Source organism: Physcomitrium patens, chromosome 1 (genome assembly GCF_059467195.1).
Source record: "Physcomitrium patens ecotype Gransden chromosome 1, ASM5946719v1, whole genome shotgun sequence".
In the NCBI taxonomy this organism is placed as follows: Eukaryota; Viridiplantae; Streptophyta; class Bryopsida; order Funariales; family Funariaceae; genus Physcomitrium; species Physcomitrium patens.
The window spans coordinates 13,036,546-13,108,634 of NC_143410.1; the positions used below are offsets into that span (position 1 = coordinate 13,036,546).

Sequence of the window (72,089 nt, forward strand, 5' to 3'; positions counted from 1 at the left end):
TCTTCTTAGTAGCCTTAACTATACATAAATCCCAATTATCTTGTTACTTTCATATTTAAGTAATTTATATTTTTCTTGTAAGTTCCAATCCTAATTAGTGAGCTTTAATAAGCTGTAATATCCAAGTCAATCATCCACTTGATGTAAAATTATACATACAATTGCTAATATAAGTCTTCTATATGCTCAAGAATTTTAAGCCCAATCCAACTTAAAAATTGTGAAAAAAATCTCCAAAAATTGCACTAATATCACTCGGTCACCAACTTGAAAAGTGAAGTAGAAATCCTAGTAGTGATTTCTCTTTTTCCAACAATTAACTTTGACTCAAAATTTATGTGTGGCTTGATCTTTAAGTCCTTCAATACCGTGCCAAATTTCACCTTGATCTAATTGATAGATCTTTAGATATCACAAAAATACTATCCAACCTCAAATGCCAACTTCAAAAACCCTCTTGAACTAAAAACCAAATATCTCTAAACCACACTATTAGATTATCACAAATTTTTTTATATATTTAGCACATCCAATAATCCAAATAGTTTCAAATTTTGAACTACAGTTGTTACATCAATTGCATGAACTAGCCAAAATTGCTAGTCCTAATTATATTATAAAAAATCCAAATCACCAATATGAACCTTGATTTTGAACAACAATTGCTAAGTCCTCAAAAACCCTCCAAAAACAATCCTTATGCCTTTGAAAAGTATTTCAAGCTAATTTCTCAAATATTATTCTCCGAACTTTGAATAAATCCTTATTTTGCCCTAAGCCATTGTCTTTGTGGCCATAGGTCTGATTTCGACCCTATCTCACAAATGGCTGATCCCTAGATATCAATCTAATCTATCCTAAGGAATTTTTAGTCCAATCCTACTCTCAACTTAATCTTAGTATCAACTATACTAATTATTTATTTCTTCTAATCTGATTTTATCAATTTATGGTCTTTCTAAAGTAGTTGACGAGTCTCTATAACCTAAAAGATAAAATTTCTAACTAATTTTTAACTTATTAATTATTAAGATATAAAAATAATCTAAGAGTCTTTTATAAAAGCCATTTTTAGATACTTCAAATTATAATTGAATTAAGATAATTAGATATTAATTAGAAATTTAATTTTGATTATAATTTTACTATATAGTTGTATTATATCACAACATCCGACATCTTACTGATGATGAGACTTGGCCCATCTACAGAAATCAATGAGGTCCAAACCACCAAGGTCTCGGCTCAACCTAAACCAATTCCATCCTTTGTGTAGTTCCAAGAGATGTCTTATCCATTAAAAGATCTTCTCGTAGGCGAACATTCCAAGAAAGTTCTTTTATTTGTTCAAAGTTCAAATCCAGGAAAGAAAAACATATTAACTCAAGGGATAAAGCTAAAACAAATGAAAAGAAAGAGGGCATTGAAAATTCCTTTAAACATGGAACCTTATGACATTCTGAAAGATTTGGACGCTATTTAGCCTTCTATTTCGATGAAGCAACTTCTAATAGTTGTATCGCAGTATCATTCTATATTGAATTCATTGTTAACATGGCATAGGCAACGCAACAAAGAAGTTCTTGAGGTCAAATTGAACTCTAACCCAAGTGTGCCAACCATCGACATATCGATAGATGGTATTATGATTTCTAGAATCAAAATAGATGGTGGCTCTAGCATCAATTAAATGAATATACATACAATAGATGCTTTAGACTTAGCACATTTGGTATCTACAACATTGGTATTACGAATGGCAAATCATAGCAATATTAAACCAATAGATATCTTGCAAAATATTCAAACCATAATTGCCAATATTAAATATAAAATAGACTATATCATTTTTTAATTATAATATTTAACTTTATTATATCTAATTTTATTGAGTCGACCCTGGTTTTATCAAGTAAAAGCCAAAAATGATTCAGATTGTGGTACTTTCACGATCGAGAGAGGTAGAGAGAAGATGGTATTACATATGTATCAGGTAAACTATCATGGGGGATCTCAAATGCCAGCATCTGAATACTTATCTAATAATGAGTTTACTTTTGATGAAGACATGGTTGTACCTAAGGAGAGAGCGTCCTTCGAGACAGCTCAGTACCTTGGCATGGTATATCAATATAGAGGACCAAAAAAATATTTGATATATTTTTCGGATATGAAAAATTCTGATCATGTTATTGTTAAAGTAAAAGTAGAATAAGTTACCTTATAGAAGATATTAACTTAGATAAGTTACTAGTGGTCAAAGATTTGATTCTTGATATATGATAAGGGCATCCAATCGATATAGGATGAAGTCATGGACCAAGAGTCAAAGTCAAAAGGATAAAGTATTAACAGGAGAATATCCAAAGACTAAGTATGAGTCATTAGTATGTGTCATAGGATACCTTCAAGGCTCGTGAGATGCCAAAAGGATCCTATGGCCACGTGTATAAAAATCAAAGAGTGGAAGTTGTCTTTTAGGGCAGCAACCACTACCTATAAGTAATGGATATTGGAAGTGAGAGACATCTTATTCTTTAGTCTCTTTGTGTACAACCTTGCTGATGCTAAGTGTTGTATCTTCAAAGTGTTTGTTCTTCAATAGGTTATGGACCCGCACACCTTTACTTGTGATTTTTGAAGTACTTTGAAGTCTTTCTTGTTGTGAGGAATAGATCTTATGGTTGTTCCTGAAGTTTAAGTTTGCTCTCTTCTAATCCTTCTTATGCATCTAATTATTGATGTAGTTTTTGCTCTTACTTATTGTTAAGTGCATTGATAGTCTTGGTTGTTGTTAGACTCTATTTAATGATGTTTTAGAACTTGAGTATTGTATTTCTTTGCAGAGTTTCATCATTAGTGCTCTAACATTGTGCTTTCATATACTTAACTTCATAAGAAATTCTCCTATTATTATAAGAAGTATTTTAAATGATTAGAGAGGTGATTGAAGAGTGACAAAGCTTATGTAAGAGGTTTAGATAGAGTATAAGACTTGTGAGAAGTCTTATATGTGAAGTTGAGAGTGATACAAGAGTGAAATCACTTGTATAATTACAAAGATGGCATTTTGGATTTCTAAGGTAGCAACACCTTCTTGTTGATTTTGAGAGTTCTATCTTCTCTTTTCTTGATTTTCTTTCATACATTCCTTTCCTAGACATGATTTCAAGTGAAGGTGAGAGCTTAAGAGTAATTGAAAAGTTTAGAGGTGACAACTTTATCATTAGAAGAAGAAAATGGAGCTTTTGTTGGCTTCATTGGACCATTGGGACATTGTTGATGAAAGTGAAGACCCTCCAAGTGACAATGTTGATATCAAGGTGAAGAAGGACTACAAACATCTTAAAAGAAAGCCTTTTGGGATGATTGCAACAAACCTTAATGATGCCAACTTTTCATATGTTATAGCTTGCAATGGACTAGCGGAAGCATGGAAGACTCTTTGCAACATGTATGAGAGTAGAAACCCTGCCAACATTCTTTGGATAAGAAAGAAGTTCTTGACAGTAAAGATGGAAGAAGAAGATGTCCTCATAGCTCATGTTAACAAGGTAAAAGCACTTGCTAATCAATTAGTAGTTGTTGACAAATTAATTGATGATAAGGACATTGTATTGACATTGCTCAAGAACCTTCCCGAATCCTACAACTACCTCATTGTGGCATTGGAGTCCATCAACATGAAAGAGCTTACTATGAACTATGTCACATCAAGACTTCCCCATGAAGTGACCAAGAGGAAAGAAAAGGAGGTTGCAAGTGATGATTCGGCTCTATTTTCAAGACAAGGCAAAGGTAGCTATTCTCACCAACATGATAATTCAAAAAGTATGATGAAAAATTGCTATATTTGTGGAAAACTAGGTCATTTTGCTAAAAATTACTACAAGGCCAAGAAAGGAGATAGAGAGAATGCAAACAATACTAGTGATAGTTTGGTGGAGATGAGTATGCTTTCATGGCAAGGAAAAGAGCTTCGATGGCTGCTATTTCAAAGTGGATTATAGATTTAGGTGCTACTAAGCACATGACACCATACAAGTGTTCATTTAACACTTATGAAGAAATTTCAGCAACAAGAGTGTGGTTGGGAGACAATGGCATGGTACAAGCTATTGGAATTGACTCCATTGTGGTGGAGATTGTTGTGAAGGACCAAATCAAGAGGATCACATTGAAGGAAGTCCTTCATATTCCAAAAATGAAGAAGAACCTCCTTTCGGTGAGCAAACTTACATCACATGGTTATAAGGTTCAATTTGATATGAATGGATGTTTTGTCAAGACATAAGATGGCGAAGATGTTGCCAAAGGCCTTAGAGATAGAAATCTCTACTTCATCAATTACAAGAAGGTGAATAGAGTTGAAGTGGCAGCATTTGCTGATTTTCCACAAGATCAAGACAAGTTTAAAATTTGGCATCAACGACTTGGTCATTTGAATGTCAAATGCATGAAGGAGCTCCTATCCATGGTAAATGGCTTAGATCTTAGTCAATTCAGCCACAATGCCATAACACTTGCTTGTAAAGGATGTATATAAAGCAAACAATAAAGGGCTTCATTTCCAAGTAGAGTTGTAACACGTGCAACTAAATTATTGGAGATTATGCACTCTAATATTTGTAGACCAATAAAGACACCTTCAATTGGAGGAGCTAGGTACTTTGTCACATTCATAGATGAATTTTTAAGAAAGATATGGATTTACATCATTAAAGCTAAAAGTGAATGTTTTTCAAGGTTTAAGGAGTTTAAGGCTCTTGTAGAGAATCAATGTGAGTGCAAGATCAAAGTGTTGAGAATGGACAATGGAGGTGAATACATGTCAAAGTATTTTGATGAATTCATAAAGATTCAAGGTATTGCAAGACAAATTTCTACTCTTGACATTCCACAACTAAATGAAATTGTTGAAAGAGCAAATCGGACCATTGTGGAGATGGCAAGGAGTATGCTTCATACACAAAATCTTGGGCATGAGTATTGGATGGAAGCTATAGTAAATGCAGTGTATACAAGGAATAGGTGCCCTACAAGTGCACTTACATCAATGACTCCACAAGAAGCTTTGAGTGGGAAGAAATCTTGTGTTTCATACATGAGGATTTTTGGATGCATTGCTTATGCAAAGGTACCAGATTGTATGAGGTCCAAAAGTCGTGATGTAGAGTTTTTGGAGCATAAGAGTGCTTTTGAGCACTTGGAAGAGTGTCCCAGTCAGAGTGAAGGTGTGTTTGTGGATACATCTTCAAGTTCATGAAAGAAAGAAGGAGAAGAAGAAGAAGAAGAAGAAGAAGAAGAAGAAGAAGAAGATGATGATGATAATGAGGATGGAAGAAATAGAAGTCAAGATCAAGTGCCAAAGAAGGTAAATCATAGTGTGCCTTCACTTGCTAGAACCAACAATGAAGACAATGAAGATATTGAAGGTGATGATGATCAAGAATATCAACCTTTGAGTGAGAAAAGACAAGCATTGAAGAAGAAGAAGGATGGAATGCAAGAAGAAGGGTCGTTTTCAAATGAAAGGAGATATCCTTTGAAAGAAAGAAAACCACGTGGTGAATAGTCGAAGGACCACATCTTTCCTCAAGTAAGTGAAGAACATGCCAATGTTGCACTTCTTATTGATCCATTGAGTTTATGTGATGCAATGAAGTCCACGGATGCATTAAAGTGGAAGAATGCTATAGAAGAAGAGTAAAAATCACTCATGGACAATGAAACATGGGAATTGACTCAACTTCCACCAAATCGATCTTCAATTGATTGTAAGTGGGTGTTTAGAACCAAAAGGGATGCAAAGGGCAATATTGTGAGATACAAGTCTAGATTGATTGCTAAAGGCTACTTACAAGTTGTTGGTGTGGATTTCAATGAGACATTTTCTCCCGTAGCCAAATTCATCACCATTAGAACCATTGTGGCAATTGGGGCAGTATTAGATTTGGTGATGCATCAAATGGATGTGAAGACGGCTATCTTGAATGGAAGTTTGGAAGAAGACATCTATATGGAGCAACCTCAAGGATTTGTTGAAAAAGGCAAACAACACCTTGTTTGTAAGTTGAAGAAATCCTTGTATGGGCTAAAAAAATCACCAAGGATATGGTACCAATGCATTGCTATATTCTTTGTGAGTGAAAGATTTGTAAGGAATGAGGCTGATCATTCCTTATATGTGATACAATCAAATAGGTTCATATTGATTGTCATCCTCTATATTGATGATTTGATCATCTTACCAATATATTGAAGATGATGGATTGATTGAAGGCAAAGTTAGAAAAGGAGTATGAAATGAGTAATTTGGAAGAGCTTCACTATTGTTTAGGAGTGGAATTTATAAGAGATCATGCTAAGAAGACCATTACAATGAGCCAAAGCAAGTACATTGAAGAAGTATTAAAACAATTCAAGAAGGAGGAGTGTAAGCCTATTGGAACACCATTGGAGGTAAACTTGAAGTTGATGAAGCTCATGGATGAAGAATTTTTTGAAGTTGAAGGTCAAATACAAGGTGTTCCATACAAGACAGCAGTGGACTCACTTATGTATGCAATGGTTGGCCCAAGGGTGGATCTTACATATGCCGTGAGTATTGTGAGCCAACACATGTCAAAGGCTAGACCAATCCATTGGACAACCATCAAAACAATCATGAGGTACTTAAAAGGTACTTTGAACTTCAAATTATGCCTTGGAGGTGATAATATTAGTTTGCATGGTTATTGTGATGCGGATTGGACTGGAGATGCAAATGATAGAAGATCAACAACGAGCTATGTGTTCTTTGTTGGAGTGGGAGTAATTTCATGGAATTGTAAGAGACAACCAATCATTGCTAGGTCAACAATAGAGGTAGAGTATATGGCAGCAAGCCATAGTGCAATGGAGGCAATATGGTTGAAACAACTTTTGGAATACATTGGAGATGTGCAAATGGAAGCAACTCCAATGGAGTGTGACAATCAAGGATGTCTTGTATTTATAAAGAATCCAAAGCATCATTCAAGGACCAAGCACATTGACATTCAACATTATTTTATAAGAGAGAAGATTGAAGTGGGAGTGATTGATATGAAGTATTGTGCAATGGAGAAATGCTTGCTGATTTGTTGACAAAGGCATTAGTAAAAGATAGACACCACATGTTGACAAAGACATAAGGGTTAAAAGCCATTTGACCAATAGTAAAGTAGGAGTGTTAAAATAAAAGTAGAATAAGTTACCTTATAGAAGATATTAACTTAGATAAGTTGCTAGTAGTCAAAGGTTTGACTCTTGGTATATAGTAAGGGCATCCAATGGATATAGGACGAAGTCATGGACTAAGAGTCAAAGTCAAATGAATAAAGTATTAACAAGGAAATATCCAAAGACTAAGTATGAATTATTAGTATGTATCATAAGATACCTTCAAGGCTCGTGAGATGCTAATAGGATCCTAGGGCCACATATATAAAAGTCAAAGAGTGGAAATTATCTTTTAGAGTAGCAATCACTACCTATAAGTAATGAGTATTGGAAGTCAGAGACATCTTATTCTTTACTCTCTTTGTGTCCATCTTGTTGATGCTAAGTATTGTGTCTTCAAAGTACTTGTTCTTCAATAGTTATTATAGATTAGATGAACAAATATAATATGCATTGTATTGGTGCACTGGAATCAAAATTAAATACCTCCAATATATTGAACTTGAAAAATGGAGCAGAATCGACAAAGGAGGTGAAACAAGAAAAGAGAGCTGAATCTTTATGTCAAATTATTAACTTGGCAACAAATGAAATACCTCAAATAATTAAATTTTACAAAGATATTCAAGATTAAGAGTTGACATGTTGAAAAAAAAAAATTCATTCACCATAAATCGGCTTTTGCTTGGACTTATATTAATTTGAAAGTTATCTCTGTGAAAGTCTATGAGCATTGGATCATTTTAGAAAAAGATGCTAAATATGGCCATCAGAGGCAATATCGACTTAATCCAAAATATTTCCTACTGGTGAAGGAGGAATTAGATAAGCTTATTGAAGTTGATTTTATTTATCCGGTACCAAAAAATAAGTGGATTTCTTCAATTGTAATTTTACTGAAGAAGAATAGAAAAATCAAAATTTGTTAGGACTTCTAGAAATTAAATGTAGCTACCAAAAAAGATTACTTTCTATTATCTTTTATGGATAGTATATTGGATGCCGTAGTAGGACATGAATGTTATTCTTTCCTCGATGGATTTTTTGGTTATAATCAAGTTAAAATTGCAAAAGAAGATCAGCTAAAGATTATTTTCACTATGGACTAGGAAACATTTGCTTATCGTGTCATACCATTTGGATTATATAATGCTCTAGCCACATTTCAAAGAGTGATGATTTAGGCATTTTATGATTACTTACAAATATTTATAGAGATATTTTTAGATGACTTTTGTACTTTTAGTACAAAACATGATCATCTGAAATGCCTAAACAAATGTTTGGATCAATGTGCTATATACGAGATATTATTGAACTGTGATAAATGCCAATTTGGTATTCCATCTGAAAAACTGTTAGAACTCATAGTCTCTAGACGTGGTATTGTCACTGATCTAGATATAGTTTTGGACATAATGAATCTGCCAAGACCAGAGACAGTGTTGACTATTTGTGATTTTATTGGCCATGTCAGTTATTTTTACCAATTTATTCATTCGTTTGTCAAACTTTCACTAATCTTTTAAAGAAATCTATGTCGGATGGAATCAGTCCAATTTGGACCAAGGAATGTACAATGGTATTTGAAGAATTGAAGCAAAAATTGATATCTGTACTAGTATTAGTGGCTCTTTATTAGACAAAGCCATTTCATATGTATGTTGATGTATCCAATGTTGCTATTGGATCTAAGGTAAGTTAGAAAGATGAAAAGGGCTAATATATCATCTAATATATTATGCTAGTCGATAATTGGTGGCTGTCAAACAAAATTACACTACTATTGAATAAAAAGCTTTGGACATGATATATTCAACTCAAAAATTTTGGCATTATTTATTGGATTATGTATTCATATTTTATATAGATCATGATGCCCTAAAAAAATATTATTAATAAGCCTCAATTGAGTAGATGCATTGCTAGATGGATATTACTACTATAGGAATTCAATTTTATTATTATCATAAGACTTGAGAAGAACCATGTAAATGCTAACCATTTATCCCAGTTGTCCAATATCCTAGGCAATGAACCTCTTCATGATGTACTTTTTGATACTTATTTAATTGTTGTGGATGTGATTTCATCGGAGTATAGTAAAACAATTCAGTTTTGACATTCCAAATATTTCCACCTGCATTTAGTAAAAAACTTAATAAATGCTTAATTTTAAAAAGTGCCCAATATACAATGATTGGTGATGCTTTGTATAAGCAAGGATAGGATGGCATTTTATGATGCTGTATCTTTCAAAGTGAAGTACTGTCTATATTGGATGGTTGCCATTTGGATAGTTGTAGTGGACATTTTGTTGATGATAGTACTGCTAAAAAAGCTTTAATGGCTAGATATTAGTGGCCAACAATGTTTTCAGATATACACCAATATATTCGTGGATGTGATCTTTGTTAAAGAATTAGTCGACCAACTAGCACTTTTGCTATGCCATTAGTTCCAATTTAGCTCATGCACTGTTTGAGAAATGAAGAATTGATTTTGTTGGACCAATTGCACTAGCATCAAGACATGGATAAAAGTGATATATTTTAGTCACCACGGACTATATAATCAAATGGACAGAGGCTGTTGCAACTTGACATGATAATGCAAACATTGTCACCACGTTTTTATACAAGAATATTATCACTCGGTTTGGGTGTCCTAAAGAATTGATTAGTAATTGTAAATCCCATTTAATTAATTCTACAATTATAGCTTTGACTGACATATATGAGATCAAGCATATGAAAACAACTCTATATCATCCTAGAGCCAATGGGCAAATAGAAAAGACCAATGGTATTTTATGCAAGATATTAACTAAGACTATTTCAGAGGCGGGCATGAATTGAGATGCTAAATTATTTGTAGTCTTATAGGCATACAATTGTTAGGGTAGAGAGAGTTTGCCTCAAAAAAGTACTGAGTTCCTTGTTGTTACTATTTGCTCAATCAAGCTTCAAAATAAAAGAAGCTCTAAGTTTATATATAAAATTTTTCTTTTTGGAGCAATTACACCAAATACATAAGTCTCAAGTAATCAACAATATCCAAAGTATGATAAAATCTTCTAAAACCTTGTAGATTCTTATATAGAAATTTTTCCAAACTTTATTATTTCATATCTTTTGATCTGACTATCCAAAATTACTCAAATTTTACATGAAATACTGATGTATTTTTATAACCTTCTACAATAAATTTCAATTACAAATTTATTGTAGATCTTAAAATATCACCAAAACCCTAATAATAGCTTCAAATCCTAATTTTTATATACTTACATGTAATTTTCTTCATATCTTTCAAACTAAACATCCAAATGCTACAAAGTTTGTATGTATAGTTTTTTAATATAATTATCTATCTTTTCCAAAAGATTTGAGCTCAAACACGCTAGTTGAAAAAAACTCAAGATATGGCTTCAACCATTACTATGAAAAAAATCACTTACTTAATATCTTTGATTTGGATGTGTTGACTTCAACCTTCTATAACTTCTTCATTTGAATTCTAAATTCATTAAATAATATATAAAAAGTATGGTTGAAGAAGTGTTCTCTCCAACCCCAATTGTTGATCCTTCATTGCTCTTCGTAAACATATGTTATGCCCCAAAGAATGACAGTAGGTATGAAATTGATACCTTAACTTTGAGTGCTAATAACTCCTTCATAAAAACTTCAAATTACACAAAATTTGTATCCAATCTGGAATTGAAAACCTAAACTTGATGATCCTAGCTTCTAAAGCTCAAATGACTTCAAAAAAAAACCCTAATCCCTAATAAGGCCTTGGGCAGCCTCCTTAAAGCCCATTGGGCATGGCCTTTGACCAATAGAAATGAAGATCCCTATTCCTTGCCTTCATCCAACCATGCCTTGCTTTCATTCCTTCCAATAAGCTTTTTACTAGTAAAGAATTTCTTTTTTATGCTCTAATCTCCTCTCAAGGCTTCATACTAAATATTTAGGTCCTATAAATATTTTTGAAATATTATAATCAAAAAAGTTAAAATTCAAAATAAAGTTTTGTCAGGGACAAGAACTCGATGAAAGCTAAAGAGTAAGTGAGACTTTTCTCAAAAAGAAATAGGACAAAATAGAAATATGTATATTAAGAAAGAAACTGGAATGGCTATTGCCAAAATACAAGAAAACTAGAGACCCTTGAAACTAGACTAGAAGCAAGAAAGGAGTTGACAAGAGTGAAGAGGGCTTCACTCTTGCCTCTATATATACTATCTAACTAGAAGCCACGTGGCGATGTTCTATAAGACCTCCAATATATGTTGACTTTCTAGGCCACATGCCTTTGCTTGCAAGGCAAGTTTTCTATGGATGGACCACGTAGTTAGCTTGTTCTTTAAGCTTCCAACATGCGTGGCACATGGCTAACTTGTTGACCAAGTTTCTAACCTAAAAGTCAACTATAGACTCCTATAAAGTCAAAGCAGCGTCTATGAAGCTTCTAAGAAGCTTCTCTAGAAGATATTACACAATTAACCTACTTTTACATACTTTTATCTATTCATATAGGTAATTATATGTATGTCCGTGACATTACCCCCCCTTCTAGGGACGAGTTCCACGAGGAGTAGTGATTATATATTGAGAAAATCTAATATGCGGCAAATTGTATTTGCTACATACTCTGATCTTTGTTCTCTTCGAAGATAGTTGATGGGTCCTCTTAGCCATCGATAGTGTCCCATTCCAGGGCGAGAAGACCACCCTGTTATTTGATCACTGTTGAGGCCTTCATAACTTTCTTCAAATAATACATTTGAAACACCATCAGGAGTCGTTCCTATCTCCAATAATATCACCAAACATCGAGAATCTCTTCCAAGGTCGTGATACCAAACGTGTTGTATCTCACCATCTATTCGAGGAAGAACATGTCGTTCTTGAGGGTCTTCATCTCGGTTGCGTCGTCTTGAAGGTTGTGACAATCGCAATGTCTCATCCGGTAAGTCAGCAAACGAAGGTTCTTGAGTTGAATCCGCTGGTTGTTGGCTCTCCATCTAATTAGCGTCACAAAATGCAAAGAAGTTACAAACAAGGATAGGAAATTGAATGTTATCTTGCCTCAATCTTGTCTCTTTTATAAGAGAGGTTTTCATCTTGGTTTTGATGGATGTCGTTGATGAAAAACTTTGACTTTAGCTGATGCATTTGCTAGATTCCTGGATGGCTCCCATGTGCGCTCACTAATATCATATCCGCACCAATGAACAAGATATTCTAGCTTATTTCGGCGCCGCCTTGAGTCTAATATCTCTTCCACCTCAAATTCTTCATTATTATCTACTTCTATAGGAGGTGGTGGCATTTGTCTTCTTCCTTGTATATCCACTGTCTTATATGGTTCAAGAAGAGACACGTGGAATACAGGATGGATTTTCATTGACTCCGGTAGATGTAACCGATATGCAACTGGGTTGATCTGTTCAGAAACAGAAAAGGGGCCAAGCCTACGATAGTCCAATTTGTCACAAGGTTGAGTGGTCTTGATATTGCGACAAAGTAGCCATACCTTATCACCCACGTTGAGTTGTGGTTGCTCTTTACGATATACATCTGTATTTATCTTTTGTCGTTCTTGAGCTTTCTTCAACTGCGCCTTCATAATTGCATGTAACTCTGACAACCGATTTGCCATATCTTCTGCTGCAGGATTATCAACTTTTGAAAAATCAAAAGTATCAAGTCGTGGATGATAGCCATAATTGGCAAAGAAAGGTGTTTGTTGCGTGGAGGAATGTACCGTATTATTATAAGCAAACTCTGCCAATGGCAGAAGGTTTGTCCAATCATCTTGTTGGTAGTTGATGGTACACCTTAAATACTGTTCCAAGACTTGGTTTACGCGCTCTGTTTGTCCATCAGTTTGAGGATGGAAAGCTGAAGATAGCTTTATGTCCACTTTTAAAATCTTGAAAAGAGTCTTCCAGAATCTCGACACAAATTGAGTTCCCCTATCCGATATGATATCTTTAGGTAATCCATGATAGCGATAGATATTATCAATGAAAAGCTTAGCTGTTTCTTCACCTGTGATAGATTTTGTACATGGCATAAAATGTGCCATCTTGGTGAAACGATCTACTATCACAAATATAGAATCATAAGATCTTGAGTTTGGAAGATCTGTGATGAAATCCATAGAAACAGAAGACCATGGTTGTTCTGGTATAGGTAATGGCTGAAGAAGTCCGTAAGGTCGATGTCGAGGAATTTTTGATCTTGAACAAATATCACACGATTGTACAAAGTCTTTGACTGACTTCCACATTTGTGGCCACCAAAAATCTCTTGATATGAGTCCAGAGTCTTATTATATCCAAAGTGCCCTGCTGCTGGAAAGTCATGACGTGCTTGAAGAACACGCAAACGTGCTTTTCCTTCTGGAACATATAGGCGTCCTTCAAAATATAATACATTATTCTTGAACTCAAACTTAGAAGAATCATGAGACTTGGAAGAATTATTCTTGATATCATGAACAAGAGGATCTGAGGACATACTGGACTGGATTTGCTTGAGAAAAGTTGAATCAACAGTCAATGTTGATTTCACTGCTCGGAGATGAAATTGCTCCGGTTTCAAAAGGACCGTTCTTTGTTGCTCAAAAGCTGCATCTCCTTCTTTTGGTGCAAAATAAGAACGTCTAGACAGGGCATCGGACAAACCTTGTTGTTTTCCTGGCCGATAAGTGATAATGAAGTCGAATCTTGACAAAGACATACTCCAACGAGCTTGACGACGATTCAACACGCGTGCTGACATGAAATACTCGAGGTTCTTGTGATCTGTATACACAGTGACTGGACTAGAAGCACCTTCTAGATAATGACGCCATTCTTGAAAGCAATCCACGATTGCAAGAAGTTCTTTATCGTGGATCTCATAATTGATCTCGGCTGCTGAGAATTTTCTTGAATGAAAAGCTATCGGATGAAGTTTGTCATCTGTTCCCATTTGTGATAAAACTGCACCCAAGGTAAAATCCGATGCGTCTGTTTCCATAAAAAATGCCTTGGAAAAATCAACACGATATAAGACTGGTGCAGAGACAAACGATGTCTTCAAGGCTTCAAATGCTGCTTCCGCTTCTTGATTCCATTGGAATTTATCTTTACTAGTCAAGCGTGTAAGTGGAGCTGCAACTTGTGAGAAGTCTTTGATGAAGATCCGATAGTAATTGGTAAATCCCAAGAAACATTGGACATCTCTCACAGTCTTTGGAATCTTCCAATCCATGATTGTTTGGACTTTCTTAGAATCCATCATAAGACCATCATTTGAAATGATGTATCCTAAAAAGTCAACTTGAGTAGTGTGAAATACACACTTTTCCATCTTGGCGTACAATCCTGCATCTCTGAGTTTTTGTAATACTTGACGAACATGTATTTCATGTTCTTCAACATTCTTAGAATAAATCAGGATATCGTCTAGGTAGCAGACGACAAAATTGTCTAAGAATTCACGAAATACATCATTCATGAGATGTTGAAAAGCAGCTGGTGCATTCGTGAGTCCAAAAGGCATGACATTATATTCAAAATGCCCGTACCTGGTTCAAAACGCAGTCTTCCATTCATCTCCTTCTTTGATCCGTACTAGATTATATGCTCCTCTTAGATCTATTTTTGTATAGATCTTAGCTTGATTTAACTGGTCAAGGAGTCCTGATATCAAAGGTAATGGATACCTGTTCTTGATGGTGATCTTGTTGAGTCCTCGATAGTCAACACACATTCGTAAAGATCCATCTTTTTTCTTTACGAATAAAATTGGAGCTCCTGCTGGAGATTTTGAATGGCGTATGAAATTCTTCGCTAAATTCTCGTCAATATATGTCTTGAGTTCAGCCAACTCATCTTGTGATAAACTGTAAATTGGTCCAAATGGTGGCTGAGTTCCTTCCTTGAGATCAATTGAACAATCGTATGGGCGATGCTCAGGAAGAATATCTGCATTCTTTTTCTCAAAAACGTCTTGATAATCCTGATATTGACTTGGAATGCCACTTGAAGTCCTTACGCTTTCAGAAATAGGTGCAGCATAAATAGCAAAAGTTGATCCTTCTTTTGCTGCGTGTATAAATGCTTTTGCACCTATAGGTGTGAGTTTTACTATACTAGACTCATGGTTTTTTACTTGGTTAATAGAACTGTTACTAATGCTCTGAGGAAAATCAAGTTTACGAGAAATCCAATCTATTCGAGGATTATACTTTTCTAACCATGATAAGCCTAAAATTACTGGATTAGAGGGAGATCTAATTATATTAAAAATTATGCAACTACTATGACCATTTATTACTACATCTACAGGAAGTGTTTCGTGAGTTACATCTCCAGAAGACAACGGACGACCATCTATGACTTCTACGTGTACAGGTTTAGTTTTTTGTATTAATGATATTCTATGACATCTAGCAAATTCTTCATCTAAAAAACAAGATGAGGCTCCTGAATCTACCAAGGCAGAGGCTTTGTAATTATTAGGTCCTAAACGCACATCTATTATAAAACAAGGAGATGGTTTTGAGGAGAGGATAGGACCTTTATTAGAAGTTGTACAAGATTCCAGCCGCACGGTCCCTATTGTAGCTGGACGTACTCGTTTTCCGACATACTGTCTTCTTTGACAGCCGTACTCCTCATTTTGTAGTTATGTCACTTCTTTGGACAATGTTGAGCAGTGTGCTTAGGTTCTCCACAATATAAGCACAATCCTTCTTGTCGACGACGAGACTTTTCTTGCTCAGTAAGAGGTTTGAAACGTACCGCATCAATTTGCATATCTTCTACTTTCGAAGGTATGTGTTGAGGAGACGTCGGTGTCGCCATTGAATTGTAGTAACGTTGAGGCCCACTTGTGCGACTCTCGGATCGAAATTCAAAAAGTCGATTGTCGCACTTCACAGCAAAGTCAATTGCTTGACTCAATGTTTGAGGATCAGGTAAATTAAGCATCAATTTCTTTACCTCATATTGTAATCCGTAGAGAAATTGACTCACAAGTGCGGCATCATCCCACTTGATATCAGTTGCAAGTTGTCGAAATTGCGAAGCATATAATGTTACTGATCGATTGCCTTGTCGCAAAATACGGATCTTGTTGGTTGCAACACGAATTGCATCATGTTCTCCAAACATGGATCGAAACTCCGCCAAAAAAGCCTCCAGATTATCCAATATTGGATCTCGTCGTTCAAGAAAAGATGAAAACCATGACAATGCTGAACTTGAAAGAAGTGTACCAATGAATCTTACTTGTGACCCTGGAGTTGGATAGCTCTGGGGTTGAAGTTCAATCACTAGTTGGACCTGATTGATGAATCCTCGAAACTTGGATCTGGTACCATCAAACTTCTCGGGCACGGCAACTCTCGGTTCTCTAACACTCGAAGGGTGTTCCATTCTGGGAGAAGGGACATGGTTTGGTGCAGATGTTGAAGCAGCCCCAATCATCTCTATATCTTCACTTCCTACCATTCTTGTTGCTCCTTGTGGTGGTAAATTGAGTTGATGCATCGCAAGCATTAACTCCCTCAATTGTTCTTGCATCTGTGCCATTGCACTCTTCATTTCAACAAGCTCTACCATAGTAGCACTTAGAAAAGAGAAGATGTCTAACAACGCTCAAAACAAATAGAAGAGAGGAATTGATAACAAAGAAAATACTAAGAACAATATCAATTTAAAAGAGGGTAATCCGCAACTTCTAATGCGCTTATGTCTTATCAAGAAAAAGGGGTAATCCACTCTTAATCAAGAAAAGACAAAGCTCTGATATTGTAAGTGTACTCTTGTCAATCTGTCAGGGACAAGAACTCGATGAAAGCTAAAGAGTAAGTGAGACTTTTCTCAAAAAGAAATAGGACAAAATAGAAATATGTATATTAAGAAAGAAACTGGAATGGCTATTGCCAAAATACAAGAAAACTAGAGACCCTTGAAACTAGACTAGAAGCAAGAAAGGAGTTGACAAGAGTGAAGAGGGCTTCACTCTTGCCTCTATATATACTATCTAACTAGAAGCCACGTGGCGATGTTCTATAAGACCTCCAATATATGTTGACTTTCTAAGCCACATGCCTTTGCTTGCAAGGCAAGTTTTCTATGGATGGACCACGTAGTTAGCTTGTTCTTTAAGCTTCCAACATGTGTGGCACATGGCTAACTTGTTGACCAAGTTTCTAACCTAAAAGTCAACTATAGACTCCTATAAAGTCAAAGCAGCGTCTATGAAGCTTCTAAGAAGCTTCTCTAGAAGATATTACACAATTAACCTACTTTTACATACTTTTATCTATTCATATAGGTAATTATATGTATGTCCGTGACAAGTTTCCTATATCCACTCTCTTTAAATTAGTCTATTAATCATTCTAATATATATCTAGATTTATTAATATATAATATATTTTAAGTAATTTTTATATATTATAAGCTTTTACAATATAACATCGTACAACATATAAAGTGACAATCAATTCCACCCCGTTCAAATTAGTTTACAGACAAGAAGTGATCTTACCTATTGAACTAGAAGTCTAAAGTTGAAGGATTGCAATGGATGAACAATTGGGTGATAAAGAGTTTTTGCAATACTAGTTGGTAAAATTCAAAAAATTAGATGAAATTTGGACTATTGCTCTTTTAATAATGGAACCTACTCAGAAATGATGGAAGAGTTACTACGATAATAAACTGCAACCTAAGAGTTTTATGTCCAATGATTTGGTCTTGCTTTATGATAAATCATCAATTCCATTAATACGTGATTCATCAATTTAGTACATGTATTAACGAAAACCGTTTAAGGTTGTATTATACTTAAAACTTGGGATGGGTTTCAATTATTGGTATAAGTAGACTATGGTGTAGATGCAGCTAAAAAGATAGTTAGAGATATAATTAATAGTAGGTTAGATGGAACGACGGGAGAAATGGACAGTATGGATATTATATTATTATTATCACAAGTATGTAAAGGAATAAGAGTGGGGCACCCATTCAAGGTCATTTTGTGGTATTGCATTCTATTGTTGTTTTTTTGTGTTATAATTTCTTGTATTTTGGGAGTACTAAAGAATAGCATTGACGATTAGAGCTTGGAAGGATGTGTGACATGGTGATTGAGAGTACAAAGAGAACTATAGATAAAGAGGAAAGTAGTCAAAATATAGAAGCTAAACGTAATTTGGGACCACCATCCATAGTAATCATTACTATTATGGAGCATATGAAATTGGAGATCTGTTAGATGCCAAGAAGAATATGAGATTTTTGAAATGCGCAAATGTTTTAATTCTTGCAAAGGTCAAATAGCTTACAATCAATTATTGTAGCATTAATAGAAGAATACATTATAAACTATAACCTAAAGGATGGATTGAGTATAGTACAAGGATGCATTATCAATATTGATGAAAAAATCTTTGAAAAGATGTTGTATCTTTCAATTAGAGAGCTTACAGTGGGGGTCAAAGAATCAAGCGATTTTAGTCCAAGAAGATTTTTCAAAGGTGGAATGTCATCATTTGAAAAGAACCAAGCTTGGCGGATGACTAAGGTAATTACACTAGAGTTCATGGAATGGTTGCACTTTGTGTTGAGGCATTTAAGCTTATATCGACATACCACGTATATGTCAAGACAGTTATTATTTGTAGTGGTAGGGACACTTGAGGAGATGGTGTTCAATTAGGCAGCTTATGTAGCAACCCTCATTCATGCAAAAATGGGAGCCAAGCATAAAATATGAAAGTTTACAACATTGCTCTGTTTCAACTATATGTATGCAGTGATTGCATTTACATTGAGTCAAGCAATGCCAATAGTGGAGAAAAATATACCCTTACGAATACCTCAATAAGATGAATAGAATTTTTTGGCATTGATTGCCAATTCAAATGATGTAATATAAAAAATTAGAAAATCCAATTATACATAGGCACAAGAAGCAATTCTAGTGGTTACTCGAGAATCAACTTTGATTCATTCAATGGTAGAAGAGAAGAATAAAATCTCAATTTTGTTAAATATCAATCAATTGGCGTTTCTATAGGGCCAACTATCAGAAGGCTTACACCTTAAGAATACTTTATTGAAGTACATTTTGTAAATACATTTCGCATTAGATATAGAAGGCAGTGTCAAAAAGGAATTGGAGACAAGTAAAAAGGTCATATCAAAGTAGAACCAAAGAATTGCAGAGAAAGAACGGATCATCTAAGAGAATGCAAAGTCCAAGTTGATATACGAGTGGAGGTTTTTACAAAAACAAGAAGCTTAGATGAAAGAAAAAGAACACAACTTACAGATTGTAAAAGGTCAACGGAAAGAATTGCTCTAAAATCGCAAGACATGGAATTTGGAATGGAAGAAAGTTAAGTATCAGTTGCAAGCAGAACAAGAAAAGGTAGAGTTATTAGCACAAGAGAAAGCAATATTGAATGACCAATACGGATGTGAAACGGAGCGATTGAGGGCTGAAATTGAAGCCTTGAACACTGAAGTGACAAAATTAGTAAATAATTTAGTCAATAGTGGTCAGTCACAAGTATCAATGTTGTCAATTTTTGAAGTTCCAGAAGGGATGAGTTAGTATTAGCACCAGTTGGAATTGAAAAATGTCCAGATCCTGAAATCGGAGGCTCAAGTCCGTTGTCGTATTACATGCTATCTTACTTGAGAATGCACCGAGCATTTGGCTGTGGAAGATAAAACAATGTTTTGCAAGTATTCAAGTAGTTTAATGGGTTTTAACCATCTAAATACAAACTATTTCGAATTTCAATGTAAAAGCGTAATCCCAATACAAAGTGCTTAAAAACACTATTTTTAATAACTTCAAGCTATTATAAGCATAAATTATTTTGTTAATTTGTCAATTTTATTTTTTTTATTCATATTATTATTATTATTATTATTATTATTATTATTATTATTTTAATTTTTAATTTTTAATTTTTTAACCCTAATCTTAGACAACATGCTTCCGCAAGCTGTAATTCTCAATCTGATTGTCCGATTGTTGTAAAACTTCTATTACTAGTGTCTTTGCAAGTCTTCTAAATGATCAAGAAGTTTCAATCCAATCCAACTTACAAATTGCAAGAAAACACTGTAAATCCACACTAATGTCTCTTGACTGCCACCTAGAAAGTTGATGACAAACATTGAATTATAATTTTTTCTTTTTTAATTGTTAATTCTCATTCAAACTTTCTATGCAGCTTTGCCTTTAAGCCCTCGAATTACCACATTAAAATTCATCTTATTCCAGCTAGTAGATCTCCAAATATTACAAAAACCCTAAACAACTCCAATCTCCCAACTTCTGATACCTCTTTACACTAATGATCAAATATCCTCTATTTGTACCGTTAGATTAACACAAATTTTTGCATGCACTTGGCATACTCAACCATCTAGACACCTCTAAAATTTCAACCACAGATGTTTCTCCAATTTTACAAAACAATCAAGAATACTAGTCCTAACTTTATTGCAAAAAATCCAAATCACCAATACAAATATTGACTTTGAATAATGATTACAAAGTCCTCCAAAATCCTATGAAACTAAGTCTTATACTTTTGAAAGGATCTTGAAGCTAACTCTCCGATCCCAAATCCCGATCTTTGAATGTCCCCTTACTTTGCCCTAAGCGGCCGTTTTAGTGGCTAGAGGTCTAGTTTTGATCCCGACCCACAAATGGTCATCTTTCGGATATCAATCCTACTTATCCTAGAGGTTTTTTAGCACTTCCCTATCCTCAACTTCATCTTGTTATCTACCATATTATTTTTTTTTACTTCATCTATCTTATTTTTACTAATTTATGGCCTTTCTAAAGTGATAAAATAGTTTCTACAATCTAGAAAGAAAATTTAATGACAAGCTTTTATCTACTAGCTATTAAGAGAAGAAAATACTCTAAAAGCTTTTATAAAGCCTTCCTAAATTGTCTTGAGCTCTTATCAACCAAGATAACTAAATATTAATAAAATCTTTTTCATTTATATTTTCACCATATAGTTGTATTACAACACGACAATGGCTATATTTGGAGAAAGTGATTAAGAACGAGTAGCAAAGACCAAGCTTTTATCCTTATGACAAGGGTCACGATCAGCCACTATAAATACTGCCGAATTCCAAAACCTCGCTTGAGATGTGGACTGGAATGACAAAGTACTTATTAACTAATTTCGATATGGATTGAAGGATAGCGTCAAAGATTTGTTATTAACAATGCCGAAAGTAGAATCTTTGAAATAATTTAATACTCAAGCCATTGCATGCAATAATCATTTATTTGAAAGGCATCAAGAACAAAGATTTGGTTGGAGAAAAACAAGTCAAGTAATGGTGACAACTCCCAAATTTTTTGAAACATATTCGTCAAAGCTTGAATCAATGCAAATTATTTTGATACGTTTTAAACCTCTTACAAAGCAGGAAAAGACTTGACATTACCAAGAGGGGTTGTATTTATATTATGGAGAAACTAAGGTCACAGCTCAACATTGTCTAAAGAAGAAACGCAATTACAAAATTAGGAGCACAATTACCAAAGAAGATAATATGTCGAAAAATGAGTTTTTCCAGTTACAATAGGGACTGTGCGGCTGAAATCATGTGCAACACCTAGTAAAGGTCCTATCCTCTCCTCAGATCCATCACCTTGCTTTATAATAGAAGTATCTTTAGGACCTAATAATCACAAAGTCTTTGCCTTATTAGGTTCAAGAGCCTTAGCATGTTTTATAGACGAAGATTTTCTCAAAAATCAAGAAATACCTTTAGTGAAGAAAGTTAAATCCGTACATGTAGAAGTCATAGATGATCATTCGTTATCTTCTCGAAATGTTACTCATAAAAATATTCTTTTAGATATAGCAATTAAAGATTATAGTAACATAGTAATATTTAATGTAATAAAATCTCCTTCTAATTTGGTTAATTTAGGATTATCATGGCTAGAAAAATATAATCCTCAAATAGATTGGATTTCTTATAACCTTACCTTTTTTGATAGTATAATCTAAGATTGCGTTAGTAAATTAGAAGTACATAAGTCCAGTATGTCCAAACCTTTACTAGTAGGCGCAAAAGCTTTCATGCATATTACAAAAGAAGGATCATCTTTTGCTATATATGCTACATCTATTTCTAATGGTGAAACAACGTCAAGTGGTATTCCTAATCAATATCAAAAATTCCAAGACATTTTTGAAAAGAAGAATGCAAATATTTTTCCTAAGCATCAACCTTATGATTGTTCAATTGATATGTAAGAAGGAGCTCAACCACCATTTGGACCAATCTATAGCTTATCGTAGAACGAATTGGCTGCATTAAAGTACATTGATGAGAATTAGGCAAAGAACTTCATATGCCATTCTAAATCTCTAGCCGAGGCTCTTTTTTTATTTGTAAAGAAGAAAGATGGATCTCTGCATATGTGTGTGGATTATTGAGGACTCAATAAGATCACTATCAAAAATAGGTGTTCTTTGCCTTTGATTTCAAGACCTCTTGACCAACTCAATCAAGCAAAGATCTATACCAAAATAGATCTACGAAGAGCATACAACTTAGTTTGTATCAAAGAAGGAGATGAATGAAAGATTGCTTTTCAAACTAGGTATAGATATTTTGAATATAATGTCATGCCTTTTGGACTCACAAATGGATCAACTTCTTTTCAACATCTTATGAATGATATTTTTTATGAATTTTTAGATGATTTTATTGTTTGTTATTTAGATGACATTCTAATCTACTCTAACACAGAAGAACATGAGCTTCATGTTCATCGTATGTTACAAAAACTTAGAGATGTAGGATTATATACCAACTTGAAAAAGTATGTATTCTACACTACTCAAGTTGACTATTTAGAGTACATCATTTCCAACAAAGGCCTTATGATGGATCCTAAGAAGGTTCAAACTATCATAGATTGGAAGATTCCAAAAATAGTATGAGATGTGCATTACTTTTTGAACTTTGCTAATTATTATCAAATCTTCATCAAGAATTTTTCTCAAATTATAGCTCTACTTACACGTTTGACTTGTAAAGATAAATTTGAGTGGAATAAAGAAACAAAAGCATCATTTGATACTTTAAAGAAGGAGTTTATTTTTGCACCAATCTTATATTGCGTTGACTTCTCTAAGACATTTTTTATAGAAACAGACACGTCAAATTTTGCTATAGGTGCCATATTATCACAAATGGGAAGAGATGACAAACTCCACATAATAGCTTTCTATTCGAAGAAATTTTCAACAGTCGTGATTAGTTATGAGATCCATGGCAAAGAATTCTTTATAATTGTGGATTCATTTCAAAAGTGGCGTCATTATTTAGACAGTACCTCAAGTCTAGTTATCATGTATACAGACCATAAGAACCTTAAGTACATTATGTCAACACGTGTCTTAAATCCTTGTTAAGCTCGTTGAAGCATGTCTTTATCTAGATTTAATTTTAAGATTGTTTATCGATCCAGAAAACAACAAGGTCTATCAAACGCTCTTTTTAGATATTCTTATCTTGCACCAAAAGAATAAGATGCATCTTTTGATCAACAAAGATTAATTCTCTTGAAGCCCGAGCATTTTCATCTTTGAGCTATGAAATCAACATTTATTGATTCAATATTTGTGAAGCAAATTCAATCAAGCATGTTCTCTGATCCTCTTGTTTAGGATATCAAGGATACTTCCTCTAAGTTCCATGATACTTCTAAGTTTGAATTCATGAATAATCTATTATATTTCAAAAGACACCTATATGTTCTAGAAGGTAAAGCTTGTTTATGTGTTCTTCAAGCTTTTCATGACTTTCAAGCAGCAGGACATTTTGGGTACAATAAAACTTTAGAACTAATATCTTGGGATTTTTGGCGGCCACAAATGTGGAAGGTAGTCAAAGATTTTGTACAATCTTATAATGTTTGCTCAAGATCAAAAACTCCTCATCATCGACCAAACGGACTTTTTCAAGCATTACCCATTCCAAAGCAACTATAGTCTTTTATTTCTATAGATTTCATCACGGATCTTCCAAACTCAGATTCTTATGATTCTATATTCATGATAATAGATCGTTTTATCAAGATGGCACATTTTGTACCATGTACAAAATCTATCATAGGTGAAGAAACAACTAAGCTTTTTATTAACAAAATCTATTGCTATCATGGATTACCAAAGGATATTATATCGGATAGGGGGGATTCAATTTGTATCAAGATTTTGGAGAACCCTATTCAAGATTCTAAAGATGGATATAAAGCTTTCTTCAGCTTTTCATCCTCAAACTAATAGACAATAAAATGGGTAAATTGAGTTCTGGAGCAGTATTTGAAATGTACTATTAACTATCATCAAGATGATTAGATAATTCTTTTAGTATTGGTAGAGTTTGTATATAATAATTTGATATATTCTTCCACTCAATAAACATCTTTCTTTACTAATTATCGTTATCATCCACGTCTTGATACTTTTGACTTTTCAAAAGTTGATAATCCTGTGGCGAAAGATTTAACAAATTGCTTGTTAGAGCTATATACAATAATGAAGATACAACTTAAGGAAGCTCAAGAATGGCAAAAGACCAATGCGGATGCCTATCCCAAGGAACAACCACAAGATAATATGGATGACAAGATATAGTTACTTTGTCGTAATATCAAGACTTCTCGTCCTTATGATAAATTAGATTATCTTAGGTTGGAACCTTTTCCTATTTGTGAACAAATCAATCTTGTTACCTATCAATTACATGTACTGGAGTCTATGAAGATCCACCATGTATTTCACGTATCTCTTCTAGAACCGTATAAGACAGTGAATATCTTGGAAAGAAGGCAAATGCCTTTTCTTCCTATAGAAGAGGATAATAACCAAGAATTTGAGGAGGAAGAAGTCTTAGACTCAAGGTGGCACCGAAATAGGTTGGAATATCTTGTTCATTGGCATGGATATGATATAAGTGAACACACATGAGAGCCATTAAAGAATCTTGTAAATGCAACAAAGAAAGTTGAAGTCTTTTATCAATGACATCCATCAAAAGTAAGACAAAGAATAACAAATCGTTTCTATAAAAGAAATAAGATCAAAGAAAAATAACATTCTACCTTCTATCTTTCATTGTAGCTTCTGTGTATTTGTGATGAAATGAAGCACCAACAACCAGTAGATTCAACTCAAGAGCTTTCATTTGTGGACTCACCAGACGAAACATTGTGATTGTCACAACCTTCAAGACAACAAAATCAAGATGAAGATTCTCAAGAATGACATGTCCTTCCTCAAATAGATGACAAGATATAATATTTTTCTATTGTGATTCGGCTACTATATAAAAATAATGTCATTATGTACTTAATATATAATTTATTAAGTAACATGGTCAGAGCCATGTTAGTAGATTTTAGTTGGTTGAAGAATATAATTTCATTATTACCTTGAGAAGAGGTTGATTAAAAAGATTACTATAGAATTTGTATAACTTTAATTTTCTTTTGATAGTAGCTTTTAAGATTGATTTTGGTTGATAGTAACTTCTAAATATTTAGAGTCTTCTTTGTTAGACATTTGTTAGACATTTGTTAGACATTAAAAACTTCTTTTGGTTCTTTTATTTAGTATTTAGAGCATAAATTATATAAATCTTATAAGAAAAAGGATTGAAAAGGGTTCTGGTAAAAAAGGGAGTAATTAAGGCACCAATATAGAAGAATGGAGATAGATGATGAAAATCTCCATTCCTATTGGTCAAAAATCATGACCAATGGACTTTGAAGAGGCTGCCTGAGGCCATATTAGAGATTAGGGTTAGTTTTCTGGAGCTTTTTGAGCTTTAAAGGCTAGGATCAACAAGTTTAGGATTATGGCTATGATTTTTGTCCAAATCTTATATGATTTGGAGTTTATATGAAAGAGATATAGGCCCTCAAAGTTAAGGTATTGATTTGGAAGCTACTATCATTTTTTTCGACATAACGAATGCATACAGAAAGCAATTGAGGATCAGTGATTGCGACTAAAGAGAGCACTTTTGCAGCTATATTTTTTATATACTGCTTGTTGAATTCTAAGTTGAACTAAAGGAATTATTGGATTTTGAAGTCAGCTCATGCAATCTAAGGGTAGTAAGTGACCTGATTTACTAGTGGTTGTATCTTGAGCTATATCTTGAGCAATATGACAAGGTTTTGGCTCAAAATTTCAAGAAATGTATAAATTCATGTTAATAAACGTTTTATATAATTTTGATGACATTTGAATATTAGATTCTTGAGATATTAAGAAAATAATGCTCGGGTGCTTGTAAATTAAGATTTAGAGTATCTGCTAGGATTTTTTAGATGCCAAAAGATCGAGAGTGAATTTACAATTGATTTTTTTTTAGTAAAATTCAAGGGAGATTTTTGCCTTTCCTATAAATTTGAAAGAAAATGAACGTCTAGATTAAGAGTTATAAATTTCTAAAGTTTGAGACAAGAAAACTCTTCGTGGAAAAAATATGTTTTGAAGGGATTTTGTTATATTTTGAGTTTATGCAAATCAAAGGAGTTTTGGAAGCTAAGAAAAGATTCATATAAAAGTTTAAGCTAAACTCTCTATAATTAGATATCTAATATATTCTTTGATAGCAAATCACACCATACAACAACTTGTTTGGTATCACGACCTTAAAAGTGACTCCCGATGTTTAGTGATTTTACTAGAGGTAGAAACAACTCTTGAAGGTGTTCCAAATGTTCTATTTGAAGAAAGTTATGAAGGCCTCAACAATGACCAAATAATAGGGTGGTCTTCTCACCTTGGTATGAGATACTATAGATGGTTGAGAGGATCTATCAACCATCTTCGAAGAGAGCAAAGATCGGAATATGTAGCAAATATAATTTGCCACATTTTAGACTTTGTCAACATATGAAGACCGCTCCTCATGGAACTCATCCCTAAAAGGGAAGGTAATGTCAGGGACATATATATTTACCTCAATAGTTACTTATATGATTAAGTAGAAGTAGATAAATATAGAATACTTTCATAAAATCTTTTAGAGAAGCTTCTTAAAAGCTTCATAGAGGCAGTTTTGACTTTAGATGTATTTGTAGATTAGAAACTTGGCCAAAAAGCTAACCATGTATTAATAGCTTGTGGAACAAGCCAACTACATGGCGTATATATAGATAACTTGCCTTACAAGATAAGACATGTGGCTAGTAAAGTCAACACATGTTGGAGGTCCTATAGGACATCGCTACATAGCTCTTAGTTAGATAGTATATATGGAGGCAAGAGTGAAGCCTTGTCAACACATTTCTAATCTTAGTCTTATTTCAAGACTTTCTAGTCTTCTTATTTTTGGTAATAGCTATTTTAGTTAATATTACATCATCTTTTGAGTGACTTTTTAGTTTTCTTTAGTGATAGAAGAATGTATTGAGGATTTTCTTTCTTTGAGATTCATATCCCTAACAACAGCCATCTCAACCAAATATCTTTAGTTCTATCATTATTGACTACACATGCAATCAAGAATTGAGAAAAATATTGATCTAGATCTGTATCTGATAATAGAGCTATGCTAGTTGTGTAATCACCCACCGCACCCATTTGAACCGTAGTTGAAACTGTCAGGCCTCCCATTGCCATTGAAGATGTCAATGTTCTACTTAATTTCTTTTTAAAATAATCACTATCTTCTCCAATTGTCTTTTTTGAACTTTCAAACCTCCTCAATTTACTATTATTATTCACAAATAATTTTATTGATTGAATTGAAGGTGAAAAGGACAGATTTTGAAATACTCTAAATTGGCCCTTATTAGCAAGCAATTTGTGCCATTTTGAAGAATCAGTATTGTTAAAATTAGGTGTACTTGCTATTAAAAAAGAATCCAATAGAGTATCCAATTCTTATGTGCTTCCTTCACTTTTAATTAATGGACTCAAAAGATACGCTAGACTGTTGACAAAAAATTTTACGAGTGCTCTTTGTAATTTTCTTACTAGTATATATGATTGAAATATTAACAATTTTTCAGGTTCTTGGTATGTTTCGATATGCAAACAGGCATGCAATCATGATTTAATCCAACTCTATTGATGCTTCCTTTTTAGATTCTATTCTTACTCATCTTGTAATAAATTTCTTTCTTGCGCTCTTCCTTGTCTTCTTTTCAAATAGCGTATTATTCTTAGTACAATATTTTTATTTATATTAATCATAGTCTTTCATCATATACTACTGAAATTGCTTTCCATCTCTACTTTAATTACATATTCGGCTTTACTTTTAAATCAACACTAATTTTGTAACCTCTTTGTATGACATTTTCAACCACACGTTCAATAGTTAATTTCTAATGTTCAATATTATTATCAATCACTGGCAGTGGCATCAAAATATAATTTTTATTTTATTTACTTCAAACTAATTTAATTGAAATAAACCTGTATAGGAGAATTCGAACATTAAAAAAGACTATCCGCACGAGTTTAAATGTTATGGACATACAATTAATTATCTCCTGATTAACTAAAAATACACAAGAATGCTACATTGTCCTCTACATTTTATCAAATATTACAATCAATCATTCTATCTTCACATTCATTGTCTCTTCTCTTCTATTAATTTATGACAATAATATGTAATACTATACTTTCTTAAAAGACAACATACAATTACTCCATATTCCTATCACTAGAATCCTCCACATTTAACTGTCATTCTTCTTATACTTTTTCACATAAATCTAGACTCTAAAGACTCCTTCTCAAATGTCAATATTATAATTCTCTCATTCATAACCATTCTTCACTAATACTTCTAATTGTCCACTTACAATTCTCTACTGTATTCAACCACAATAAATTCCATACTTTATTTACAATATTAAATCTCTTTTTCATTCTAAAATTTTACTTCTTATTATTCAAAAACTATCCATTACTCTTCAACTACAAAGAAACAAAGAGATAGCACCAAACTTACCTTGGCTCATAACTATCACATTCTAGATCCTCTTACTTTTTCTTCAACCTACTTATGCTTACCTCAAAATGCCAACCACTACACAATATGATAATAACTATTTTTTCTAAGTGAATCATCGATCTTGCCTTCTAAACTATCCATTCATTAATTTACTAGCTTTTCTTAACTCTATGCACTATGTATTGTAAAACAAAAAAATTCTACCTATTCTACATATGCCAAGATAAAAAAGTATATATTCTACACTACTCAAGTTAAATTCTTAGGATACATCATTTCAAACAATGATTTAATAATGGATTCTAAAAAAGTTCATACAATCATGCACTAGAAGACTCCAATAACATTAAGAGATGTACAATGTTTTTTGGAATTTATCAATTATTATTAGATCTTCATCAAGAATTCTTCTTAAGTTACATACTTAACTTGTAAAGACAAGCTCAAGTGGAATTAAGAAGCAGAAGCATCATTTGAAGTTTTGAAGAAAGCTTTTACTTCTGCACCAATCTTCCATCGCATCGACTTTTCTAAAGCATTTTTTATGGAGACAGATGCATCTGATTTTGCCTTGGATGCACTCTTATCATAAATAGGAGCAAATGGCAAACTTCATCAAATAGCTTTTCATTCAAGAAAATTTTTATCAACCAAGATTAATTATGAGATGCATTACAAGGAACTTCTTGTAATTGTGGATTCTTTTTAAGAATGGTGTCATTATTTTGAAGGCACGTTAAGTCCAGCCACCATGTATATGGATGACAAGAACTTCGAGTATTTCATGTCAATATGTGTTTTGAATCATTGCCAAGCTCATTGGAATATGTCTTTATCAATATTCAAATATAATATGACTTATCGGCAACAAAAACAATAAGGTTTGTTTGATGTCCTTTTTAGACATTTTTATCTTATATCAAAAGAAGGAGAAGTAGCTTTTGACTAACAAAAGATAATTTTATTGAAGCTGAAATAAATTCATCTCCAAGTAATGAAATCAACATTGATTGTTGATTTGACTTTTCTCAAGCAAATCCAAGCAAGTATGTCCTCAAACCTTCTTGTTCATGATATTAAAAATAATTCTTCTCAGTCTTAAGATACTTCCAAATTTGAATTTAAGGAGAACCTATCCTATTTTAAAGGATGCTTAAATATTCGAGAAACAGAAGCACGATTACATACTCTTGAAGCTCATCACAATTTTCCTACAGCATGATATTTTGGATATAATAAGACTTTACAGCTTATATATAGAAATTTTTGGTGGCTTCAAATATGAAAGAATGTTAAAGAATTCGTGCAGATGTGTAATATTTGTTCAAGATCAAAAACTCCTTGTTATCGACCTTATGGACTCCTCCAACCATTACCTATACTAGAACAACTATGGTTTTTTGTGTCTATGGATTTTATCATGGATCTTCCAATTTCAAGTTCATATGATTCCATATTGGTGATCGTAGATCATTTCATCAAGATGGTATATTTTGTACTATATACAAAATCTATCACAGGTGAAGGAATAGCTAAATTCATCTTTAATAATATTTATTGCTATTATGGATTACCAAGGGATATTACATCAGAGAGAAGAGCATAGTTTTTATCAAGATTTTGGAGAATTCTTTTTAAGATATTGAAAGTGGATATAAAACTATCTTTGGCTTTCTACATTTAAATTGATAGACAAATAAAATAAGTAAATCAAGTTTTAGAGTAATATTTAAAGTGTACCATCAACTATCAACAAGATGATTAGACAATTCTTTTGTCATTAGCAAAGTTTTCTTACAATAATTTGATACATTCTTCTATTCAACAAACACCTTTTTTTGCCAATTACGGTTATCATCTACAATTTGACACTTTTGACTTTTAAAAAATTGATAATCTTGTAGCAGAAGCTGTGGCAAATCAATTCTTAGATCTACATGCAAAAATGAAGGCACAACTAAAAGAAGCTTCAGAACAACATGTTCTTCCTTGAATAGATGGCGAGATACAATGCATTTGGTACCATGACCTTAGTAGGGACTCTTAATGTTTAGTGATACTTTTGGAGATAGGAACCACTCTTAATGGTATTACTAATATTTTATTTGAAGGAAGTTATGAAGGCCTTAATAATGATCAAATATTAGGATGGTCTTCTTGCCCTCGTATAGAACATTATCGATGGTTGAAGGAACCTATCAACTACCTTTGAAGAAAAAAAAGATTAGAGTATGTGGCAAATATAGTTCGGCACATCGTGGACTTCATCTACATGTAATCACCGCTCCTTATGAAACTCACCCCTAAAAAAGGAGGATAATATCACGGACATACATATTTATCTTGATAATTATCTAGATAATAAGAATAAGTAGAAATAAGTCAAAGTAGATAAATATGATAATATCTTATGGAAAGCTTTTTAGAAGCTTCATATATGTTGCTTTGCCTTTATACATGTCTATAGGTGATTGGTAGGTTGAAAACTTGGCCAATAAAGAGGCCACATTTCAACATGTTGACCACTTGTAATACAAGTTGGACATATGGAGCACACTTAGGAAACTTGCCTTGCAAATTAGACATGTGTCCTACAAGTTGGACGAGTATTCGAGGTCTTATAGCATGTCGCCACATATTTCTTAGTTAAGTAGTATATATAGAGGTAAGAGTGAAGCCTTCTTCACTCTTGTCAACTCCTTTCTTATTTTTTAGTGTAGTTTTAAGAATCTTATGTTTTTTAGTCTTTGACAATAGTTATTCTAGTTCTTCCTAAGATATACATATTTTCTTCTATTTTTTTACTTTTTTTTTGAGACAAATTCCATAACTTTATGCATCTTCTTTTAGTTTGTGTCCTTCACATCTACCTATGAAGGACATCCAAAAGTAGTATTTAGAGGATAATTCCATAATGAAGATATCAAAGTTCATGCTTCATCATAAGTAGAAGGCTTGAGCCACTATCAATAGCTACAAGGGCCTATGAACTATTTACCTCACAAAAAAAAAAAAAAAAAAAAAAAAAAAATGGAATATATAGCAAATACTATGCAACTGATCTTCAACTTCTTACACATATATTAGCTTGTTGTAATATTCTTTCTTGAAAACCTCAAAGCTAGAAGAAGAAATGATGTCATGGACATACAACTGAAGAAGATTCTAGAAGGTTCCAATAGATTCTAAGAAAGTTCTAAAAGTCATAGGAGGTCCTAGAAGATTTTAGAAGGCTTTAGATGATTTAGGAAGTTGCTGAAGAAGGATCTTAGGCTTGCTTTGTTCTCAAGCCTCATAGAAAATTTTTAAGAAGCTTCTTAGAACCTAATATATATAGGAGTCAAGGTTGAGAGGATCCTTAGTCTCAACAACTCACTTCTTGTACTCTAGCCAAGACCTTCTTCCCTTGTATCTAGTTGTTGTTCTAATATCTAGCTAATTTCATTTCTTGGTCTTGAATCTTTGTCTTGTATATGGTCTCTAATAGTTTAGCGCATCCTAGACTTTATTAACATGTAATCACCACTTCTCGTGGAACTCGTTCCTAGAAGGGAGGATGATATTACGAACATACATATTTATCTTGATAATTATCTAGATAATAAGAATAAATAGAAATAAGTCAAAGTAAATAAATATGATAATATCTTATGAAAAGCTTTTTAGAAGCTTCATAGATGTTGCTTTACCTTTATACATGTCTATAGGTAATTGGTAGGTTGAAAATTTGGCCAACAAAGAGGCCACGTGTTGACATTTTGACCACTTGTAGTATAATTTGGACATATGGCGCACACCTAAAAAACTTGTTTTGCAAATTAGACATGTGTTTTATAAGTTGGACACATATTAGAGGTCCTATAGCATGTCACCATATAGTTCTTAGTTAAGTAATATATATAGAGGCAAGAAGGAGGACTTTTTTACTCTTGTCAATTCATTTCTTGCTTTTAGTTTAGTTTCAAGAGTCTTATGTTTTCTAGTCTTTGGCAATAGCCATTCTAGTTCTTCCTTGAATATACATACTTTCTTCTATTTTGTCACTTTTCTTTTGACACAAATTCTACATGTTTATGTATCTTCTTCCAGTTTGTGTCCTTGAGAAGATATTATATTAGATAAGAAGACTCAATTCATATCAAGATTTTGGAGAATTATTTTTTAAATTTTAAAGATGGATATAAAGCTCTCTTTGGCTTTTCATCCTCAAATTGATGGACAAATGGCATGGATAAATGAAGTTTTGGAATAGTATTTGATGTACACCATCAATTATCATCAAGATGATTGAATAACTATCTTACTATTGATAAAATTTGCATACAATAATTTAGTACATTCTTTTACTTAACAAACATCTTTCTTTGCCAATTATGGTTAACATGCATAACTTGATACTTTTGACTTTTTTAAAGTTAATAATCTTGTAGTGGAAGATTCGAAAAAAAAAAAAAAAAAAAAAAAAAAAAAAACTACATGCAATAATAAAGGCATAGTTAAAAGATGCTCAAGAATGACAAAAGATCAGTTTGGATGCCTATTGCAAAAAACAACTACAATTCAACAACGGTGATCATAATATCATAATTATTTGTCCTTGTGATATGTTGGACTATTGTAGGCTTCAATCTTTTCCTAGTTGTGAAGAAGTTAATCTTATTGCTTATTGATTGCATCTATCAAAGTCTATGAAGATCCATTTCATATTCTACATATCTCTTTTTGAACCAATGCAGAGTAAATATCTAAAGAAGAAGACAAATGCCACTTCTTCTTATAAAAGTGGTTAATAATCAGGAATTCAAAGTGGAAGAAGTCTTAGATTCAAGGTGGCACCAAAATAGGTTAGAGTATCTTATTCATTAGTACGGATATGATATTAGTGAATGCACATGAGAGCCAATAAAGAATAATATCATATATAGCAAAGAAGGTTGAAGATTTTTATTAATGACATCCATCAAAATTAAGAAGAAGAATTGTAAGATCCATAAAAGATGATGACCTACTTCTTGTGGAACTGATTCTTCAAAAGGAAGAAAGGAAATAATGTCACAAACATACATAGTTATTCTAATAATCATTAATATAATTAGGTAGAAATAAGTGAAAATAGAGTAATTTCATAATATCTTTTAGAATAGCTTTCTAAAAGCTTCATATATGTAATTTTGACATTAAACATGTTTGAAGTTGATTAATAGGTTTGAAACTTGGTCAAAAAATTAATTACATATTAGTAGCTTAGAAAATAAGTTAATTATTTGGCGCACATGTAGAGAACTTGTCTTTGAAATTAAAATACATATTTTGTAAAGTCAACATATATTGGAGGTCCTATAGAATATCACCACATAACTTCTAGTTAGATAGTCTATATAAAAGCAAGAGTGAAGCCTCCTTCACTCTTGTGTACATCTTTTTAGTTCTTAATCTTATTTTTAGGCTTTTTATTCTTCTTATCTTTGGCAATAGCCATTCTAATTCAATAAGCTATGTTTTTAAGTAATTTCTTAGTCTTTTTAGTAACACAAGAGTGTATTGAGGATTTCTTTGAGATTCATGTCCTTGACACTATCACAACCTTTTAGATGATGTAATAGAAATAAAGACATTTAAAAAGAACATGTTCTTCTTTAAATAGATGTTGAAATATAATGTATTGGATATCATAATTTTAGAAGAAACTTCCAATATTTGATGATATTATTAAAGATAAAAACCATCTTTGACGGAATTAGAAATGTTTTTATTTGAAAGAAGCTATAAAGGCTTTAACAACAATCAAATAATGTCATGTTAAAAAGAGACATAAAATATACAAATAATATAAAATTTTGTGAGAATTTAGATTTAAAATTTTAAGATATTATTCCTTTTTTTATAAGCTTTTCAAAAAGCTCTCACTTCTTCTAAGAAAAATTAGTATAAACAAGTAGTATCTTTTTGGATAAAAAAAGAGCCAACTACTATTTAGGATTATTCTTTGAAAGTTTATTTAGAGCATATTTCGAATTTGAATTTGAAATTTTGAGAAGTTATTTGTCTCTTTATAAGCTTTTCAAAAATCTCTTATTTACTTTAAGAAAAATTAATATGAATTAGCAGTGCTTCTTTGGATAGTAAAAGAGTTAGCCGCTCTTCAAGATTTTTTTTTTCTTTGGAGGTTTTTTTAAAGTACATTTTGAATTTAGATTTGAAATTTTGAAGAATTTTTTTTTTTTTTTTTTTTTTTTTTTTAGATTTCCAAATTATTCTTACTTACTCAAAGAAAAATCAGTATAAAGATGTGATTTATTTTTGAATAAAGAGAGAAATAGTTATTCTTTAAGGTTATTTTGAGAGATTTTTCTTTAAGGGGGTTTTTTCATAATATGGATAATATTTTTTTATGAGATTTTAAAGGAATGTTATTTTTTTTGTTATATCTTTAAGAAAATTTTATTAGTTTCAAGAAGAATTGATATAAAGTTGTAATGTATTTCTTTAAAAAAAAAATCAATTTTTTTTCAATTTATTTTTTAGGATTTTTCTTTAGAGGTTTTTTCATAATGTATTTAGTGTTTTATTTTGAAAAAAAAAATTATTAGCTTTCTAGATTGCACCCACTTTTTTTAAGAAGAATTTTTATGAAGATGTAATATATTTTTGAATAATAAAAGAGAATTAGCTACTCTTCAAGATTTTCTTTTGAAAATTTTCTTCAAGGTTTTTCTTTGGAATTTTTCTCTTTGTATGTTTAGTGTTTTTTAATGAGATTTTGAAAGAATTTTTTTTTTTAGCTTTTTAGATTACTTTTATTTGCTTCAAGAAGAGTTAATATGAAGATATAACATATTTTTAAATAAAAAAAAGAGAGATAGCCACTCTTTAAGATTTTTCTTTAGAAATTTTCTTCAAGGTTGTTCTTTGGGATTTTTTTCATTGTATGTTTAGTTTCTTATATTGAAATTTTGAAAGAAGTTTTTTTTTTTTTTTGGATTTTTAAAAAGCCCTTATTTTCTCTAAAAAGAGTTAGAATAAAGGTGTAGTGCATTTTTAAATGAAGAGAGAGTTAGCCACTCTTCAAGGTTTTTATTTCGAATTTTATTTCAAGATTTTTCTTTGGGAGTTTTTTATATTATTTATTTGATTTTGAATTTATATTTTGAAGACTTATTTCTTTCTTTATAAAATTTTTATGAAGCTCTTAGTTGCTCTAAGAAGAATTAGTATAAAATTGTAGTACCTTTTTGGATAAAGAGAAGTCAATTTCCTTATGTTGATATAAATTGTGGCTTTGTTTATTCATAAAATATGTTATATAGAGTTTTAAGAAGTAAAATTTGATGTACATATGTATAAACTGAGTAGCTCTATAAAAAGCCATGACATACTTATATCTAGTAAAGTATAGAGCTATAATAATTAATTGAATGAAGAAGGGGTGACAACTCACATACTATCATGAATATGAAGTAGTAGAGTTCATTTGAATGAAAGATATTATTTGACCACACTTATTTACAACCATAAATTCTATATTTTTCTAAAGTAAATAATTTTATTTGATACTACCCTATAATGGAACATTAATAATAGCTAAGAGGACCTATCAACTACTTTCAAAAGAAACAAAGATTAGAATATGTGGCAAATACAATTTATTATAACTTGGACTTCATCAACATATGATCATTGCTCTTTAAAGAACTTATCTCTATAAAGGGAGGTAATATTATAGACATACATATTTATTCTAATAAGCAGTTAGATAATATGAATATATAGAAATAAATTAATGTAATTAATTTGATAATATCTTATAAAAAAGCTTCTTAAAAGCTTTATAAACAAAACTTTGACTTTAAACATATTTACAGTTAATTAGTAGATTAGAAACTTGGCCAAAAAATTAGCCACATGTTACATATATTAGTAGCTTTTGATACAAGCTTATTACATAGCGTAGATATAGAAAACTTATCTTGCAAGTTAAAATATGTGTCTTTCAAGTTGGACACATATCCAAGGTCCTATAGAACATTGACATATAATTCCTAATTAGATAGTATATATAGAAGCAAGAGTGAAGCCTTCTTTATTCTTGTCAATGTCTTTATAATCTTTGGTCTTGTTTCAAGACTTTTTAATCTTTTTGTTTTTAGAGTTAGTCATTCTAGTTTAATATTATACCATCTTTGAGAGATTTTTTAATCTTTTTGAGTGAGACAAGAATATTTTGATTTTTTTAGTTCTTTGAGATTCATGTCCTTAGCAAATGCTTATTATGCATCAAATTTGGCTACTGCCTCAATTAATATGAAGAGAAATTAATCAAAAAGTTATAAAAATAAAAAATAATTATTCAATAATTGTACCATCTTAAGTAATTCATATAAATGCATTAGTTTTAAAATCAAAATTATTCTTCTAAAAAAATTTGATAATACTAAATCTAAGTTTTGAAAATCCATTAATCAAGTAAAATTCGATATTCAACTCCCACCTTTCATTTATTTAACTCATATATTTCAAGTAGGATTTATTAAAAAAATATATATATATATTTGATCTTTTTTTTTTGTTGTTTTTAAAAAAAATATTTTATATCAAATTACTTGAATTTATTTTTTATAGAAATTTAGATTTATGTATAGAAAAAAATTTAATTTAAATTTTTTTGGATCATTGTAGAATATAGATCTTTATAATTTGTAGAATAATTTACAAAATTAAAATTAAAGAAAAATATTTATTTGTATCAACATACTCATCACAATTTTTAAAATTAAAAATTGATATCATGTAGAATAATACTTTATTTATTATTTCTTGTATTCATAGACAATAATATAGTATAAAGAAATTATTGCTCAACTTGTTTGATCCTCAAACTTAAGTTATCTTAAGTAGAATAGAAAATCTTCATACAACAACAAAGAAGGCTCAAGAACCAAAAAAAAAAAAAACAAAACAAAACAAAAAAAAAACAAAAAACAAAAAACAAAACAAAACAAAACTAATGCATTTGTTTTTAGAAATGAATAATTTCTATTCAATATTGGTAATAAAATATGATTATTTTGTCATAAAATTAAGACTAATAAATTTTGCAACAAATTGGATTATCAATAATTTCATGTATTTGCCATCTAAAAATTATATTTTTATTTCATATTAATTATAAATATTGCTATCAATAAATATTTACCACATATTTTATGTATCTATTTTTAAATTTTATATTACAATCAACATAGAAAAGAAAAATAAATAAATAAATAAATTCACCACCACTTCTCATTAAAATAGATAGTAACAAAGAGTTTGAAGAGAAAGAAGACTTGGATTTGAGGAGAAATTAAACTAAATTAGAATATCTTGTACATTAGTGTAGATATGTTGTCAATCTAAGAAGCTATTGTAAAAAAAAATGAGTGTATTTATAATTATTTATTCAATAAAAATAATTAATTTTTATCTTAAATTTTCATTTAGTATGAAATTTTATTTAAATATCATCTAATATATATTTTTAACATAAGTATGTAATTTTATTTTTAGAAAAAGATTCTATTTTTATTTTAATCTTATTCATTTATGTGTTATTATGTTACTTTGTTTTTGATACAGTAGGAATAAATCCTTGGAGTAAGCTCTATCAAGGTTAGTTGAAATTTCATAACTAATATTCAAATTGCCAAACTCAATAATACTATTTTATAATGTTTGGGTAACATCACATCCTTTGATATTTTCAAGTGTGCTTGTGCTCGTTTGAGAATTAGGGTTGGATTGTGGAGGGGCCACATGTTGTTGTTGTTGTTGTTCAGTTGCAAAAAATGCGTCACGCTCGCTGCGTCGTAGACAACGCGTGAGAATGAATGGATTCGCACAAAGGAGAATGATGTGCCCATCAATGCCACCACAGTTGTGTTCTTCTGTGCACAACTGGCAATGACTTGTTTATACTTGCTCATGTTTATTTATATATTTAATTGATTCTCGATGCCTCACCATGGCCTCATCCGAACTGCTTCTGTGTACTGCAGTTTTTAAAAAACGATAGTACAACACAGATTAGTTACTGGGCATCTTCGTGGAGTGTCGAGTGCGGAGGATGCGAAACACCCAATTTTTGTGTGCAGTAGATATTATTGTTGAGAAGGCTCCTTCTCAAATTACCAGCATGATTGTGCAATTCGGAAGGAGTCGTTGAAAAGGGTATTTGCGTGAACGTTTCAAGTGGGGACAACAGCTAGATAAGCTTGGAAGTTTGCTGCTCTTTTGGTAATCTTTAAGCATAAGAAAACTTTGTTCTTCTTCTTTCAATTTTTCTATGCCTTGGATTCACGCGTTTCCTTCTGAGATCCTCAGTCCCAAGCGGCCTTGTATCAGAAGTATGCCATTACTGGAGAAGATTCGGACCATTCCCAGCGGAACCACGGAAATAAGTAAATAAATAAATAACGAATAAAAAGGAAGAAAAAGGGAACCATTTCACATCAGCTCAAAGCAACATTAAGCAAAGGAAAGGTCTATATCCATTATGCATGTATTTTTTTTTTTTGCGTCGCTGGTCAAGATTGACACCCATCATTTGCAGAGATGTACCGTTGAGACTTCGAAATATACTGACATTGCATTTGAGTAGAGCAGGCTACCGTTACATTTTCCACTAAGTTAAATTAACATTTTTACGGCACAACATGGGAACAAAATAGGAAGGCAACCTCCCTATCGTGAATACACTCATCAGCAAAACGAAGTGGAGAAGGGGGAGTCAAGGAAACATCGCACAACTGCATATAGATTGGAAAGACTGAAATAAGGATGACGAGTGACAAAATTTGATCCGAGAGAATGCTCGTCATTTATTTAACCGATTCCATTCTCCGTATGTAAATAAATGACGAGCATTCTCCGGCGTCAAAGTTTCCTATTGTGGAAAAAAATGAGAAGCTGAATTTGCGGCTCATAACAACACAGCAAGACCAACCAAACAAATAAATAAAACCAAAGTATTGATTATTGCACGAATCCAACATTCGTCTCTTATTGCAAGGTCATGTAACGAAAAATTACACCTTTATAACAAATTTAATAAGCTCCGTCAGCATCAGAATCACAACTACAGTTCATCACGGGTTTATACAACAAGTGCAAAGTACAGGTCTTTAATCTGATACTTCCACAACTTTCACCCTACTTCAAGGAATCCTACATGTAGTCAGAGAAGCACAACTAACCAACTCTTTGGTAGAGGTCTCAACAAGAAACAACACAAGCTGACAGAAATCTAGATGGAGAATCATCAGGACAAGGGACATCATCTCGGCTACATACAACCGCAAACGCTATGGCCAGCAGTAAGTGCGGTGTGCATTGCTCTAGTCATATCTAACACACGTTAAACAAGAATTCACACACACGCATTCGATCTAGTTAGGGTCAAGTAAATCCAAGCCTGCAGACTCTCTGTGTGTCCAGGGGACATGTTCCCTAACTAGATATCTGTTCGCACGAAGTGCAAATCGATTGCTAAGATTGGCACTGCAGCAACATATGTATCTGCTGACGCTCAGTCGCCGATTCTGTTACTATGTTAATTAGGATGGGAGAGGATGTATGTGCCTTTAAATTCTTTCTTTAACATCCTTAGTTTGATCATGTTTCATGTTCAGATTCTGCAACTTACATATGAGCGCGTGAGAACTGTTAAGTTTTTATTAGCAGTGAGGAGGTCCTCGTGCATCGCACTTGTCCCAAATCCATGGGGGAATACTCAAAACTCAGGACAAATGAGATATCGTGGAGGATATGCTTAAAGCAGAACCTGTTACCCCGAAAAAAAATAGCATGCAGAAGAATTTACACAGGATCCTAGAGGATTCTGAATGTTCACAGGACACCTTAAGTACGCACCAATGGGTGAAACAGGCCGTGCAGATATCAACGGAAACCACACGCGTCAATGGTAGATGTAGAACTAATTAGTGTCAGGTGCCCAATGTAGGCGAACTGGGCTATTGTCTATTTCATAGACGGGTTGGCCTCTTTTATGGTAACGACATAAAAGCATCCACGTACAAGGCGCATTCCATGTGGATGCCGAACACATATTATGAAAAATTTAATCAGGAAACCCCTATGCTACACTATCTATCCCAGAAGAGTTTTACACCAAATTTCTTTAGGCACTGGCAGCGACAACTGGAGCAGCAGCTGGGGCAGCTGGCTGAAGAGTACTGTGTGCGGAGTTCTTCGGTAGAAGCCTCCTAACAATTTTTTGAAAGAACTTGTTCTTAGGTTTGTCCTCCTTTACCACAGCCTTCTCCTCCACACCCTCAGAAGGGGCTACTTGGGTCTCTTCCGTTGCAGGAGTTGCCTCGTCAGCCACTACTGCCGGTGCCTCAGCAGCAGGTGTGGCTTCTGCTACAGCTGGTGGTGTGGTTGTCTCAGCAACAGGCTCAGCTACGGCGGGTGCTGTGGTCTGCGTTTCACAAATGTTCACAATTAGGAACTCCGATTACAGTCAGTGAACTAACACTGACTGAAATTAACCCACAAAAGTAACTGCCTTGAAAATCTGATTTCTCACCTCTGTCTCAGGAGGAGTCGAGACGGGCACACTCTCGGCTTCCTTCGCCGCCTCCACAATAGCTGAGGGAGCTGCTGCAGCTGGCGTAGTACCCTGCTTCGTTTCAGGAATAGCTCCACTGAAGGAGTGGCTCTTTGTGAAGAATGACTTCTTCACTAACTTATTGAAAAAGTTCTTGCCTTCGCTTACCTTCTCTTGGAGCTTCTCACCAGTGGAGGGCTTGCTCTCGGTTGTGGCAGCAGGTGGGGTGGTCTCTGACGCGGGAGAGGCCTGAACTGCAGGGGACGGTTCGGCGGTTTCAGCTACTTCCTCCTTAGGAGCCTCCTTCGGAGCTTCCTTCGATGGAGCCTCTTTCGAAGGAGACTCCTTGTTCTTGCTGATCTTTGGAAACTCGAAGGTCTTCTTAAACTTCTGAAATAAAGAAGGATGGTCCGATTTTGTTGGGGCAGGAGCATCTGTGGCTTTCATCTCCACTGCTTATCGCATTGACACAAAAAACCGATTTATTTTAGACCAACAGGCACTGCGGAAATAGTTAAACTCTATTATAATGACCAGACTCAAAGTACTAACAACGCCAACCTTCCTAATTCCGCTAATCAAGAGAAGAACTTTACCAGCAGGGGCGACATCCTCCTTAATATCCACAGGAATCTCGACAGCCTCGACCTTCACATCCTTAGATTCCTCAGTTGCGGGGACAGAACATTCCGCTGGAGGAGCAGAGGTCTCAACAGCAGGGGCAGGAGCTTCGACCACAGTCTCTTGAGAAGCCTCGGCAGCTTCTGGTGCCGAAGGTTTCTCGGCTTCGGCTGCTGGAGAATAATCATGATAACCATTGTTAAAAAGATTGGAATTTATGAAAAGGTTCCTTAGGACGTCAAAAGAAAACCTCAGGTAGCATAAAGAGATGTATTCAAAACCATTACAATCGATACCAACATTGGTAGTTTTGACGAAGAAACTTGGTATTAAAATGATTTCTAAAGCCGCTGGCATGAACTTGTAACAACAGATTCAGTAGCTACTGCAATCATTCTAAAAGTCATCCCAGGCGTCCATTAAAACGAATCTGAGAGTCTTAATGCAACGACTCCTTTCACACTTAGTGTATGTGAAAGCCTAAAATGGCCTGGCATCCGGATCATGGCTATGCGGGACTTCAGTGGTCTGGGATAATGAACAAGAGTGCAAGAAGAGGCCATCTGATGGGACTATGTGAGCTAAGGAAACAAAACCCAATCTTGGTACTGCTCGTGAAAGGAGATTTCGGAGCCTTAAAAGTAGAGAAAGAGGAAGGTGCTTAAGAAGACTTTGTACCTTCGAAGGCATTTAGTAAGTTGTATACTATTGAAGCAAATTGTATCTTAAGTTTTAAAGCCCATATTTCAATATTTGGGATGATAATGTTGTTCGATATAATCAAGGTGAAGGGAGTCTCTCATTTCTGCTAGAACGAAAACCCGGCTCTCCTCACCCAAAACAACATAGATTTTCGAAACTTCACAAAAAATGATGATGTTAAACGCAAGAAGGCTGTAGAACGTACTCGCTGGTTCATCGACCGCTGGTTTCTCAGTCGTGAGCTCTTCAGACTTAGGAGGTGATGCCGGTGCAGCCTCCGGGGCTACTGAAGGCACTGCCTCTACTTTCTCAACCTCGGGGGCGACGTCGGCGATCTTGGCAGTGGATTCGGCCATCTCTTAATTACCGAGAAGTACAGAACTCGCACTAGCACTCTTCAAAGAGAAACGAGCTTGAGAACAGGAAAGATCAAGCAAATATGACTGCCTGAAAGGTATCAACAACAATGTTAGAGGTCCCGATCCAGGTTTTCCCTCTTGTAGTAATGAAGCCAAAACATGGTCTGCACAACTACAGCATTATCACCACCGACTACAGCGTCTGGAAGGTAGTTTAAAACTGTAGAAACATAGCATACTCTCTGACGATCCAACGCAGGCGATAAAAATGCCTGTCAAAATCTGATAAAATGTGAAGGTCCGTAGACACTTCGCCTGGAAACATTCACGCACCGAATAAGATTCTAGAATAAAAACGAGGAATTTCCTCAACAAAGACTTCACTACGAGACCAACTACAACTCCGTTTTCGGTCCTCTTCAGCTGGAAGAGAAGACAAACTTGTTGTTGTTCGCAAAATACAGAGGAGACATTCATGCATGAAAAAAAGATCTTCCCCGAATGCAAGGAACAGGGAGTGCAGCACAGTGCAGAAAGTATAACCTGTGTGACTGAGACTACTCCGTGATGAGCAGGAGATGAAAGTTATATGTAGAAAGAAAACACAACGCGAAAATAACAAACAAGAACAGGAGAAGAAGGGAACTCGAAAAAGCAAGAAGAAGAGCAGGAGACAGAAGAGAGAGAGAGGAGGGATGGAGGACTCCTGAGACGCCGTGCACCAGGAGAGGATTCTAGATGTGTAATGTAAGCTACCGGGTGGTTAAGTATGGGAACGGGAAGCGAGAAGCGCGCAGGGAAGGTTTGATACTGGTGTGGAGGCGCGCGAGCTCCACGGATCCAGGCAATTCCGCAATAACACTAGACACGGTGTGATGCCAGAGAAGGGAAGTGTCAAAACAAGCAGCCAGCTACAGGAGCGGCGAGCTACGGGGGCGCTCCGCCGGGCTGCACGTCCGTCCTTTGCGTCGGTCAGGCCCGGGAAAACCCCATCTCCACCACCCTGTCTCCATTACCCCTGTCCCTCCTTCCCTTCGCCCGCGCTTCCGGTAACTCCACCCCTTTCACGGCAACACCCCGATTGAGCTTGCAGACGCACAACCAAAAGGGGGTGTGGACAAAACTGTCACGGTACTCCACCTCAGCAAGAGTAAAGCGCCATGGCTGCAATATTTTTCACTCTTGCTCTCTGGGGGGCGGTACACGGGCTGTGAAACTCAAAACCCCCGCCAGAGTTTACAAGTGCGGGACGGGGCGTACACTCGCAAATTTGGGAATTTAAAATAAGAGTTTTAACTGATCGCGAGGAGTGTATTACAGTTGTGTTCGTGGGGTGGGTGGGAGTGGCCCGGCGTTTAAGTGTTGTGGTCGCTTTCTATTCTGGTCCACGATCGTCTCTCACACCCTTGTTTTGCTCTCTCTGGGTGCCCCCACCTTTGCGTTGCCTGAAAGGAAGCGCTCCTCGATGCATCCATTGATGAATGGATGGATGTGTCGATGGATTACGGCCTCGCATCCTTATTCAATCCATCTGGAGCTTCCTAACAGCTATGCTTCACGCGCTGTGAGGGCCTGTTCGTCGGCAACTTCGCACCTTGCCCGACATCGTTCATCCGTTTAGGTTGGGAGATTGTTTGAAACGCTCTGGTGTCGGGAACAGCGGGCAGCTGCCCTAAAACTTTTGCAATCATTGATTCCATCTCTGAGGAGTTAGCGGAATTCCAGCGGCTATGCTCAGATGCCGTCGAGAGAGATTTCTGGATCCCCACATGCTCTCGCCTCGCTTCCAGTCACAAGCCCACTGTCACGGTTATGTCTAAGATAGGCTTCCTCTGCTGCCCTCCTCTCATTTAGGGTTAGTTTGGCTTTGTAATTTGGGGCTGATTTGAAGATTCCCCGGGCCGTGGCTGCGGTGGCTTCCGGAGCAGCATTAACACTTCGCAGCTGCACACAGAGACTGGTGTGCTGGACTTCTGGCTGGGACCCATCACTGCTCTGCGGTTATGACAAGGATGCAACGCACCACTGGGTTCACAAGACCAAAGCAGCAGTATTGCTCCACCTCCTCTGCCCTTGATTTGCTTTGCTCAGCTTGCTTTCTGCTGCTCCTCATCTTCCTCCTCCTCCTTTCCACATCCATTGTTGGGCCATCAAGGTTTACCCAACATTCGTTTTCTGTACAATCCACTGCACCCAGACACTGCAGCAACCGAAACTGCAATGTGGGTGCCTCCATTTAATCCGGCCTAAGATGCATTTAAACCTGTCTGCAGGTTATTCCTCAACAACTCTCAGGTCGTCTCGAATCTGCAGGATTGCATTGTGATACATTACTTTGTGTAGAATTGCATCAGCAAGTTTGGCAGCACTACATGTCCACTTAATAATTAATATATAACCCACGTACATGTTAAGTTGTTTATTCCTATCAAAAAATTAGTAACTAAGATTGATGATTGAGTCCTCCATGTTCGTGAATACGTGGAAGGAAACAGTGCTTCGTACTATAAATATTGCTATATATTCAGCGTTTTTTCAATTCTTTTCTAGAACAATAATGTATATATAGGTTGAATATAGAAATAAAAATAGAAAAGGTTGGTTTTCAATCAAACCGAATTTTTCATGTGAAAAAAAAATTACGAATGATAACACATTTTACAATATAAAAATTTAAAGTTACCACTGAGTCTGACTTTAAGAATAATGCTGAATGTATTAATACTTATCATTCATGTTCATGTACTTTGATTACTTGTTACTTAAATTTGTCGTTGATGTGCATTTTGAACCATGAACACATGATAAGATTACTAAGGCATATTCTAATCTATCTTTTTCTTGAAGTAAATGAATAATATATATAGATGTATAAAAATATTTATGTAAACCATGAAAATATAATTCATTACGTAAAGGTATAAGAATTCGACATAAGAATACCAATATCACTAGGTAAAATAATACGTAGATTAAAATCAAAAAAATAAAAAACCAAGTGCCCCAAATCATTCCAATAATAATCCTGTATGAGATTTTACATTCTAAGGACAAATGCTTTTAGGTAGTGCAATTCCAATTGAAGCAACCAATATGTCTTGTTTGACTTATATACAGTATTCCTAACTATCACAATCAATGGTTTGTACTAGATTTCAATAAAGAAACACCAATTTATTGCTGATTTACCCACCAGAATTAAACCAGTACATGATATGTCATTTTAGTAAAGTCAAAACATGGAGCTTATGTCACCAAATTCCTTTTAATGGACCATCAGCTGGATCAGTGATCTTGGTAACTAGTTCACTATCACAGCACAGAATCAAAAGTGTAAAATAATAATAATAATACACAAAGAACTTAAAAATTATAATACCTTCAAATATCAAAACTATTTATATGAGACTGCTTTTGTTTCCAAATTTCTCATCGTAAATCAAATGCTTGAAGAAATAGGCGACCCAAAAATAAGTTTTAGATGAGTTTCAATCGATTCTCCTCTTCATGAAAGCGAAAAAGAATAATAGCCAAAATATCAAAAGTGAACTAAGAAAAAGTTTGGAGCCAACTATTGAATTGCTATTGCCCCGTGACCTTGACCACGGTGGTCCCTTCGACCGTGGTCACTCCTTGAGAACGAAAATCTCTGTCACCGCGGACAGCTCTGTGACCGTGCCGTTGGCCCATCGCTGCAGCTTGCCTCCAAGTGCAGTGAACATCCCGTGCTGGCTCGACGCCGTAGATTGCGAGCGGCAAACTCGTGTTCTGTCGATTTGGTTTTAAAGATATCAACCCCAGCATCAATTTGGGAGAATCCAACAGCGTCGAAAGGCATTAGTTAAAAAGGAGCAATTCGGACAGCTCAGTGTCGAGGGCACCACAGTAGCCGAACCAATTGTTCCCCGAAGATATCAGCTCTAACCAATTACTGGCGTGGTACACAGGTTGCGAAATCCTAACCAAATTCAACTCCCTGCACAGCATCGAACAATCGCTCCGGCATGTGCCCGATCACATCGCCCGCATCAGGATGTTTGGCCAGCCCACCTTCAAGTGTCCGCAGAATGCGATGATCCCAGGAACAAAATGCACCGCACTGAAGGAATTGGAAGGGGCTTGAAGAAAATGTGAAGAAGGATTGGCAACACTGTAATGCATTGCTATTCACAATGAAGAATGCCCGTATGCATGCATGGAAGCAAGATGGTCTTCTTCCTCACATAATTCTCGATATGCACATGCGGGATTCTTTCATGTATTCCTTCTTCTTCTACTTCTTCTTTACATATATATATATATATATATATATATTTTTATAGGTTTTGTGGAGAAAAAAAAAAAAAGGAAAAAAAGACACTGCATTATTGGACAACTTTATAAATTGTGTATATTTTACTCAATAGTGGTGTTGAAAGTGTGTAGGTTGTTGAGAGGGTTTTTTTGGAGAATGTCATATTACACGAGAGAAGAAAGATGTTGCTTGTTTAGAACGTTTTTGATTATTCTTTGTTGCTAAGCATAGTTGCATTGTCTGAGGACATTAAACTATCATAGTCCACAACTATTTATAGTTTTTTTTTAAAAAATATTATTCCTTTTTATACATGCAACAATTTTCTCTTATTTTATAGTTATTTAGAAGCAATTAACTATAAATTTATAGTAGCAATCACATCTTATTATCTTATTTACATTATTTTAGATTCTTTATGAAATCCATATAAAAGGTATAATACTTTTAATATTTCTATGACATCTTATAAATCCTAAACAATATTCTAATACCTTGTAAATTTAAAAAGAACTCATAGCTCACATCAATTGTCAAATAAATTACATACTTTGTTGTATGAAAGCATCATGGATTTTAATTTAAACACGTTTTTTTAAGATTTTTATAGAATAAAAAATGTATAAATATATAATAGCTTACTAGAATAAAAAAAAAAAGCTGAAAATATCATCAAGTAGGCCAATGAGGCTCTCAATGTTTTGAAATTTTAATATAATTTAATTCTTGTATAATTAATTGAAAAAAATATATGTATGTACGTATATATATATATATATATATATAAGAATAATTAAATTCATGTAGACATTTTACTTGCTTCATCCATCCACACCTCATCCATAATATGGCGGGAAGGTGACCCAGAGTAGATGGCGGAGGGAGTGCCACGTGGAAGGAGCTGCTGCGCAGAAAGGAGACAGGACACTGGTCGGAAGTAATCCGCAGCTTCTGCAACGCTTCACGTGACGAGTCTGATAGGACCCCGCCAGGCTGGCGATTCTGGGCCGTGCCATTGGAGAGCAGCTAGCCAATGCTGTCCTCACGTGCCAGCGCGCCCATAGAGGATCCTCCCTCTGTGCCAGTGGGGACATATCCCCTCGCCCCCTGGGTTCCCCTCTCTCTAGCTCTCTCTCTCCCTCATCGTAGTTCCTACTCTGCTGTAAAGTTGGTTATTATTTAGAATGAGAGATTCCATGAATAATAATCTTTTTATGTCTCCATTTTCTGGAATTTTGTAGGGTGGAATATTGAAGTTACGAAAGAGAGTATCACATATATATATATATATATATATATATATATTGTGTTTTATGTTTAACACAATCCTTTTTCACGATTTGATTACAGTGGATTGGAATTGGTGTGTGAGATTTGACTTGGAATTGTATTGTATGCTCTTCTTGTGAGGATGTGTTTCACACTTGAATCCAACTAATAAAAACTATGTACAGAATAGGGAGAAAGATGTTTCTTCTATATTTGGTGTACAGGGAGTGAACTATTGTAGTGACATTGTCATATTACAAACCAAGTATTGTATTAAGTCCTACCTTTTGATGTCACTGTCTGCAATGATGTATTTGTCTAATATGCTTTCATGGATAAATTATGCTTCCTTAACATTCCAAATAATCATTTATATGTTATTTGATTGAAAATGTTCTTAAAATTCAATAGCTCGTGTATCAACAAGAAATAAAATGTATCTGATTGAAAATCAAACCTCAAGATTTGAATAAGTTTTGTCACAAGAAGTATGCATCTACACCAAGGTTTCGGGTTCATGGTTTATTGTAAGGAATTTTTGGCCACTAGATTTGTAAATAACACAGAATCAGTTAAAACATGCAAAGAAAATTGAAAAAAAAGCTATTGTTAACATTTTAGCTTGAATTTATGTTGGTTTTTGCACAACAAAAACCATTGATGGTAAAACTTGGAGCCATCAGAGTCATGTTGGTTGTCCAGCAAACTTCCAAACAAATAGTTTATATCTATAAACAAAACTTAGAAGGTTTCAAAAAAACAAAAGTGGGATATAAAAAGAAGAAAAACACAATATTATAATTTAAAAGTAATTAAAACAAAGGAATTTATTATTAAAATCCCGTACATGTTACAAATACTAAATACATCAGATCAATAAAAGATCCTAAATAATAATGGTTAAAAATCCGGTTCTCTTTATAATCCTATATACTAGCAAAACTAAGCTATGTAGAATCTTTATATAAGGTTGCAAAATATTACAAGATGCTTTCAAAGTTGACATTATTAATTTTAATTTTTTTAAAAAACTATTAGACACTTTTAAAATAATTTTGAAAATTTGAAATTATAGTAAAGCTTCTAAAAGACAATGTAAATTTGTTGAAGACAAGAGAGCTTTTATAAAGTCACAAAATATTCTCTCAAAAAATTTAAGACACTTAAGAATATTATAAAAAAATAATGACAATTTATTTATTTTTCAAACAAGAAAAACATTTGATAAATTCATCTTATAGATGAATATTTAAATTAAACTTACATATCTTTTCAAAATTAGAAATCATAAAAAATTCTTTAATATCAATGTGCACAATCATTATTCTAATTTATTCTATTGTATAATAATGTGTTATTTTGAAATAATTGTTAACTAAAATTAACTAAATAAAAATTTATTTTATGAATATTTTGAATTTTGAATTTTGAATTTATTTTTGTTTGTTTAAAAACATTAATAAATTATTATAAGTAAATTTTATGTATTGATATGAGATATAATCAATTATCATTTTATAATTAACATCTCAATAATATTTTTAGTCAATAAACTATTTATTAATGTAATAATTTTTGATATAAATAAATACATATATCAAAATTTATAGTAATTTTTCTAAGAATTTACAAACAACATGTGCTTTTTGATCAAACATACTATACTTTAAAAACAACTAATTTCAATAAGTATAAATTTTAATATTTTAAAAAAGTCTTAGTATTCTTGTCTCTTACTAATCTTTTATTACATAATTTTATATTTACGTACTAGGATATTTTTCTCAAGTAATATATATATATATATATATATATATATATATATATTATCAAAATTAGAAAAAACCTATATATATATATATATATATATATAATTTTTTGCATATATATGTAATATATATATATATATAAATAAATAATATTAAATTATTTTTCATTTATTTTTGGATAAGAATTAATTTTGATGAAAAAATAAAAAATATTTTTTACTATATTTTATACATCAATAAATTACTAAATTACAAAAAATATGTATTATTTTATATAAATATATATATTAAACTCTTTTTTTGAGATCTTTTTTAATAGTTGGTATTATTTGAATTAATTACAAAAAAAACGTTGGCTTTAGCTCTACAAATAACTTGCCATAAATCATAAGGTTTGGCAAGAGTGAAGATGTGAGCTCTATCAATGTATTTTAATTAGTGGATTTTTTTTTTTTTTTTTTTTTTTTTTTTTAATCCTTTACATATACAAATATTAAGACTACAAAGTTTTTTTGGCTATTTAATTATCTATTAGAATTTAGAAGTGTTTATAAGTTACAAAATTTTTTTTTGAAGAAAAATTATTAGATGGAATCTAAGTAAGTCTTGGAGGCAATTATCTTAGTTAATTTAGTATTATTACTTATTATTAAGTAATAAAGATTAGTTATTGAGACCAATGTCTTCATTGGCCTCCTATTTATATATATTACTTATAAAATCCTATCAATTATTACTTAGTATTTAGAAGAAATATGAAAGAAAATTTCATATTTTTTTAATTTATTTTAGAAAAAATAGGATTTTTAGTAGATTTAAATTATTTTTATTACAATAGAAAATTATTAAGATAATAAAATATAGATTTAAATAGATTTTAGTATTATAAAAATATTAAAATTTATTTTAGAATTATTTAGGTATTTATAGAGAAGATTTCAAGACCTTTGTAAAATTGAGTTTTACCACCTTTGGAGCCATTATGAAAAAATGGAATAAGATTTAAAGGCCTTAAAAGGTCTCAAAGCTATTTGAAATTTTTTAAATACCATGGTGTAGTAAAAAAAGTGCAAAAATATGAGTTCTACTAGTAGTAAATAGAAGGACCAATAGCTAGTGTAGTCCTTGTAAAAAAAGAGGTGCACAAGTCTCATATGGATTGTAGTATCTTGGGTATAGGTAGGAAGATAAGACTAATGCCTCAAGGCCTCTTTAGGCAATCTAAATAAAATATATGTGAGCCTTGGTGAGGTTCAAATCTTTGATCTATAAGTAAGTTATCCTATGAATAAAATATTTTAATTTAATTTTTTAATTTTTTAATTTTTAATTTTTAAAATTTTATAAATTATTTATAGTAATTTAGATTTATATTTTGCTAATGTCATTAGGAAGATAATAAAATTATCTATCTAAATATATATTTTTAGTATTTATTTTTATATGTAATTGCTTGTTTGCACTTATTTCACTTATTTTGTACTATTCTTTCTTTTATTCTTGTCTATTGCATCTTTTGCTCCATACCACCAATTACAAGTAATTCTTAATTGAGGCCATCTTGTAATTTGGATTGAGGAAAAAATTTATCCTCATTAAAGGTTATATTTGCTATTAGTTATTTCAAAAAAATACTAAAATTCTTAAGTCTTTTTTTTCCTACAAATATATATTATTTTTTTTAAAGTTTAATTTAAAAAAATTATCATTTTTCTTCTAATTCTTTAATTATTTTATGAATATTTTTTGTCAATTAAATAAATTTAAATAATCCTTTTAAAGTATCTATAAATATTTTATCTTCTTCAAATTGTATTAAATCCATTCATCTTTTGGTACTTTTATTTTCATATATAGACAAAAAAATAAATATATATTATTTTGGGAGAACTTTTTGGAATCTAGTTGTAGTAATTTTAATTAAAGAGGTGGTAAATTTGATGTAGAAAATAGATCATGTAGAGCTATTGTGTATCTAACATCTTGAAAAGTTTTTGGCTAATAGTCTTGCTTTTGGTTATATGTGGAAGATTGTTGAATTTTTTTGAATTTGAATTTGAATTTGATTTTTTTTTGTATTGATTTGAGCTATAATTGAAGAGTGATTATTTTGACTATTGCTTGAATGGTCATAATATAAGTTTGATAGATTGTTTGTAAGAATAAGATCTAAAAATCTAACTTCTTATATATTCTTTTCAACTTAATTGCTATAGTCCTTTGAAAAAGAAATTGAAGGAATAATCTAGTTGGATCTTTTAAAATAATTTAAAGGATGAAATCTTCTATAATGGAAAAAATTAATTTTATTTTCAACTCAACATTCATCTATTTAATGTGGCTTTTTGCAAGTAGGACAAGATATAATATTATTTCTTTAGTTTGAAGAAAAACTAGAATTTACTTGACTTAGTTGATGAAGAAGTTTTTAGGGTTGAAATTGGTTTTTTTTCCATAGGTGATTATTGTAGAAATTATGGAAAAAATTATATTGTGTGGTTTATTTTAAACAATCATAAAATATGAATTTCTAATTTATGATATTGAGGCTTTATAGTTTAAGTTTTATTTTTAATGAAGTAAGTTATTTGTTCAATAATTGCCTTTATAATTTATAATCTTTTTTTTGAACACATCATTAGGAAGACTTATTTTACTTTTAAATTCTTCAATTTAATATCGTTAAAGATATTATTTTGAAATTGATTTTATTAATCTTATATAACTAAAGATATTATATTGTTAATTGTCAATAAAAAAATAAAAGAATATGAATAGCTTAAAGCCAAATATTGATGGAATTTAGTATGTTGATGTTGCAAAGGTATAACAACAAATATTGATTTGTTTTTCCTTTTAAGAATTATATATATATATATATATATATATATATATATATATATATATATATATATATATATATATACTTAAATTTAAATTTTATTTCATTTATTTATTACCAATAACCTCTACCTTTAAGGCAACTTAAATGACTCTTTTTAAATTCTTCAATCACTTATTTAGCATATTTTAAATTATAGAAGGTATAACAAAACCTTAGATAAAATAGTCTTTTGTGGTATTTTCATCTAAAAGATTATCAATGTAATAGATGCATATTACATAAAATTATCTTGTATAAGAAATAATATATCTTAAGAGATCTTATCTAATATTAGTTAAGGTTGAAAAGACTTGTTGTTGGCCAATTACATGTCTAAATTAAAAAAGAAAAGTTGCTACAAATTATTCCTGGGCAATAAATAACTCCTTTATATGATATATGTACTATAGACATGCAAAATTTGTCAAGATTGTCAAAAACCATAAAAGGTAGTATCCATGGTTGCTTAGTAAATGTGAGCTAAAATAAACCTCCATATATATGAAGTTTATTCTAATTCACAATGAATGAATTAACAATGTAAATTTTAGAAGTTATAGCTATTAATTAAGTTCTAATCAAATCACTCTTAATTCTTCTCAAATAATCCAATCAATGAAGCCAAAACTCTATTATCAACTAAGACTTACAAATAACAAGTCACTTGATAATTTCTATAATTTTTTTTATTTAATAAGATTTTTTAAAAAAAATTATTTTATTCATTATCTTGTATTAATTTTTGGTTAACTAAAATTCATCTATTGACAAAAATTCATCTAAATATAATATTTCATCTAAGTATGAAAATTCATCTAAATACTTTTCATCCATTTTTCGTTCATTCAACTTCAATTATTCATCCAAACTAACCTAATTCTATCAAATCCTAAATTAATTGTATCTCATCCGAAAGTCTCACTCTTACTGGAGGGTGAATTCATGAAAACCTCCACTTTAAAATCGGTGTTGCTCCCAATGCTCCCTTCGACTTTACCTTCCTAGTCAGCTCCTCTTACAGGCCGAACTCTCTACCCCGGATGTATGTATCGCTGGGCATGTAATTCCAAGACCTTGAATTTGTCGTTGAGGTAGTGAAGCTACTACAATATATCGACACTCGCTGCCTAGTAGATTCGTCAAGTTAGCAAGCATTGTAGTTCAGAGATCTATAAAGGCAGCCGATATTAAGTGAGCAAAGCCCTGAACAAGAGTTGTATGTCTCGGTTCATCATGTTGTTGTACTTCGTCTGTCAACACTGTAATCAAAGCAGATTCACGTTGTCAGCAGAGTGCATCAAGTGGAAGACATCATGGATCTCAGACTGGGCGTTGGGAAGTATTCTCTTATCTACTAAGTCTGCTTCGTCGTAGCTTTGATCGTCTTGTTGGGCACACCATCCACCTCACAAAGAACATTGCAATTGGCGTGGGGTGCAATGTTTTGGCTACATCAACTATCGATCAATTGACATGGAATAGTAATGCCTTGTTCTTCACTTGTTGCCATGCTGATTCTACAAGGATAGTACTAAGCTTTGACTGCACCAAGTTGAAGGTGATATTGGCTTGCAGTGTCGCATCCTACGTAGAAAAAAGAAATTGATAGCCACACCAAGAGTGGTTGACCACCCCGTATTGCCGCAGAATTGAATTCGCGCCGAAGCAACGTCCACATCACTAGCACCGAACACCAAAAAAACGACGAACAAGCCACAACACTTGTAGCTTGCAAAACAATGCAACAAAAAAGAACAAGAGGACAACTTGAGCGGCTACATAGCCAGATGTACAAACCAAAGCCGCGTTGACGGTCCGCTTGAAGGAAGCAAGGAGCAAGGAATGGTCAACAAGGGATGCTTCAATCGCTCAGCAAAGATTAAATAAGAATTGCAAAGCAGAGGTAGACGACGTCCTGCTCATTCCACGCTTCCACTGATGCCGATAAATTCCCTCCACCGTGAGATTCACACGTTGAGGAATACCAGCCAAAAGGTAGAGTGGCCGCCGCTGCTTTGAGCTCCACCAAAAAACAACACAATCAACACGTTGCTGATAATGTTGCCTACAACCACCCGATGAATAGCCATTGAAGACAAGCTCCTAGTCCACGGGATGCGCTCCCACACGCTCAGTCGACCATCTAGCCGCCACTACAACCCTCCATGCGATGCGCTTGTAGTGTCGCACAACAGCTTTTATTGTAGATGCACGGGAAAGGGAATCCATAAGGCGCAGATGCAGAGGGAAGAAAATTCAGAAGGTGCAGATGCGTTCAATCAGTTCAACCGCTGCACGACTAGCAGCGCCGCACCTTACGATCAACAATGTGACTGCTGTCAGGAATCCATTAGCCGCAACCATGCAGCAACGAAACAACATTGCCAAGATTCCAGTCTGTTCTCCAACGTCGTCCATCGACCGAGTAGTCCAACCAGCAGCTTTGCCTTCCTACCGCAAGCAAGAAGGGCACAGCACCATGCAATACGGGCTCCCTCCACACACAAAAAAATAGGAACAAAAAAGAAAAAAGGTGACAAAATGTGGCTCTTCGGCGCAATTACACACTTGTAGGAAAAAAAACATACCGGAAGAGAACTCTCTAAGAGTCGGAACCCCGTCGGAACCCCAAAATGCCTCGCGCCAATAAACCTAGACAGGAGAATTTTTGAGCGCTCCGACCTCCGAACTTGCACAGGAAATAAAAAAAACTCAAGAGAGAGATGGGATCCGGGTCAGCCCGGACCCCTATCGGCAGAGAGGCTGCGGCAGATCAGCTATAGCCTCTCCCCCTTGTCATCATTCTTTTCTTCTTCTTTATTTATTTATTTATTCTTCTCCTTCTTTTGATTTGCTTCTAACTAATCACTCACTTTTATATATATATATATATATATATATATATACTGCTAATAACTAAAGTTTCTTTTTTCTTTTGACAATGAGGGCTAGTTCCATTGAGCCATCATCTAATATTAACTACAAAAAACATATTTATCATAGAAATTCGTCTTAATAAATTCTACTCTAGTCTACATATCCACTATTAGTAATTTATTTTTTTTATTTTTTTCTAATAATTCTACTACTAACTCAGAAAACTTGTAATTTAAATCATAATAAGTGTCTTTTTTATTGTAAATATTCAAATGAGTCAATTCAATGACTCACACTAAACTAATAATGAATACTTCTACAAACCTTTTTATGTGAGCTATTAGGTCTTCATTGGTAGATCTATTAAATCTTAGGAGGTTGGGTGGAATTGATGCTCCTTACAATCTTGAAGGTATCATAATTACTAATTTCTTAGACAATAGCATTAGATTAATTTGAATATTTGTTTAAAAATTTAGATTACTTCTATTGGCTATATTAGCTTTTGGAATTAAAGAAGATAAGAAATATATTTAAGGTTTTGAAAGATGACATCTCTATTATAATCTATTGTCTTAGACATACATATTTATCCTAATAATTACCTATATGATTAAGTAAAAATAGATAAAAGTAGATTTATTTTCTAGAATAGTTTTTTAGAAGCTTCATACACATTGCTTTGACTTTATATGTGTTTGTAGTTGATTGATAGGTTAAAAACTTGGTCAACAAGTTATTAAGCTTTATAGATATTACTTGTGGAAGAAACTAATTATGTAGCATATATATAGAAAACCTGTGGAAGAAACTAATTATGTGGCATATATATAGAAAAATTGCCTTATAAGTTAAGATACATGTTTTACAAAGTCAACTTGTTTTAGAGGTTCTATAAGACATTGCTATGTAATTCTTAATTAAGAGTATATATGGAGGCATGAATGAAGCCTTCTTCACTATTGTCAATGCTTATCTAATCTTTAGTCTTATTTCAAGACTTTCTAATCTACTTGTCTTTGACAATAGCCATTCTAATTTAATACTATATCAACTTTGAATGACTTTCTAGTTCTTTTGAAAGATACAAGAATGTATTAAGGATTTCTTTCTTTGAGCTTCATGTCCTTGACAGTTTGACAAAAGTGCTAACTCACTATTCTTGTTTATTTTAGAAGTAAGTGAATTATTTCATTCCTATTATTGTATTTTGAAGGTTATAGATTATCCAATTTTAAACAAACTATTTAGTTTTCTAACATTGATATATTTTTTAAAGTAAGCAGATTATTCTTCTTTGTGGAAATTTTTATTTGATATTAGAGGTTGCGGATTATCTTCCTATAATTTGATTTTTGAATTTTTGAATTTGTTTTAAAAAAAAAAAATCATGGATACTATACTTAGCAAAAGTGAGAATAAATTTGTAACTATTATTGATCTTCAAAAACTTGACAATATTCTTAGAATAGAAATTTCATAAATCACAAGCATCAATCATAGGAATACTAATCCTCTGCCTATGGAAGTTCAGAGTCTGCGTTAAGAAATTGTACCATTGAAAGAAGAAAGTAAATCAACCTTATAACTAAATTTAAGAAGTTTTTTTTTATTTTTCTACAAATATAATAGGAATAAGGATTAGTATATCTAAGAAGTTTGGTGGAACAAGATCAAAATTTTGAGGATTTTTATAATAAGTCAAGTTTTATCTAAAGTTGCATCTATTCTAATATCTTGATGGATTTACTGAAGTTGGGTTCATAGATGCACTTCTATGTAGAAGTGCACTTTTTTAGTTTGTACTTTTGATAGAAAAGAATTCATGACTTGTTTATGATTTGAATTTATTCTTAGAAATATTTATGACTATATTTGGAGAAAGTGATTTAAAAAGATTAATAGATATAAAGCTCTTATCTTTACAATAAGGATCACAATCAGCTACCATATATTCTACTAAATTCTAGAACCTCGCTTGCAATGTGGATTGGAATGATAAAGCTTTTATTAATCAATTTTAATAAGGATTGAAGGATAACATTAAAGATTTGTTATTGATAATGCCAAAAGCAAAATCTTTGGAATAATTTATTGATCAAGCCATTGCATGCGACAATGGATTATTTATAAATAAAATTAAGTAAATAGAATATTTAGTTTAAGAGATTATAGAACAAAGATTTAATTGGAGAGAACAAGTTAAGTAATGAAAATAACTTCTAAGTTTTTAAAAACTTATTTATCAAGGCCGAAATCAATGTAAATTGATATAATATGTTTTAAACTTCTTATTAAGCAAGAAAAGACTTGACATTGTCAAGAAGGTTTATACTTATATTATAGAGAAGCTAAGCGCACTGCTCAACATTGCCCAAGAAGGAATACAATTACAAAATGAGGAGTATGATTACTAAAGAAGACAATGTATTAGAAAACAAGTTTTTTCAACTACAATAGGAATTGTGCAACTTGAATCATATATAATAATTAATAAAGGTCCTATTCTCTCCTCAGATCATTTACCTTATTTTATAATAGTTGAATGTTTAAGACCTAAAAATCACAAAGTCTTTGTATTATTAAATTCAAGAGCCTTAGTTTCTTTTATAGACAAAGACTTTATTAAGAAATAAGAAATGCTTTTAATTAAGAAAACTAAATCCATACATATAAAAGTTATAGAGAGTCATTTTTTATCTTTAGGAGATGTTATTTATGAGATTATTCCTTTAGATGTAGCAATTAAAGATCATAATAGTATAATAATATTTAATGTGATAAAATCTCCTTCCAATCTAATTATTATAGGATTATTTTAATTAAAAATATAATAATTTTTAAATAAATTGATTTTCTTATAACCTCAAATTTTCTTCTAGTTTAATCCAAAATTTAGATAATAAAGTAGAAATAGATAAGCTTAATATATCCAAACTCTTATTCATAGGTGCAAAGGCTTTCATGCATGTAGCCAAAGAAGGGCCAACTTTTGCTATGTATGCCACACTCATTTTTAATAGTAGAAAGATATCAAATAATATTTGTAGCCAATATCAAGATCTCTAAAATATTTTTGAAAAGAATAAAAATATTCTTCCAAAGCATTGATCCTATGATTGTTCAATTGATCTACAAGAAGGAGCTCAACTACCATTCAAATCAATCTACAATTTGTCACAAAATGAGTTGGTTGCACTAAAAGAATATATTAATGAAAAATTGGTAAAAAACTTCATATACCATTTGAAATCTCTAGCAAGAACTATTATCTTATTTTTAAAGAAAAAAATGGGTCTCTATGGATGAGCGTAGACTATTGAGGACTTAACAAGATTACCATTAAAAATAGGTATTTCCTACCTTTAATTTCAAGACTTTTTGACCAGCTCATCAAATAAAGATCCATACAAAAATAGATCTACAAGGAGCATACAACATGGTCGATACTAAAGAAAGAGATGAATAGAAGGCTACTTTCTAAATTAAATATGGATATTTCAAATATAATATTATATATTTTAGACTCACAAATATAATAGCTACTTTTCAACATCTCATGAATGATGTCTTTTGAGAGTTTCTTGATAGTTTTGTTGTATATTATTTAGAAAATATTTTAATCTATTCTAAAAATATAAAAAAATATGAACTTCATGTTTGTTGTGTATTAAAAAAATTTAGAGATGCATGATTATATACCAGGATGGAAAAGTATGTATTCCATATTATTTAAGTTGATTTTTAAAATACTTCATTTCCAACAAAAGATTAATGATGGATCCTAAGAAAGTTTAGACTATTGTAGATTGGAAGATCTGAAAAACAATTAGAGATATGCAATGTTTTTTGGAATTTATCAATTACCATCAAATCTTCATTAAGAACTTTTTTCAAATTGCATTTTTTTTAACATGTTTGATATATAAAGACAAACTTGAATAGAGCAAAGAAGCTGAAATATCTTTTGAAGCCTTAAAGATAGCATTTATTTTTGTATCAATTTTGTATTGTGTCAATTTTTCTAAAGCATTCTTCATAGAAACAAGTGCATCAGATATTGCTATGAATATTATTTTATCACAAATAAGAGCAAATAATAAGCTCCACGTGATTTATTTTTAGTCCAAGAAATTTTCAACAATTAAGATTAATTATAAGATCTACTGCAAAGAATTTTTTGTAATTATGGATTCATTTGAAAAATGATGTCATTATCTAGAAGATGCTTCTAGTGTAATTAATATATATATATATATATATATATATATATATATATATATATATATATATATATATATATATATAGATTATAAGCACCTTGAATACTTTATATTGTCACATGTTTTGAATTGTTGTCAAGTTCATTGGAGTATGTCTTTATTAAAATTTAATTTTAAGATCATTTATAGATCTCCAAAATAATAAGATTTATGAAATATCCTTTTTAGACATTCTTATCTTGCACTAAAAGAAAAAAATATAGCTTTTAATCAACAATGAATAATTTTCTTAAAGCTAGAGTATTTTCATCTTTGAATAATAAAATCAACATTGACTGTTGATTCAATCTTTGTTAAGCAAATTCAATCAAGTATGTCTTGTAATCTTTTTATTCATAATGTCAAGAATAATTCTTTTAAGTCTCATGATACTTTCAAGTTGTTTTTTTTTTTTTTTTTTTTTTTTTTTTTTTTTTTGAAGAATAATTATATATTTTAGAAGGCTAAATATAATTATATGTTCTTCAAGTTCATCATGACTTTACAACAATTGGATATTTTGGATACAGTAAGACTTTGGAGCTAATATCTAGAAATTTTTAGTGGCCTCAAATATGGAAGGTACTCAAAGACTTTATACAATCATGTGATATTTATTCAAGATTCAAAATTCCATGTCATCAATCTTATAGACTTCTTCAACCATTACCTATTTTAGAACAACTACAGTTTTTTTGTTTCTATGGATTTTATCATAGATCTTTGAATCTCAAGTTTGTATGATTCTATATTCATGATAATAGATTGTTTTATCAAAATGGCATATTTTTTATTATATACAAAATCTATCATAGGTGAAAAAATAACTAAGTTTTTTTTCAATAACATCTATCACCATCATGGATGGCTCAAGGATATTATATGAAATAAGAAGATTCAATTTATATAAGATTTTGTAGAGTTATTTTTAAGATTTTAAAGTTGGATATAAAACTCTCTTTGATTTTTTATCCTCAAATTGATAAGCAAACAAAATAGATGAATCAAGTTTCAGAGTAGTATTTGAGGGGTACTGTAGAATAGGTAAATAAACTTTGTGGTAAGTTAGTGGTTGATTATTGACAACCTTGAGAATTAGACTGATGGTTAGGCAGTTTAGTTGGTAACAATAGGTTGTTAGTAGAATAAATGGTTAAGAATTCAAAGGGTCATAACATTTGGAATCCGCTGGTCGATGGATCATCTTTTTGGTAGGATAAATAAGTTGAGAAAAGAGAGATCGGGGCCAGACTGTGAGAGTCGTAAGCTAAGAGCCAAACTGTGAGAGTCGTAAGTTGAGAGTCGTAAGCCGAGGGCCACACTATGAGAGTCGTAAGCCGAGAGCCAAATTGTGAGAGTCGTAAGCTGAGAGCCAAATTATGAGAGTCGTAAGCCGAAAGTCAGACTATGAGAGTCGTAAGCCGAGAGTCAGATTGTGAAAACCATAAGTCGAGGGCCAGACTATGAGAGTCGTAAGCCAAGGGCCAAACTGTAAGAGTCGTAAGTCGAGAGCCAAATTGTGAGAGTCATAAGCCAAGATAAGCTTGGTGCTACCTCTTTGTTTTCTTTATTATTTGCTTATGAAGAATGATGATTGAGAGAAATATTGTTGAATTGATAATTGTAGAATGGATTATGGATTGAATTAAGATGGAAGTAGTAAGCCTCGATATTTTGTAGTTTGATACTTGATTTCAGATAGCCAAAGTATAGTCAATTGTAATACTAACAAACCCAATTCATATAACCAGTCTTTCCCCGTATTCAAATCCACCTCTATTAGTTCAATTGCTTTGGTATACTAAAGCTTGAACACAACAAGAACAACATTTTGGTGTCGCTGTCAGAAAAATGATAACAATATGAAATGTTAGAAATTGATTGTATGGGAGATGGAATTATATGTTGAATGAAAACGTGAGAAGAACTAGTTTTAGGGTTACAAATATATGAGCTATAATTCAAGGTACTATTGATTTTGTAAAAGAGAATGAAAGATTATGAGTGATAATCATGGAGGGGAGGATTATCAAAGAATTAATCGACAAATAAAAGAAAGACAGGAGTGATTACACATAAGAACTATCCTACGTGAATGACAAAAAGGAATTGTAGGTCCAAAAAAAACCAAAGGAAAAAAAATTCAGATTCAAATAGTAAGGAGACTAGTGATAACACCAATGGCCGTAATAGTGCCAGAAGTACCAATTGTAGTACAAATGGAAGCAGTAGGAGACCAAACTACAAGTGTGGCACCATTACCTACTTTTAGTGGTTGACCGGTGTCGTGTTGTATCACGAGTATACCGTGAAAATATAAAGAAATGAGACTTTTATTAATGTTCAGTTACCTCAAATATTGGGAGCAACGACCAACTCCAGTGCAAATATTGAGTGGCCAGGTTCAGTCACCCCGTTATAGTCAGCCGGGGCATACTGAAATGCTCCGTTCGATTCCAATAACGGGAGTCAACAGGAAGAAAAAGGACCAATTCACACGACGGGTGAGCCTGGTTCGAAGAGCCAAATGGATCCAATTTCAAGAATCCAATCCGGGTCCTCTTACCCAATATGAGACCTGATTTGGTCGGGCAACCCAATGCAGTCTAATTACGGGAAAATCCAGGTCTTACTATGGGCCTCAGCCAATCTGACGCGAAGGACCAATTTGATCCAATTACGGGGACATCCGGGTCTTACTACTGGACTCTTAGCCAATATGAGACCTGAATTGGTCGGGCGACGCAATGTGGTCCCGATTACGGGGTTTCGATTCTGTTTCAAGCTGTCCTATTCTTTGTGCCGTTTCAGGGAACGTTGTTTTCGGTAAAAAGATCTCTTAAAGGTAAAAATGGGAAAGAAAGCTCTGATGGCGAGAGCCAATTTCGGATCCAAGCTTTGACGATGGGAGCCAATTCTGGATCCAAGACGGAAGATTGAAGAAATTCAGAGGATAAGGTTAGGGGGGAGAATAAGTTTTGGGGGAGTTTTGAAGGATGGGAGGGAGCTAGCTTCATGCATCGGGCGGGGAAAGAAGACAGAGAATTGGGTTTTTTTTCTTCATAGGGTTTGGGAAGACTGAGGCAATCGTTGCTGAAGTCAGTGTTGTAATGGTGAATCGGGATTTTTAATGAAGTGGGTTTGATTACTCTTGACTGTTTTATGAAATCAAGTTACGTCTATGATGAAGAATTAAAAGAGTGTCTATAGGATTGAGTATGCGGAGTGAATGAAATTTATTGGGTTAATCTAACAAGACAATCAGTGGATACAAGATTGTGAGTATAAAGCGGTGTCGAAGATTAGCAGTTTGGATTGTTCGGGGTTCTCTGTAACGTCTAGAGACCTACCGACCGAGACAAAAAGGACTTCGGCGAGCAGTCGAAGGGCATCCGTATAGATTTACGGTGTATTCTTGCAGTCGTTTATATTCCAACAGTCAAAAACTGATAGACTGCTTGACTATTGGTAAATCTCCATACTATCTTCTACAGCCAAACGCCCGGGGCGTTCTCAACAGGAAAGCATGTAATACGACATAAGTGGTGAACCCGACGTGAAAGCTTGAGGTAGAAGGTATTGGATTTTGGTTGATTTTATCTTTATTTTATGGAAAACGAAAATAAAAATTTTGAAGGATTTTTGGGAGAAGTTTCTGGTGGGGATTCTTCTAAAGGACAAGGTATGCACATATATCCATCTATTGCTAGTATGTTTCAAGCCTTCTCATTATCAATGCAGCAACAACAAAGCAATGATCGAAAGAAAGCTTTGGCAACCAAAGCATTGCAAGCAGTGGTCAATAAAATTGATCAATTTGATGGAAGGAATATTTCAAGGTATTTAAGATGTTATGTTCGTGAAATGGAATTAAATCGGATTTTTGAGAAGAAAATGGTTGAATTATTTGGACTTGCCACGATACCGAAGATAAGAGACCACATTACATCGATTACGGATCGTTATGGGAATTCATGGGAGGTTTTTTCACATGCATTGAAAGACGAATATTTCTTGGAAGATGCTGATCGCGTTACTAAGAAGCTGTTTCTGGGATGGATTGAACGGCCCAATAAGAATTTGCAAGCAACAGAGCTACTAAGGGAATTTGAGAGGCAGTACTCTCAATTATCGAAGGTAGAAAAATTGACATTGGAGCGGAACAAAGTTGTTCTATTTCTTCAAGCTGCTGATGGAGAATTGCAAGGGAAATTAGAACTCCTTCTTGAAGACAAAGAAGAAGATAAAGGATTGACAACGAAGTGGAAGAACGTTGAAGATGCGGTGGGGTTGCTTACAATAAAAAGAAAGGAGGAAGGATAGGAGCAATATTCCGAAAACAGTACAAGCACCCAAAGCTCAAGTACGTACAACACCACCGACAATGCCTACAGTTCAACCTTCGACATCCTTATCAAAGAAAGCAGATATGGGTATGGAAGAAATTATACGAGAAATGCGAGATCTTCAAATCAAATTGGCAAGACTTGAAGAGAATACTTCTATAAAAAATTCGAAGAATGTTTCAAAACAAGGATATGTACAAAGATGCATTTGGTGTGATGATGCTTCACACACTAGAAAAGATTGCAATGAATTTAATAATATGATACGGTAAGGAATTATTTGCAGGAAAGATGGGAAGATAGCATTGAAAGATAGGGATGATCTTCTTCAAACCAATTTTGGCAAGGGAGGAATGAGAGCATTGGTTCAAGATTACTTAAAAGAGCATGAAACAGTAGCACGAGAAAGTGCAAGTTATGGTGCTAGAGTACATGATGAAATTGGTGGAAGTACGGAAACTAGTGAGTTTTGGGCTTCTGCCGTTTCTACAATGCAAGAAGGGAAATTACCTCGAGAAGCGTTATTGAGGACTGCAGCTACAATACGAGGTAGAATAGGTTGGGAGGATCTTGTTGAGTCTCTTTCAGTTCATGCATATATTGCTAAGAGCCAACATGAAGCTTTGATGGAAGAAAAGAGACGAGGAAATTTTGATGATACTAGAGAAGGAAATTCTTCTAAGAGGCAAACTCGAGGAGACAAGGCTCGGGAGGCAACTTCACAAGAATTGCCTGTAAAGGATACCTCAGCATCATTGGGAGAAAAGACAAAGGAGACAAAAGATAAGGGCAAATCAATTGCTTATAAGCTACTTTCTGACATTGAAGCAGCAACAAATTTGAAAGGGATGTTGGAAGAACGTATATTAAACGCTAAGGTGGAATTCACATTAAAAGAAGTCTTAGAAATTGCAAAGAAGGAGTTTCATGATGTTATCATTGACAGCATTAAGCGAAAGAGGCAATTAAGGGGCAAAACTGGAATGAGTCATGCTATTGATGCAAGAATATATAGAGATGAAGAAGAGGTTGATATTGGTTACAAGCAACCAACAAATGAAAAGAATGGGTATAATCAACGAGTACATTTTGAAGATTATAGTGACAAGGAAATAGAAACTTTGAGCCATTATACTCGAAAGCATTGGGCAAGGACAACTACTGAGGTATTGGTGAAAGTAGGAGATATAGATGAACCAATTGTTGCTTTAGTCGACCATGGTTTTGAAATAAATCTCATGTCTAAAGATCTTTATAAGAAGCAAAAATGACCAATTGATATGGAACATGGATGGGTAATTCAAGCAGCTAATAATACACAGGGCGAATTATATGGAGCCTGTCCAGATGTCAAAATTCGGATTGGGGATGTTGCGACGGAGCAACATTTCTTCGTTCAAGATACAACGTCTTATCCGTTGATTTTAGGACAACCTTATATCACGGCAACACGGATGGAAACAAAGGTACTTGACGATGGTTCTGCTTATGCAAGGGTACGGAGCGAAGATGAGAGGAAAGCTGTATAATTTCGAGCAGTACCTCCTAACCATGAACGAAATCGAGATAGGTTGAGGGAGAAACCATTGCTTAAGATTGTTGAAGGATTTAAGGATTTTGGGGAGGTACCACTGTAAAGCGAGATTATGGAGGTACAAAAGAGGATGTACTCTCGCGAGATGAAGGTGCCTTTGATGCAAGTTTTATTGGTATATTGGAGAATGAAAATATTATGTATAAAAAAGTTGATGATTTTAAAAGAAAAGAAAGAAAAAGATTATATGATATTGAAGGACAATTACGCAAGTTAGGTACATTGCAAGATGATGAGAGGATTTTAGGTGTTTATGAAGAAAAAGGACTGGAAGATTCATTGGAATTAATTACATCTATTGGGTTAGGGGATACTGATAAGATTGTTGAGATTCATTCAAGAGAGGTTTATACCATACTTGAATCTTTTCAAGCACCAGAAGTCACAGTAGAGACGAGATATAAAACGGTGTCGGATTACGTGCTTTCTTGCTCGAGAACGCGCCGGGCGTCTGGCTGTAGAAGGTAGTATGGAGATTCGGCGATAGTCAAGCAGTCTATCAGTTTTTGACTGCTGGAATATAAACGACTGCAACAATGTACCGTAAATCTATACGGGTGCTCTTCGACTGCTTGTCGAAGTCCTTTTTGCCCCAGCCGGTAGGTCTCTAGACGTTACAGAGAACCCTGTACAACGCAAACTGTTAACCTTCAATACTGCTTTGTACTTACGATCTTGTATCCACTGACTGTCTTGTTAGACTAACCCAATAAATTTCATTCACTCCGCATACTCAATCCTATAGACACCCTTTTAATCCTTCAATCACAGACGTAACTCGATTTCACAAAAAAGTCAAGAGTATTCAAACCCACTTCATTTAAAAATCCCGATTCACCATTAAAACACTGACTTCAGCAGCGATTGCCTCAGTCTTCCCCAAAACTCTACGAAGAAGAAAAATCCAAATTCTATGTCTTTCCTTCCCCGACCCGAAGCATGAAGCTCCTCTCTCTAATTCCCTTGATCTTCAAAAACCTCCCATAAAAAAAACCCGAACTAGTAACCTTGCAGAAGCTTGAAAAATCCTTCTCCCCCCGATTTCCCCTCAAAAAAAAACCACTACCAAAACTATATCCCACCTAACCTTATCCTCTGAATTTCTTCAATCTTCCATCTTAGATCCGGAATCGGCTCCCACCTCAAGCTTGGATCCGAAATTGGCTCTCGCCGTCAAGCTTTTTCCTCCGTTTTTGCCTTTAAGAAATCCATTTACCGAAAACAACGTTCCCTGAGACGGCACAGAGAACAGGACAGCCTGAAACAGAATCGAACCCCGTAATCGGGACCACATTGAGTCGCCCGACCAATTCAGGTCCTATATTGGGAAAGATGCCCGTAGTAACCTGGATGTTCCCGTAATTGGGTCAAATTGGTCCTCGCGTCAGATTGGCTAAGACCCGTAGTAAGACCTGGATTTCTCGTAATTAGACTGCACTGGGTTGACCGGCCAATTCAGGTCTCATATTGGGTAAGAGGACCCGGATTGGATTATCGAAATTGGATCCAATTGGCTCCTCGAACCCGTCTTGTGAATTGGTCCTTCTCTTCCTGCTGACTCCCGTTATTGGAATCGAACGGGGCATTTCAGTATGCCCCGGCTGACTGTAACGGAGTCACTGAACCTGACCACTCAGTATTTGTACTGGAGTTGGTCGATGCTCCCAATATTCGAGGTAACTGAATATTAATAAAATTCCCCTTTCTTTTTATTTTCCTTGTATACTCGTGTTACAACACGACATCCATCCCCTCTGAACCTGTGCATCCTCCGGTATGCACTAATTTACCCAATTGCTGTTTGATTCAGAATACATCTCCTACGTCTTTGTCCAGTTCGTCTTCGTCACCTTCATTATCCATATCACTTTCATCTTCTTGCTGCGGAATCTCTGTACCTTCATTAAGGTCTTCCATATTCATCTCTGCGTGTCTTCGTTTAAATATTTTTACTCGCGTCCCTGCAATTGGTATTTTCAATTTTGTACCATCTAACTCCCATAATGAGTAAGTCGCATTATCATGAACAGTTGTTACAACATATGGTCTAAACCAATGTTTTGAAAATTACTGCAAAGTACTATGTTGATTATCTAGACTATTGTCATAAACCAGTACCCAGTCACCTTTCTCGATTGCTTTTGGTCTCAATCGATGTTGCTTATCGAATCGCGCCTTGTTTTGTAACCTTGCTCTTTTTAACCTTTCCAATGCTATCTGGACATCTTCCGTTCTTTGCTCCAATTGTCGAATCCTAATAGCCAGAAGTTCTTCTCTTGTCAATCCATCTTCCCATGGTAGCATACTCCAAGTAAGTACCTTTTCTTCAATCGGCATAATTGGTTTTTGACCTGTCATAAGTTCTACTGGCATATATCCTGTCACCAAACTATGTGTTGTTCGATTAGCCCATAATGCAAATGACAAAAGCCGTGGCCACTCTTTAACCTTTCCATTACAAGCTTTAACCAATGCTTTCACAATCGACGGGTGACCGCGTTCGCTTTTCGCATTCCCTTCCGGATTATAAGCAGTAGTCAGTGATAGTTTAACTCCACATTTTTCAAAGAACTTACGAACTTCTTGTGCATTTAATTCTCCACGATCTGCAGTGATTTTTCCTACGCACCCGTAACGGCAAATGACATCTTCAAGCAAAAACCTACAAATCCCCTCTGTAGATTTTGTCCTCAATGCTCTTCCTTCTACTTGATTTGATAAATCTTCACGAGCTAAAACCAAATATCTCATCTGCCATAACCCAACCGGCATAATAACCAAATCAACAACCCATTTAAAATGAATAGCCAGAGGATACGTAGGATGAAGACCATCTCGATGTCGGATATTAGAATACGATTGACAGATTTCACATGACTCTACAAATGAGAGCACATCTCGATACATATTTTTCCACCAATATCGTTCCTTGAATTTAGCAAAAGTAGCCCAGATTCCTCTATGCCCTGCCCATAAACTATCATGAAACTCCTTTAATAATTTTAGTTTTTCTTCCTTTTTGCCTATCACTCGTTGTGGCATCCCAATTCCTTTCTTCGGTCTCTTCCATAAGAATCCATCTCGAAGTAAAAATCCATATGCTTTTTTTCTTATTTGTTTGAATTTTTCTGTAGACCAATTCCCCTGCTTAGACAAGGTATTCAAATAATGACCAATATCCAATAATTCTCCTTCATAAGATTCTTCAAGAAATAGCTTGTCTTCTCTGTTGAGATTTGATATTGAATAGAATTTCAATCCGACATCATCAATGTCTTCAACCATTTCGTCCTCCCTCTCGTATCTTGCTCGAGATAGCATGTCTGCTACTAAATTGTCCTTTCCAGTGATATGCTTAAATTCTGGATTTAGTGACTTAATATAAGCAATCCATCTCAACATTGCAATATCTGGCGTTGAACAGTTAATAATCATTCCAAGCAATGGCAAGCAATCTGTTTCAATTACTACTACTGCCCCAATCAAATAGTCCTTTTCAGCTTTCATAGCCGAAACGACTCCCCAAAGTTCTCTTTTGACTTGCGAATATGCACGCTGATGAATACTTAAAACTTTAGCCCCAAATCCAAGTGCAAATCTACTCCCATTCGAATCATCTTGACCCACCGCCCATCCAACGGCAATTGGACTAGCGTCTACAGTAAGAATCACTCGTCTATTGCACTTATAATCAACCTTCCTCAATATTGGAGGTGACATCAATAATTTCTTCAATCTTTGTATTGCCTGAATATGCCTTTCTTCCAATTTAAATCGGTAACCCTTGCGTAAAAGTTCATATAATGGATCCGCTATGTGAGCAAAATGAGGGATCCAGATTCGATAAAATATACATGCACCCAAAAACCTGCGAACCTCTGTTAAAGAATCACAATCCTCTTTGATCCTTCCAATTGCATCAACTTGAGTCGGATCTGGTTTTCTTCCGTAAAATCCGCATAAATGTCCAACAATCACAACCTCGCATACTCCAAATACGGACTTCATACCCGATAATGTAAGATGAACTTTTCCAAGCCGAGTTAAAATCTTTTCACAATCTTGTATATGATCAACAACATATTTGCGACGCCTCCTCGAATCTAAAGTTTCATCCTTGTCTCCTTCTCTGCACAATTTTATAGGAACATCATCTAGAAAAGGCATAGTCTTTTCTGGAATAAAATCTCTCAATACCTTATTCATCCCATTCATCATATGCGCAACTGAGTTGGTCGCGCCTTGAGGAAGAGTGCACATTCTAACCAATCCAAGTGGTGTCCTCATCGTTGTCATATCTCTACTTCCTTCGGCAAGTTGAAATTGATCATAACCTGAATACAAATCACCCATTGAATAGATCACCCTTCCAGCAAACGCCTCAGCAAATTCATCCACAATAGGTCCAATTCCTGCATTCCTGACAGTTACTGCATTCACCGGCTGCATATCTTGAATAAATCGTAGTGACCCATTCTTCTTAGGTACCGTAAACCATCGACTAGAATACGGCGCAAATGAAGGTTCGAATATTTTCATCTTTATCTTTTCTTTCAATAGTTCGACCTATTTAGGTAAATGTGCCCTCGATACTGGAATCGGTCTTAGATTCCAAGGTACATGCAGTACAGTGAAGATAACCATAGGTGTTATATTATTTGGATCCACACACCCAATTTCATGAGATTCGAAGGCAAACGATCTACCTTGTTTAGCCAACATCTTTTTGAAGCAAGTAATTTCCTCCGGCAATAAAGAACCATCAGAACCAATCTTCAATTCTTCAAAAGTCTCTTCAGTAAACTGATGTCCAATACCCATTGGATCTCTTAAACTTGCTTCTTTTGATGCTTCTCCCATTTGTTCTTTAGAATCCTTCGGTAATGGTCCGGCAACAGGCTTTACCTTCTTATCTGCCGTTTTATATCTCGTCTCTACTGTGACTTCTGGTGCTTGAAAAGATTCAAGCATGGTATAAACCTCTCTCGAATGAATCTCAACAATCTTATCATTATCCCCTAACCCAATAGATGTAATCAATTCCAATGAATCTTCCAGCCCATTTTCTTCATAAACACCCAAAATCCTCTCATCATCTTGCAATGTACCTATCTTGCGTAACTGTCCTTCAATATCATATAATCTTTTTCTTTCTTTTCTTTTAAAATCATCAACTTTCTTATACATAATATTTCCATTCTCCAATATACCAATAAAACTCGCATCAAAG

General features: G+C 33.5%; 1 protein-coding gene and 2 long non-coding RNA genes across 9 annotated transcripts; all 3 read right to left on the reverse strand.

Annotated features, from left to right (window-relative positions):
- Positions 1-11,301: 11,301 nt before the first annotated feature.
- Positions 11,302-14,257, reverse strand: LOC149989878 (uncharacterized). The gene is made up of 2 exons (XR_016506504.1): positions 13,739-14,257; positions 11,302-13,618 (listed from the first exon to the last, which is right to left on the reverse strand). It is a non-coding gene; the product is annotated as an uncharacterized LOC149989878 (long non-coding RNA).
- A 26,810-nt stretch (positions 14,258-41,067) lies between these two features.
- On the reverse strand, positions 41,068-44,835 carry LOC112291531 (uncharacterized). 7 transcript variants are annotated; one of them, XM_024539090.3, is made up of 5 exons: positions 44,321-44,835; positions 43,411-43,652; positions 42,479-42,676; positions 41,862-42,337; positions 41,068-41,753 (listed from the first exon to the last, which is right to left on the reverse strand). In XM_024539090.3, exons 2-5 carry the CDS (start codon positions 43,559-43,561, stop codon positions 41,454-41,456), a joined length of 1,125 nt encoding a protein of 374 aa, XP_024394858.1. In that variant the 5' UTR covers positions 43,562-43,652; positions 44,321-44,835; the 3' UTR covers positions 41,068-41,453. The 7 variants fall into 7 exon arrangements, with proteins under 7 accessions (XP_024394858.1, XP_024394886.1, XP_090106601.1 ...); XM_024539118.3 differs by lacking the exon at positions 44,321-44,835 and adding an exon at positions 44,108-44,291 and having other exon boundaries at positions 42,479-42,673; XM_090250475.1 differs by having other exon boundaries at positions 41,254-41,753; positions 41,862-42,334; positions 42,479-42,673; positions 44,321-44,625.
- Positions 44,836-55,573: 10,738 nt separating this feature from the next.
- Positions 55,574-56,488, reverse strand: LOC149989879 (uncharacterized). The gene is made up of 2 exons (XR_016502964.1): positions 56,369-56,488; positions 55,574-56,094 (listed from the first exon to the last, which is right to left on the reverse strand). It is a non-coding gene; the product is annotated as an uncharacterized LOC149989879 (long non-coding RNA).
- Positions 56,489-72,089: the final 15,601 nt, after the last annotated feature.

What these genes read in the sequence shown, in the direction of transcription:
- LOC112291531 (XM_024539090.3), bottom strand. Translation starts at nt 43,561, where the DNA reads ATGGCCGAATCCACTGCCAAGATCGCCGACGTCGCCCCCGAGGTTGAG. An exon ending in AGCGGTCGATGAACCAGCGA is followed by an intron (nt 42,677 to 43,410) that starts GTACGTTCTACA and finishes ATTATTCTCCAG; the next exon opens with CAGCCGAAGCCGAGAAACCT. An exon ending in CGACTCCTCCTGAGACAGAG is followed by an intron (nt 41,754 to 41,861) that starts GTGAGAAATCAG and finishes TGTGAAACGCAG; the next exon opens with ACCACAGCACCCGCCGTAGC.